The sequence below is a fragment of the Porites lutea genome, chromosome 5 (assembly GCF_958299795.1).
Source record: "Porites lutea chromosome 5, jaPorLute2.1, whole genome shotgun sequence".
In the NCBI taxonomy this organism is placed as follows: domain Eukaryota; kingdom Metazoa; phylum Cnidaria; class Anthozoa; order Scleractinia; family Poritidae; genus Porites; species Porites lutea.
The window spans coordinates 9,419,698-9,490,065 of NC_133205.1; the positions used below are offsets into that span (position 1 = coordinate 9,419,698).

Here is a 70,368-nt window from a genome sequence, read left to right on the forward strand (position 1 = left end):
ATATTTTTGGTTGTACAGACAAAGTAAAAGGCTAAACTAGAAGTTTCAGAGGGGCGGGAGAGACAAATCGAACCAATATACTCTTTGTGGGGAGGGGGGAGGGTTATTTGCAGCATCATTTTCAGTTACATCCAGTGATTTTGCTACTTCTTCGTCCTGCGTCCCTGACGCATAACAATCTCTTAAAAAATAATTGGAAGCCTCTCGTAGGACACAAAGATCGATCGATCGATCTGAAGATGTCTTTGTAGAAAATGCAGTTTATGTGATTTCCGTGGCTTTTGTTTAACGATGCATATTTCTTTTAGTCCCCTCATTTTTGTTGTTTAAATAGAAGGACTATATTTTAATTTCAGTAAACTGTTATGAGGAGTTTTGGAGCAGGTCTGTCTTCAAATTCAGTAACTGCCTGGTTACATCAGACCAAAGCATTTTCACTTTAGAACTCGTTGGTTTTTGACCTGGGACTTATTGGGCTGGTTATTTAAACGTATAGTAGTTTAACCATGCGGTGTTTACTGAACAAAACCGCGTTCTAAGTCAATTTCAGTTCACCCAACGCTGTTATCTAAATACCAATTGTATAGTGACTAGTTTCATTAAAGCATATAGTGTATACTAGAAAGCATTTATCTTCTGAAAATAACCCACCAAAGAAGAGATCTGGTGGTGACTACGTTTAAATATCCGACCCACTGGTTCTACACTGGGACTTAAGATTATTCTCAAGATGAGTCCTAGGACTCATCACGACTTTTTCTAACAAAATCGCTGTGTATCATCGTTTGATTTTTACTTGAACATACAACAAAATCAAGAGCAAATCGCTCTGATTTTTACATCAAATAGACGTTTTACACGATACACGCTATCTCTCCACGCGCGTTCAGACTAATTGGATGAAAGCTTAGTATCGACTTTCAAAGCACAGTTTTTGGAAACCAATTATGTGACCACCTGTTCCATCCCATCGGAGAAAGTTACCAGCCATTTTATGCGAACACTGCATGAGCATATCTTTTATTAGTGCATGTATTAAGTGCTCAAGACGCCTGAATTCCAACAATTCTTGCTTTAAAAACAATACCAGTGCCAACAATATTCTTAAAAGCCGTGTGAAACGTGAAAGCGAAAGACCATTCGATATCATCATAACGTCAATTTTCATTCAAAAGTTGGATAACGCTATCCACGGGATAAATCGGTATCCAGTGGATAAGTATTACAAAAACTAATAGCGTTATTCACTGGATAGTGATTTATCCATTGGATAGCGCTATCCACCTTTTTAACAACTAAGGACTGGAAATCAACAGAATAGTCAAGCAACAGCCATGACAGCTGCTTTGCACTTATTAAAACTCATTTGTACAACCTGGCTGGAAGCTTTTACAAAACAGATCTAATCAGCCACAATATGTACAAATGACAAGCAATGAAACAAAGCCAATTATGCTACCAATTTTCATTCTATTTTTAATTCAAGTATAGTAATATTTTTGGAATTCATTCTTTTTTACTATTTCAAAGTTGTAAATAAGTTGCCTTCAAATTTTCAAACAATTTTGAATATTTTTTTGGCGAGCGCTCTATATAGAGAAAACAGGTCATTTATTAATTTTTTGCCGAAAATCGTGTTTCGCGGGCAACGAGCAAATCTATGGACTGTGTGTATTGACATTTAGAACGAATTCCATTTTGTCCGGAAAGCAAGTGTCATTGAAACTCTTAAAAAACGCGATGCATAATTACAGGGCTAGCCTGACACACTTTTGTTATAAGACTTTATAGACCGCTATGATTGTCAAACTGTCGCGTTTGTTGTTCTGTCAGCAGGCCATCATGTTTGTTATCCGTTTTAACCATTTTTACATTTACTCAAAGTCACTGGCAGAAAAATAACCATCATCACTGAACCTCGAAGGTCGCTACAAGTCCGCTTCTTATGCAACACTAAATAAAGAGTCTATATTGCCCAAGAGATGACAAATCAGACAAATAAATCAACCATCACTCACCCGGACGATATGTCCTTTACTTCGGTACAAGTCATCGCTTGGAGTCGTGCTCTTGCGACGGAAGCTGTTGTTATTGTCGTGGGAAACTTGCTAACAATTGTACTCTTTGCATTTAACAAGAAACTGCGATCTAAGAAAATTTTGTATCTTGTTTTGAATATGGCATTTGCTGATCTGTTTCTGGGAGGTGTATGTCTCCCTATGTATGTTCACTTCCTTGCTCGACTGCCGCTTCATGGACAGGTTAAACTTGATGAAAAAACTCCAACGATTTTCAGAAGTATTTTCTTCGTTTTCGCACAGGCATCATTCATTACCGCTGCTTTGATATCTTGTGAGAGATTTTACGCCGTCTATTGGCCACTGAAACACCGGCAGACACTTTCTACGCGAGCATACAGGCTCGTTATTTTGACGGTGTGGACATCAAGTATCCTTGGTTCTCTTTCTATAGTTTTTCTTCTGCAATTCTTAAGCCTGGGGGCTCTGAATTCTTTACGGTGTTTAATCTTCGTGTTTGCAATTCTAATCATCAGCGGCCTCAATTTTGGTGTTTGGAGAAAGATTCAGCAAAAACCTGTTCCTCATCACCAAAACAGAATCTTGCAAAGACGACGCTTAACGAAGACGTTGTTATTAGTATCTCTCATCGCCTTGGGTTCTTGGGTTCCAACTATTGTTTATCACTTGATAGCCTTTCTTGGATATAGAATATCGAACAACGTTTTCCTCATGACGTGCTTTGCCTTTTACTTTAACTCGTTTATCAATCCAATAGTGTACGCACTAAGAATTCCTGATTTTAAAGAGCCTCTGAGTTTATGCTGTTTTACAAGACACGAAGCGATGAGCAGCAACGAAAATTCAGGAAGGGATGACATGGCGGCAGATTTGACAGTGGATCACAATAATTTACAGCTCACTTTTGAACAGGAAATTGTAAAAGATACAAAATTGTGATATACAACGGAAGAGCAACAAATGGTAAAAATGGATCATGGATTGTCAGGGCGTGGCCCCCAAAAAACAATATGGTGCCGAATTCATTTGATAACTGAATAATGCTTGAAGCGAACTTCAGCTAACCTTTGTGATCCATTTTGCCTAGAACAATTTAATCATTTTTTGTCGCCTCCCCTTTTCCCGTCTGTTAACTAGGCGATAGATTGAATCGATGTACATGTATAAACATGGCTTAAACACTTACAGACATACCAAAAAGCTTATTCGTTGAGGATAAATGAAAGAATATTGCTGGTTGTGCAGACAACCAGTGATGATGACAATGATTGAAAAAATGTGGCAATGGATAAACCACCCAACGAGAGTCACTGCACATTCCGAATGGGAGTAGGATCTTAGAAGGCATATAAGTCTAAAGCTAAACTGAAGTTTCAGGGGGGTGGGAAAGAGGGATAGGGCCAATAAACCCTTTTCGGGGTCCTGCGTCCTGCGTCCTGCCCCGACGCATAATAATCCCCAAAGACGTCAAATAATTCAATGGATGCGTCCCGTAGGACGCAAAGATCGATCGATCGTTATGAAGATGTCTTAGTAGAAAATCCTGTTCGTGTGATTTCAGTGGCTATTAATGTGGCTGTTGTTTAACGATGCACATTTTAGTCCCCTCATTTTTGTTTTTTTTTTTCATTTTTGGTGAGATTTCGGAACTATTTGGTTTGTTCTTGTATTTTCCACCCCAAAAGTGGCGGCCCTGCCAGGACTTGTAGACTTGCTTGAAACTATCTTGCACTGAGGAACACTGACATTGACTGGGAGATAAAGATTATTAACGGCAAAGCATGTTGGATCTTGCGGAAGAAAATTACAAGAAGGCATTGAAATAGGCAACCTACTATAGTTAAAGAATTTGAGGAAAAACAACACTTTGTAGTGACAGAGGATTTACGTTTGGCTTACGAGAGAATATGTAACATGAACAAAGCACTCGAGGATTCCGCGAACGGTGTTAAAATACGCCATGTTGGATGCTGAGACTAGTTTTTGACGAGATAAGAAAGTGGTCAGACACCCATAAACAAGATTTCATTCCTGTACGAATCCTAAGAGAAATACAGAAGAAGGCGTTGAGCGATTGAGAGAAACAAGAATTACATAAGAAAGAAGAAGATTGGTTTAACAAAAAGTTTGAGCTAGAACTTGCCTTAGATGCAAAAAAGGCTGCACAGGAAATGAGTAAACGACAGGCAGTTAAATTACAGAAGTATTTAATTACATCATTTAATGGGGATTACAAAGATTAGCTCAGATTCTGGAATCAGTTCGTAGTAGAAGTTGATAACTCTAAAGTTTCTGAGATAAGCAAATTTGATTATTTGCTTGGGCTGGTAGAGGGGGAACCAAGGAGTCAGGTTCTTGGCTTACCGCACAAAGTTGAAGGCTATGAAAAGCGAAAAGGGTCCTAGAAATTACTTACGGTAAAAACATTAAGGTTCTCAAGATATTAATTAAGGATTTGGACACAATTCCAAACATTACAAGCCTCACTAAAGTAAAAGAGATTCATGAGTTTTACAACCAGCTGTCTAGAACTGTGAGAGCCATAAACACAATAAAGAAATTGCAAAGTGCACAAAGCCATGTTTACAGCATTATGGACAAGCTCGGACCAGTGACAGAAGCTTTAGTACAAAAGTATGATGATTGGGAGGAGTGGGGGTTAGAGGAACTTGTAGAAAGCCTACGTAAGTACACTGACAGAAATCCTTTACCTGAAACGTCTTCCCGGAACCACGATTTCAAGAAACCTGTGGGATAGAATCAAGGAAATCCGTGGAGAAGAAGTGAATAACTGCTCATGTCATTGATGCTTTTGTAATAGCGTAGCAATATGTCAATGCTAATAAGCCTGTTTTAACCTACCTGCCTAACCCAAATATCTCTGAACTGAAGAAACAGAATCATCGCATCAGGAAACCAGTATTTAGTGAGGAGCAAGTAACTGCTGAGAAAGTACCGGTACACATAATCCTTGGAGCAGCTGATATTTAACGAATCAAGTCAACTGAACCCCCAGTTTCTAGGTCTTAACTCAGACACCGATAACAACAACAACAAACAACAACAACAAATTTTATTGAAAATCGGAAAATAACTAATTACATTACTTTCCCACCCGCAAATAGCTTATGAACTAATCGAGGCGGGGGGAGCTGAACACAATTTACAAAACAAGATTTATATATAGATGGACTAAATAACAGTGAAGACACTACAATACAGTAAATAGAATTTAAACTAACATAAAACAAGGCATGTACATAACGATTACGAAGAGAGGCTAACCTAAAGTATTAAATAACTTAATAAGACGGGAGACTTCGACATAATCATCTTCTGACCGCAAAAAATTTAGTAATAATTCCTTTATTTTTTTACGAAAGGACGAACGTTTAAGTATTTTAATCGAATACGGAATAGAGTTCCAAATTTGGGCACCGATTCTCGTGAAAAAGGCATACATTTTATCGGTTCTAGAGAACTTAACATAAAACGAGTCGCTAGAGACAGATCTTGTTCTGTAGTTATGAATCTGACTTGTTTTAACGAACTGATTGAGAATACTAACTGGTGCTATCTGTCTGTTGATATCATACAATAAATAGCTACAATCTCCGAAAAATATGCTAGACAGGGGAAGGCAATTTGATTTGAGAAAGAAGGGTACGGCGTGTTCCTTAGACTTACTGAAGTAAATGAGACGTAAGGCCCGTTTTTGTAGAGTTACGATCTTTCTTTGAAATGTCAAGGCACAATTTCCCCAACCACAAATACCATAAGTCAAGTAAGGGACAATTAATGAGTTGTAAACTGAAAGTAAAACACGACGCGGGACATAATGTCGAATTTTAGCTATAATTCCTATCGACTTGCTGATTTTGTGACAGATAGATTCGATGTGGTATTTCCATGAAAGATTTGAATCAATCATTAAGCCAAGATATTTTACATAATCTTTCATTTCAAGGTTTCCGTAGGTGTTAGTCACGGAGTCAAGAATTCTAATCCTAGGTATGAAGGGCATATTCTTTTGCCGGGGACGAAAGATTACAAAATTTGATTTTTTTATGTTCAAGGACAGTTTGTTGGCCTTTAGCCATTCGTTGACGTTGCCAAGCTCGCGATTAACAAGTGTTTCGAGTTCCTTTAGGTTGTTATTTGCAAGTATTATACTAGTATCGTCAGCAAATAGATAAAAGGCAAATAACGAAGAGGACTTGTAAATATCATTGATGTACAGTAGGAATAAGAGTGGTCCGAGGACTGAGCCTTGTGGCACGCCGCACAAGGTCGTTTCAGCCTCAGACACAACATTATTAACTTCCGTAGTTTGCTTCCGATCAGTCAGGTATGATCTGAACCAGGAGTTGATTACACCTCTAATACCATAATTTTCAAGTTTAGCTAACAAAATTTCATGGTTAACAGTATCAAAAGCCTTTTTGAGATCGATGAAAACACCGCACGAAAATTTACCGTTGTCCATGTTTTGGAGAATTGTGTTAACAATATCAAGTACAGCATGCTGAGTACTGTGCTTCCTGCGAAAACCGTATTGCTGATCATAGAGAATGTTGCAATCTTTGACAAACTTGGTAACTCTGGAGTACATAAGTTTTTCAAAAATCCTGTTATAAATCGAGAGCAGAGAAATAGGTCGGTAGTTTTCGGGCAGCGTGTCATCTTCGTCCTTAAATATCGGGATAATCTTAGCACACTTTAGTTTAGATGGAAAAATCCCTGAGCAAATAGACTGATTAAAAATCGTGGCTAGAGGTACGGATATGACCCTTTTTGCCAATTTCAGCAGCCTAACTGGAGATGAGTAAAGACCATGGGCCTTGTTGTCTTGCAAAACTGAAATTTCTAAATTGATATCTTCCGGAATAATAGGATCAAAGAAGAAAGTGCGATTAAGTGGCGGATCTAAATAATCATAGAATGTATTTATGGTCTGAGGAATTTTAGAAGCCAGTTTGCTCCCAACAGTGGCGAAATATTTGTTAAGAATATTGCTTATTTCCTTCGGGTCACTAGTTGGAACCTCATTCGGGTTTGAGCGAATAGAGTTAGTTGAGTTGCGCTTGTTTTTCTTTTTACAGTTTCCAATTAGCTCGTTAATTCCTTTCCAAGTTTGACGCATATTACATATGTTGAGATCAAAGAAACTTTGGTAGTAGTTCGCTTTACTTAATCTCGTAAGATAAATGATTTTATTTCTGTATAATTTGTATTTGTCACGGTCTGAGGTATAGAAGAGGTTATTCTTTACCCTGATTGATTTTCTTAAACCCGCAGTCAGCCATGGTTTAGCAAGGAATTTTTGTTTACGATTGGATATACTTCTTAAAGGAGCGTGTTTGTTAATTGTCTTGTTGACGCATTTGTAAAACCTGGAGAACGATTGATTAGCATCGATATGTTTGCAAATATTATTCCAATTAATATTCTGCAAGTCGTCAATGAAAGACTTTGCATTGAAGGTAGAGTAGTCACGAACCTTAGTTTTGTTGTTTGGAAAGAATGGTTTACAGTGCGACGTTAATATGCATCTGAGAGAAGTGATCTGTTGTATCGGACACGATATTGCCGCGGACCATATTATTCTCTGGATTATTTATGAAAATATTGTCAATTAAAGTTGCTGAATTACCATAGACTCTAGTCGGCTTATCAACCACTGGGAACATTGAAAAACTTTGCATTGTTTGGAGCAAGGTTTGTGAGTAACTACAAGTTTCATATTTTAACAGATCTATGTTGAAGTCTCCCATGAGAAAAATATTTTGTTTTTGACGGCATTGCCGTTCAAGAAAATCTGTCAAGTATTCTAGAAACTCATTAGCGTTATTGTGTTGCCTATAAGTAACACCACATACAGATTTCTTATTGTTAGGCAGATGAAGTTCAATCCATAGGGCTTGATAGCAAGAATTGGAGACTCGTTCAAGGACGCGGTATTTACTATTTTGATCAATGAACAGGCCAACACCACCGGCAGATAAAGGTGTTGGGACCGATTCAAAACAGTATCCTGGTAATTCTGGTACAAAATTAAAACTACATTCACGATCGCATATACGAGTTTCTGTTACACCAATAATAGTAAAACGGAAATTCATTTCACTTAAAACATGATGTTGAAATTCTTCAAAATTTTTCTTTAAGCTACGTATATTTGTATGTAAAAAGGAGATTTTTGATTGCAACTGTTTGCTGTCAATAAACTGCGCAAAGCTGTGTGGGGAATAATATTTTGAGCGTATTTTGTTTGAGGAGAGATTTATATCAGGATCAATATGTTTATCAAGAGAGTTTAGCTGGAATACACTAAGGTCGTAGAGACTACTGAGAGAATCTAGCAATTTTCTAGAAGGTCGATTATCATCAATTAAACTATTAAACTGTGGGTGGGCAGAAGTCAGGACTTTACAGTTATAATATGGTAATTGCGCGAGTAAGGTCTTATTTTCGATCTCGCACTGTTTCTTTGTTTTGTGAGAAGTCATTTTTTATCGAGTACAATAGACATTTTTAGTAAAATCTAACCTTCAATGGCCAATTTACGTTTAAGTTCGTCGAGGTCCGCCATGCTCTTGAGCTTGATTATCCGCGATGTGGAGTCTTTTCGTAAACAAATAACGGGACCCTTTGACCAGCAATATTGATAGTGGAGCTCTTCTTTAACTCTTTTAGCCTGGAATAGGACTGCTTGCATTCTTGGTGAAAGATGATCGTAAATTCTGGCCGAAGACAATGAAGACCCTTCTGGTAGACCAACCGCAGCTGGGGTTACATTGCTAATTTCTTTCCGATGAGACATTAGAGATTCCTTAACCAGCCGTCTCACGAATCTGCAGACTATAGGCTTTGGATTTCCGGCGTTGTTTCTTTGCGGGACACGATGGGCAGTGTCAATATCTTGGATTGATATATTCTCTCCCATTTCTTTAAACAATTTTACACAAAGCTTACTTGTTGTTGAAGCCGCTTCGTCAGAACACACCTCGGGAACACCGACAATTTTAACATTGTATTGAAAGCTATATTCTTGGAATTCATCGATGGCGTTGGCAATGGCGTCCACCCTGGCCTTGACCTGTGAGAGTTGTGAACTTAGTCGTTGCAGCTCTTTGTTGGCAGTGGTTTTGAAGAGAAGAAAGTCATCATATTCCTTGCTTAGGAATTCAAGGCTGAGATTTTTCTTTAGCAGAAGGGGCGGCACTGCTGCTTTGTTGTTGAAATAAGTCTTTTAGTCTTGAAATCTCCTCCGTTAACGTTGAAACTTTAGATTTGAGATCGTTATTTTCTCTCTTTAGGTTGGCAATAGACTCAGGCATAATGTGACACACGAAACAAGATAACAAAACAAATAGAAAAAAGCAGAAGGAACACTTAAACATCAGAAATTTACGAAATGTTACGCGGAGCACTTAAACACACGGCCGTCCATCTTAACCACATCACGTGGTCACCGATACCGGAGCAGAGTTCACCATGTTGGGAAGGGTCATTGCTGAGGCAAAAAAGATGTTCTTCATAAACTCTAGTCAAAATGAATTTGCGCAGATGTGTTCTCAGGAAGTGCTTGGCCTGAAAGATTTGGAGAATGTATATGATACCTTCCATGAACATTTCATAGATCAGCTACAGCGATTGGAGGATGGCACCTACTGCACAACGTTGCCTTGGAAACCTGATCATGCCTCTTTACTTTCAATCAAGGAACTGACAGTTGGGAGATTAAGAAGTATCACACGAAAACTGGAGAGGATGAAGAGACTTGAGGAGTATCACACTGTTATGGAGCAGCAGTCAGAAGAAGGATCATAGAGGTGGAGCTAGCAATACCCACTGGAGAAGCCAAACATTACATTCCCCACCAACCAGTAATCAGAGACCAGGCAAAGTCTACAAAGATGACGATAGTGTATGATTGCTCAGCTAAGGCCAATTCTCGAGTGTCTTTGAATGACTGTTTGGAAGTTGGACCCCCTCTGCAGCCTATGATTTTTTACATTCTGCAACGAAACCGTCTGAGGTTGATGTGTATTACCGGGGACATCCAAAAGGATTTTCTTCAGATTAAAAAGGACCCAAAGGATAGAGATGCCCTTCGTCTCTTATGGTACGAGAACCTTGACTCAAGGACAGTTACAGAGCATCGATACACCAGAGTGATTTTCGGGTCAGGACCTAGTCCTTACATTCTCAGGGTGACACTATGTGAGCAAGTATACTGAAAAGTTTCCTGATACGACTGAAGAGTTGCTGAACAACACTTATGTGGATGATGTCCAATTAGGCGGAAATCATAGCGATCAGTCGATTAAATTAAAGAAGAGGCCACAAAGATTATGGAGGAATGAGGTTTTTATCTCTCAGAGTAACCTACCAGAGTTGGAAGAACGTCAGAGACAAGTCCCAAGGAAGATCTCAACACAATTGGCAAAGAGAAAGTGTCAAGGCAGATGAAATTCTTACAAAGAAGTAAGGAACAGCTCCGAAGGTTTTTAAAAGAGTATGTTCACACCTTTGGGGAGAGAAAGTCTAATTCCATCGCAGACAATTCAAAAATTCCAGACACAGAAGCAGTGATGTTGTTGAAAGTGAAGTGAAGGATAAAGCACTGTGGAAGCTTGGACGAGTGATGGACAAGATTATTGGCAAGGACAGAGTTGTTCGTGGATTGAAGCTGAGGCAAGGAAATGGATATATTGTCGAGCATCCCCTGCAACTTGTGTGTAACTTGGAAACTGGAGGAGAGAATCCTGATTATAAGCTGAACCCTGAAGCAGAAGTGTTCGTACCAAGAGTGAGGCCAAGCAGAAGGACCAAACAGATTGCCAATAAGCTGTTCAAAGACTGCTGCATAAGAAGTTGAAGACGGTGACTGGCATTTAAGCTGATAAACGCTTAAATGGGGGGAGGGTGTTGAGAACGTTTTGAACCATTCATGACTGTTATAGGAAGTCTATTTGCCTATCCTCGTTTTGAGTAGTACCGTTACTCACACCTCGTGGTTTTCGACTGCTTTCCTGAAAAAACTTGTTGTTTGGTTTGACGTTTTGGTCATTACTTGTACTTGAGGATAGGATTATCCACATTAAAAGTGCTGAGATTTCGAAACTATTTGGCGTGTTCTTAATTTTCAACACGAAAGCGTTTGGTGCATACGAACTTAACGTACTATTGAGGTTTTCACAAGAACAGATTTACCAGCAGATAAAAGAAGATATTCTCGGAGGTTGACTTTAAATGAAATAAAAACCGATCCAAACAACATGACCCTCGGATTGATGACGTGATGACGTAAATTGTTTAGTAACACTTTGAAAACAAAAGCTATTGATGTGGAATAAATTGGAAAATACAAAGACCAGAAAGCTTACTCGTATTGGATGAGTGGCTTTGAGAACACAATCTTGTTTACAAAATGCCCCGTTGACAGCAAGCACGTGTTTGCTTGACATAAATATTCTCATTCACAAAAAATTCGCAATGACCCGCACAAGGCCTGTGTATGTTTAGAGGGCACAAAGAATGACGGTAAAATTGTGACTTAATGGTGTACATTTACAGCTGGTACTGCTGACGTCTGCAGCCATCTAGTCACTTTGATGTACAAAGTCAACTTTGCATACAAGAAAGCATACATCTCTTCCGCATGCACAAGACAGTGTTGCACAGGGATGGAATAAAGGGACAAAAAAGGATGTAGAGCCAAACCAGATTAAGATCTTTGTCTTTCGTAAAGACAAAAGGACACAAGAGGACAGTGCCAGAGATCATCGGGACAATTTAAATGTCAAGAACCAGTTTAACCCAAGGAGACCGCAGGATAGGCAGCTGACCAATGAGAGGGTATCATCCCTGATCAATCACATGCTTCAAAACATTCCATCAACTTGTGCACTTTACTCCATAGAGCACACAAAAGATGACAGTCTCCCTGAACTCCTCCCTCAGAAAGCTCTTAGTTTCATGTCATCTGAAGAAATGAAAGGGAATTTGTTGAAGCCAAGTGTTCTTACACTGAACGAAATGAGAATATTTATGTCAAGGACACATTCGACCAAGTCGACTTCCTTGAAGATTTCCATTGAAAACCCCGCTTGAAACGCTCCCACAAGTATTATACCCAAACACAAGAACAAATGTGGGTTTGTGGTGTCTGTCATGGGTTTTTCATTGGTTGGACAAAGGGCGGCCCCCCTTTCTATGTTCTTTGAGCGAGTTGAACTTGACATGGAATTTTGTCCCGTGAACAATATTATATTGTTTTACAAGTCATTTGTATTGCCATGCCTGTTGGGGTACAGAGAAATTTTTTAATTGCCCAAAGTCCAAAGAAGTGATTTTAGACTAGGATGAAATAAGCGGCTCTGCAAAGGAGAACAGTATTTGCTGTGACACTTGCAGCGCTCGGTGGCGTTTGCCATGTGCTGATCTCACCATAAGTATTGCAGATGCACTGGATTATTGGGTTTGCTAGAGCTGCCTGGTAGATGCAGCAAATGCAATTGACAGTGATGATGATGACTTTGGGTTCACCTTTGCTCAAGAATCCATTGATGTGAATCATGTTTGTGCTGTTTGTTCAGTGAAACCACGAAACGAATTTAAACAGCCTGAAAAAACTATCGAAGGATGAATGCCATAAGAAAAAAGAGATGTCCGACACAAATGTGTCCACGAAATAAAGGTCTAGAGAAGAAACCTGAAACTAACAAGTCCAAAGATAAATGTGGTAGGTGTGGTTATGATAAGACCCACAAGAAAAGTCTAGCAGTGGGACAACAGTGTGGACTCTGTAAGACGATGAATCATTATGCAAAGTTCTGCAGATCAAAAGAAGTCCACAATCTTAAAGACGTAGAGGACTCTGGTCCAGAAGAAGAAGAAAGTGAGAAGGAATTACCCCTCTTTGTGTTCTCATTGGAATCAAGCAGTGTGAAGGAAGATGAGCAGTTCTATGAAACTGCTGAAATAGAAGGTGCTCAGGTAAGATTTCAGCTGCATAGTGGTGCAAAAGCAAATGACATGTCAGCAAAGGTCTACAGCAACCTCAGACGTGGATCCCCACCACCCCTGAAAAGACAAGCACAGCATTGATTTCCTTTTCCAAGCACAAACTGAAACCTAACGGCGAAGTTGTGTTGACTACGAGATACAAAGATCAGGTGGAAGACGTACGATTTTTCGTCGTGTCTGGGGTTGAATCGGTGCTTAATGGACACAAATGCATTAAACTTGGCTTTCTGAAGAAAGTACATCAACTCACAAGCAAGAAACCTGGCGCAAAGGTGGAGCTGGATGATTTCCCAGAGCTCTCCACGGGATTGGGATGTATGCCTGGCACTCATCACATACAACTGGCCAACACTTTCAGCATTTTAGACACCAAGAGTTAACCTGAGATCAGGCTCTATTTTCGTTCTGCTTTGTAAATAACATTCTGGCGGGAAATGTGACACGAAAAGAGAGCCTCATACAAGCCTTCTACAAAACGTCCTCCGTCCACTTCTTTGATTGACGTTTGCCAAATTAGCCCAAATTTTTCACACGTGGGAAAAATGCAGATTTGCTACTTAAAAGAAGCTTTTATATTTTTTCAACTAAATATAAAACGGTCAGCACAGTCACATTTAACTTCTTGCGAGATTAAAGGAGATCTTGCTGGTTTTTTGTGTTAGCGTAGAAGGTAAAAAGTTTTCAAAACGACAATGTTCTCGTTTGAATATTTGTTTCTTATTTTTAAGGGGAGGATGTGATATTGAATGTATTGCGAGACAGACATTCCCCTCCCTAGCCATTTATTTGTTGTGTCACATGACTTACCTGGGAATAAACATGCTTTCACTGTCAGCCATCCTGACTAGTTTATTATCTTACAATATTCACTCCATAGAGTGGCTGCCAAATCAAGTCCACTTGGAGTTTCTGTCAAGCATTCAAAGCAGTCAATAATGCATCTGACTTTGGGACATATCTTTCTGAAACAAAATGGAAGAGTCTTCTTGACCTGTTGTCAACTTGGTCACACAATTAAGACTGACAGTTCCTTTGACATAAGCTTAATCCAAGTGATAGAAATGCTACTGACAATGCTTGCTAACACATGGAATCTGAACCCCAAATCAATAGTTAAAAGAACTAGTCTAAGTTTCAATGGAGTCAACAAAAACTCCTGCTTGAGGTTAAGCTTCCTTTAAGTCCCAGGTCTTCCTTTAGCAAAACCAGTTGCCAACTCGAAAGGAGAGGGAGGTTGAGGTGCTTCTTTCGTCGTCTGCTTTTTACCCAGTATAGAGTATAGACCGTACCTTTCCCTCAGATAATCGAATAAAAACTGGAATGTTTCAGGTGAGGACAAACCTCCTGTGTACACCCTCTTTAAAATGCCAGTTCTTTTGTTAGCTGTTCAAACTGCATAGGAGTTTAAACGGAGTAGTCCATATCGATTTCCATTTCTTCATCAGTTTCCTCACTATCATAATTTCACTCTTCGAGGTTGAGGAACAAGCATCTTAAAGGACCAGCTTCTTGCAACTTGTTCGCCTTTCTTTTCTTAGGCAACTTTTTTTGGGAGGTAATTGGAGACAGTCATAAAAATCGACAGATAATCCGTTTAAGGGTTTTCAGGGGTTCTTCTTCCCAGAGGAAAATGATTTGAACAGATGAAAGTACCACTAACACCAGGGGAAGGATTGAATACATCACATCATGTCTTCACTACTTGCATTCACCATATTTCGGCGAGTTTTGGATTGACAAGCCAATTGTGAAACAATAAATTGCTCACGTGGGATCTAACATACTGTAAGCATGATCAGCATATCTTTTGTCATTATTGCAAAATCATACCACACAACGAGCGTGTTTTGGCTTAACAGATTATTCAGCTATGTTACCATTTGCCTGGCCACACGCTCGCCCCAATAGTTTTGCATCCATGGCAAAATGGCGCCATTAACCTTTAAAGGGTCTATTTTATCATCTGTTTTCCTCCTGAAATAACACGTGGCCTCGCTTTTATCCCATCAATTCTAAAGAGCATGCAAAGATGGAGAGCAGCGTGAATGAGGTCTATTCTGTTCATCATTTTCATCGATATGCATGCATGTATGATATGCATATCACGTGTGATGATAATTATTTACACTTTTGACAGCTTGTTCAAATGAAGTTAGCTAGTATCTAGGGCTATAGCAAGATATAAAAAAGATTAAAAATAGTAACTCCAATTTGTAAAACTCTACAAGTACAAACTGCATAATTATTCTGATTGGCTTGTACACCTCCAACAGCTAACAGAGAGAAGCTGAGTTATATGCCAATAAAATGCAAAGTGTACTTGTTGAGAAAATATGCCCAAAAAACATCTTATATTATTTTAGAACAGAATACTGGCAAGGTTTTAATAGACAATAATATAAGACAATCACACTCTCTACAGCTGTATGATCTATGTCATCTGTTTGTTGACTCAGGGCTCTGCCTCTTGATACAAACCACAATAGTTTTCAGATAAAAATGACATCTTTATAGCATGTATTGTCACACATGTATCCAACAGCAAAAGGTTTTTTCACGTTTTAGCTACCGGTAACTAAAAAAGACGTCCCTGCTTGATCAAAAAGTATAACTGCAAACTTTATGCAAGTTCTCAACTGCAGATTACTGGCCTATGTGCCTTAAACTAGAACAAGAAAGGAAAGGAGTTTGCAAATGCATGCAAGACAAGGTGGTTATGACAGAATCCTGCTCCTTTTAGGTAACTCAAAATCTCCTTTTTTTGCCCTGCCTGGTACATGAATGCTAGCTCTAAGTTTTTCCCAGATTGGAAGAAAAAATGATGCTACAAAATAACCAGAGCGAGCAGCAAAGTAAAGTTGATTGCAAGAGGAAAATGCAATGATTTGTACAATGTTGCTTTCAAAAGACTGTTTGCATTCTCAAACAATGAAATATGATTACTGGTAATATCCTGTAAAAATGTCACTACTTATATTTCTAGTGGCATCAGCAAAGTAAAAAAAGGAAAGAAAACATGTCTCACGTGGCAATGAAGAACAGCTAATCGTTAAATAAAAATAGAACTAGTATCTTCTTGTATCCCGTCTTCGTCCCGACCTAGACAAACAAAAACAAAAATGTTCAAGAGCGAGACAGGAGAAACAGAATTCCCTTTTTAGGGGGGATAGGACAGCTTTCAAATACAGGCAGGGCAGTGTTTGCTGACCACGATTTATTATAAAAGACTTCAACCAGCATTCAAAGAAAGTAGTGTCCGATAGTTTGGGGCTAGTGGAATTTTGCTATTGGGCAAGTGAATTTTGTTCTCAACTTGCCCGATGGGTAAGTAAAGTTTTTTGCGACATTGAAATTAAAGAAGAACTGTGAAACCAATACTGCTCATAGAAAAGTTTTCAGTTGCAGCTACTTCAAATGACGTTTGGGCTAGTAATTGCTAGCTTCAGCTTGCCCAAATGGCAAGCTGTAAAACTGACTTTCTTTGCTCCCTGCTTCAACTAACTAACTTTTCAACAAAAGAAGTTGAGTTAATTACCCAGCGGTTTTCTGTGGTCCTTTTACAAATGCCCAGTCCACAGAAATCTTCTGCCCAAGGAGATCTGCCCCATTAAGAGCATCCATTGCCGCCTGTGCTTCCTTGTATGTTTCGTATTCCACAAGTGCATAACCCTGTAAAGTACATGTAGGAATTTTTTTATCATTACTTCAAAACAGTCTATATTTCTAGTTTGTTTATTGATATAAACAAGACATAACCTTGTGCATGCATTGATGTATGATCTTTCAGTTCAAGATGGCTGCCGTTCAGCGAAACGAATGCACCATAGGTTTGAACATATTCTTATTTTCTAAGCAATACCTTGCGAGAAAACACAGAAATAAATACACCAGATAATGTTTCATCAGCTTTATTGAGTGATTTTGCCTTCGAAATACCGTAAAATTCCGAAAATAAGACCCTCCATGAATAAGCCCCTCCAAATATAAGCCCCCCAAACTCGTAACGCAAAAAACCCTCCGTTAATTCGCCCCTCCAAATATAAGCCCCGCGGAGGCTTGTACTTGGGAAATTGCCCTCAAATACAAGGTAAAACAAAGCAAAACAGTAAATATTATTTACTTCCAACTATAAGGCTAGCCCAATCGATTTCAAAAAAATTAATGCAAATTTCCCTCCGCAGATAAGCCCCTCCGAATACAATCCCCTCCAAAAATAAGCCCCTCAAAAATGGGCCTTTGAATTTTACGGTACCTTGCTTAAGATGCCAATGTAAGCTTCCATTCCGTTTAATCTTTAGTATTAAAGCCAGGCGGCAACAATTTTCCGGTAAATTAAGCCAGGCAGAGAACACTGGGAGAACACTGCTTTTACAAATACGTAAATAATGATTTGGAAGTAGTACATCCACAAAGTCATTCTTTGTCTACCTGATTCCTGATCAAATTGGAATTTGGAAATGTTGATTTTTGAGGAGAAGGGAAAACCGGAGTACCTAGAGAAAAACGTCTCAGAGCAAAGGAGAAAACCAGCAGCAAACTCAACCCACAAAATAGCATCATCGCCAGGATTTGAACCCAGGCCACATTGGTGGGAGGCAAGTGCTCTCACCACTGCGCCATCCAATGCTCCTTTATATGGTTACCATGAAACTCAAAAAACCATTGACACAACAAATGCAGTGACATTTTAAACAACAATAGAGTCACCCAAGGGACAGAGCCAGATATCACAGTCATAGTCAGAGGTGACTCATTCTGATCCAAGAGCGGCAATCCTTTTGACCAGCAAAACACATCAGGAGCTGGGACCAGTTGCAGGAAAGCTCACAAGCATGATTGCTGCCATGTTTGTAACCACTGGAAATAGTTATAATGATATTTAAAATATCAGAGGCTGCACAGAAACCTGGAAATCAGCAACTCATGCACTTCTTATTTGGGAAAGACTTACCTTTAAGAAACCAGTTCTTCTGTCCAGATTAGCATGGAGGTTTTTTATTTCTCCATACTCAGAAAACGAGTCATGTATATCATCTTCTTGGGCTTCTTCGTGTACATTGGTGATAAACAAGATCCACCCTTCAACAGCTGTAATGAGATTGAAAAAGTGTCCAGTGCTTTATATTTATTTAAGCAACTAAGAGTATAGCTGTATCACCTAGCAGACATTTCACGACACGACCACTGGTTTCCTTGTGAAATTATGTCTGAGAAATGGGACCCAGATCTTGGCAATGTCGTGTCATCAGTATGGAATTTCTGCACTCTATTGTCAGACATCACCTCACGAGGAAACCAGTGATCGATGGTGTCACAAAATGTCAGCTGTTTTCTCAGGCTACATTGCTCACGTACAGCAGCAACATTTTTAGCTTTACAATTTTCTCAGATTGATTTTCTATAATGCTTTAACAGGTTTTTAAAGTTACACAAATAACAGTCATAGCTTTCACAACTTTGTTTTTCTCCCCCTGGGGAAAGTAGCCAGGGATTTGACATCTTGTATTATTAAAATAAGACATTGTGTTACTAGAAAAATGGCTAGGGCTCCCATTTCTACTGGCACGAGAAAAATCCCAGTTCTCTGGGCCTAAATAACAGCCCTGTGTGTTATATATTCTCTAGCATCAAGAATAAGCAGAGTTTCTTGTGGCAAATTTAAAAACTTACATCTAGCTGGGCCTGTTCCACTACTATCATCTGTTTCCATTGATTCATATTGTTCTTTAGAATGGGACAAAGAATCAGCTGAAATATTCAAACAATATTGTCAGGTAGTTTACAATGCAAGCTGCTCTGGTTTCTAAGCATCTTTAGAACAGCAGTAAAATCCTAATTTTTTAAACCCTAAGGACCAGTTATTTCAATGGAGTTTAGCTTGTCCTTAATAAAACTGTATTCTAAACCTGTTTTCAGTTTGCCAAACACTGTTGTTTCTATTCCAAGACTGTCTTAACTTTTTCAGATATTCGGGCCCATTCCACCATAAATCTGTGCTTGCTAACTCTTCCACTGTCAGGCCTCTTGTTCCAAGGTCGGCGGGGTTCACATCCGTAGGAACATAGCGCCACTGATTAGGAGCAGAGAACTCATGAATTTCTCCAACACGATGGGCTATGAAGGGCTTATACTGTCTACTTTGACCTTGGATCCAGTACGCCACATTCATACTGTCCACCCAGTATGTCACTCCATTTGTAGGTATCTTGAGTGCAGAGCAAACTTGTCTTGTTAATCGTAATCAGACTAGAGCACCCAAAAGCTCCAATCTGGGGATGCTCACTGCTTTCAATGGTGCAAGCCTAGACTTCAAAATAATCATTCAAGCGGTAATGTTGCCACCCTCATACACATGACGTGCGTAAACTACAGCTGTGTATGCGTTCTCTGAGGCGTCACTGAATGTATGAATGCTCAGTTCTTCCACCTTAGGACTTGGGTTTTTCAAACACCTTGGGATTTTTACAAGTTCAAGGTCTTTCAATTCTCGAAACCACTTTGTCCACTCTCGCTGATGATGTGTCGGCAACAGTTCATCCCAATCCCGTGCCTCCAGCCAAGCCTTTTGTATCAACAACTTGGACCTGATTACATAAGGTGATAAGAAGCCTAATGGGTCGTAAACTGATGCTGTTCGCCTCAAAACATTCCTCTTGGTGAATTCAAATCCATCTAACTGTAATGAGTGTCTAAAGGAAAATTTGTCGTCTGTGGCAGCCCACAGGACACCCAGAGTCTTGGTTGTTGGCAATTCTCTCTTCTCCAAGTCCACCTCAGAAGCAAGATCTTCTTCCGCAATGTCAGCAATTACATCCGGTTCATTAGAGATCCATTTGCGGATGTGAAAACCAGCCAAGTCCCCTAGTTCGGTTAGTTGCTTTCTTGTGTCCTTTGCATCATCCACCGTAGGTGCGGACGGCATCAGATCATCCATGTAACAGTGTTCTAGAACTGCATCAGCTCCCAGTGGGTAAGTCTCCTTGTGAAGTCTGGCATGATGTTGCCGAGTAAACTGGACACAAAATGGGCAGTAACACCCTCCAAAAATAAACCTCTTAAACTCATAAACCTTTGGTGTATCCCCACTGTCCAAGTTCCTGTATAAGAATCTGTGCAGAGCCCTGTGCTCTGGTCTAAGAAGTATCTGGTGATACATTTGGCTCACATCACCAGCCAATGCAACTGGCTCTTTTCTAAACTTAACTAAAACGTCCACAATGTCACTTTGCAACTTAGGACCTGGCAGTGATTCACTGTTCAAACTCTTTCCATTTTGCTGAGCTGAACCATCGAAAACAACCCGAACTTTGGTTGTGGCCTTCTCTGGCCTTACCACAGGGAAATGTGGAAGGAACCATTCTGACGGTGGTTTTGGCTCATCCTCTGGGACTTCTCGGATATATCCTTTACTTAAGTAGTCATCAACCACTGATTGGTAAGCCTGTGCCAGCTTCTCATCTTGCATTAACTTCTTCTCAACTGTGTGAAGGCGTTTCTCTGCCATCTGTCGGTTTGGCTGTAATTCTGGTCTTTCATGTTTCCAAGGCACCGCAACTTCATATCTTTCACCATCAAACCTGATTGATTCGTTCACTTTATCAAAGGCTAGTTTCTCTTCGGGGGAAAGTGGTTGCTCCACCTGCGGTGTGATCCCAATAGCCTCAAGGCTACTAAATTGTTTCAGCAGATAATTCAGATCTCCATCACTACACTCTGACTGCCTTATGCGATAGGTGTTCAGGTAACCTGTGTTACTTGTTCCAAGTCCCTCAGATGTACCAATGGTACCAATTGCTGTCCATCCTAATGCACACAGTCTGGCACTAGGTTCATTGTCAGCTCCACAAACCTCTTTCAAAGGAAACAACAGGTTGTAGTAATCTGAACCAATAAGAACGTCAATTTTGCTCCTTTTTTCAAGCTTAGGAAAAGGAATGTCTCTCAAATGTTTCCACTGGTCTTTGATTTGCAGCCAGTTGCTGGGTTTCATCCCACCACAGATGTTATTAGATGTTTTCACTACAATGATTGTGTCCACCTGACCATCCAGACTCTCCAAGCCAATCTCCATGGTTGCTGACATTAAATTGACCTTCTGTCCACTTGCAACATTGATAATTACTTTTTCCTTCCTACCATACAACCCCAGTTCCTCTACCACATCCTCATTAACATATGACAAATCACTGCCTTCGTCCAAGAAACAATAAACTTGCAAGCATCTCTCCCCAAGTTTCAGAATGACAGGAACAGTACGCAAGGCAATACTCCTCTGTGCGTGTTCTTGCACTGTTTCATACGTACTAGACTTGTTTTCCTCTGTCACGGGTGTGTCAGCCTTCCCCTCCATGGACCCAGAAGCTACTTTCTCCTCATGAAGTAACCGATGGTGTCTGTCCTGGCATCCGCCAATTCCACACTCTCTGTTCCAAGTACATGAGTCACCAAGGTGCCCTTTCCCCAAGCAACGGTAACACAGTCCAAGCTTCTTCGCCATCTCCCACTTCTTTCTATGTTCCATTCCCTTGAACATATCACATTTCGGAATTGGGTGTTTTGGGTTGTACACTTTACAGGGAAGATCACGTTTCTCTTCTGTGGTCCCGAAATAAGACTTAGTTGAGCTCTTTCCTCGTACACTTCCAATACTGGACAAACCATGCTTAATTTCTGATGCTTGTACCTGGTACTCAGCTTCCTCAGCAACCCAGTGACACAGCTCTTCAAGAGACTCCAAGCTTCCCTTTTCTTTAATCCATCGATAGTACTGGCTAAGCAGAGCTTGAGGAAGTTTTTCCAGCAGCAGTTGCGTACAATGTTCCTCCTTCCAGGTCAGCAAACTTCTTATTTTCCTTTAAAGAAACCACGGTCCTCTTCACCATGTCGGCAAATCTTTCTAGCTCTCTCGGATTATCACCGTTTATCGGCCTCATCTTACGTAGCCCATCGATATGGGCTTGAACCTGTCGCCTGTTTCCCCCATACTTTCCATTCAACCTTGCCTTAGCTGCTTCGTAGGCATGATCAGAGTAACCAAGCCCTTTCACCGTTTCGGCCGCCTCTCCTACTAAACAACTTTCGAGCCGCAACATTTTAAACTGAGCCGACATGACATTTTCCTTGTTTGGCGTTTTTGTCGATAATTCCGCAGCTAATTCGTTCAGAAGCTTTGTAATACTTGTGTTGAGGGTTCTTTTTTCTTTCTTTAACTCGTCTATTTTTCCATCCATAATTCCTCCAGCTTCAGTTCTCGATGAGCTTCCCACCAAATGTTTCCAAGTTCGAACGAGTCCCTTGTAAATTCCACAATACTGGTTCCGATTAGTCCAATTATTACACCAATGCGAATATCCGATTTCCGAAGGACCAAAATGTTCTTTCTATTCCAAGACTGTAAGCTCTTAACAGAACAAAACAAACCTATCTCGACAAATCTCGCATATATATCTTGACAAGTCTCGAGTCAAAGTTCCATCCAAGAGTCCGAGTTCAACAACAACGTCACAAGACCAAAACACATGATAATTGTCAGGACGTACATAATGTAACGCAACTCGAAATGTCACTAACAAATACTTTTATGTAAACATCATTTAATCATGAACAGTTTCATGAAAGCATATGGTGTAGACTAGAGAAGCCTTTTTCTTTTTAAAATAACCCTTTAAAGAAGATATCTGGAGGTCCAAAAATTTCCTAAACCACAGTCTAAGTTAAACATCGTTCCAATAACCAGCCTTCTCAAACCCCTCAATAATTAGAGGCAAAGTTGACTTTCTTTTCAAAAGTCAAACTCTGTATTCTTACCCCAGTTTCTCAAAAGTTCTGATTTTCTTAACCAATTTCCTTTTCCCAAGGGTTTAAAAGCTTGTCAGTATACAGTGTATTTCTGCAATTTACAGGTTCAAAAAATCTTCCTCAATCTGCAGATTTCAAATTAGTTCACAGCTTTGGTGTAAACAAAGTTTCCTGTTACTGACATAGTACAAATTTTGAAAACGTTGTGCTAGAGAGCGCATAAAGGATACTGTTTCCATCAATACCACAATTAAGTGACTTGTGGATTACTTCTACCACGAATTATACGCAATGATGACAAAAGCCCACGCCACAATTGTTGTTTTTACATGCCTGAGTACAAAGTGGTTGTGTTTTTGAGCTTTACTAGATGTTGGCAAAGCGGCAACATGTCTCAAGACCAGGCAACAGTGCTATTTTGAAATTCACGCAACATATCAAATAAGTGATAACATTTGTGGTGGAAGAGCAACGTAAAGTAACATTCATCTAAAGTGTTAATACCGGCTTTGAATCCTCTTCCTTTTCGCTTTGTGACAGCAGACTTCAATCTCTGAATACTATCTGCAAAATAATCAATGGCATAACTCTTGTATGGCGAACAATCCTCAGTTTAAAACAGTGTTTTAGCTCTTACCATCGCCTTCGTCTTCTGAAAAACCTCCTTTGTCTTCCACATCTACATCGAGCACGTCCGCCATTTTCTTTTCCGCGCGTGGTTTTAGCTCCAATGCGCATGCTTTACTTCTGTCAGCTTGAGCATTAGTTCGCGGGCTCACAAAGCGTTCGCGTTTCGCTCGCACGTGACCTGTACTTTTCAAAGGAACAAGGGTTTGGGTGGAAGGAAATTGTGGGTAAAGAATCTATTTCTGCATTTCTCTAGGGCCATCCAAACTCAAGTCTCCTTCACAAACGTCATTAAGGTCATGGCTCAATTTTCACTCACATTTTGTGACACCAGCACTGGTTTCCCTGCAAAATAACCCCTAAGAAACAACTGCCAAAATTCCATACTGATGACATATGGGTAGTGCTTCTGATTGGTTGTAGCAAATTTTTCTGGCAGCACAACCAATCAAAAGCACTACCCAGATCTGGGTAGCGACTTGTCATCAGTATGAAATTTCTGCACTCATTCCTAAGATGTCATTTTGCGGGGAATTTTTTCAAACCCAGTGGTGGGGTTGTAAAATGTCGGCTATTTTCATGGGCTGTCCAAACTTATGATAACAACACAATTTCTTTGTCTCTAGAGAATCTCTTGCGTAATCATAGCCTGCTCTTGGAAGTAAAGGCCGCAAGAAAGAACACGCGCACAAGAGGGAGAAAGGCTCCCTCTACCCTTGCGTGCCCGTTCTTTCTTGCGCCCACTACTTCCAAGCGCCTGCTATGCAGGCTAGCATAATCAGAAACGTTTATTAAAACACAGCCTATTTCCTTGGTGGCTATGCCATAGTTCAATATTGTGTAGTGGGCTTTTAAAAAATAGGCAAGATGTCACAGGTATCCCTAATTCACCATGTCAGCATTAATTTTGTTAAAAATTAATACAACTGGTACTGCTATTGTCCGTGTTTTGCATATTCTATATGAACCCTATAAATCACAATGTCATGTAATATTACCAGATGTATATATATTGTTTTTATTTACAACGAGTCCTCACATGAATGAGTTTGGGATGGCAGTGAAGAAATAACAGTGTGGAACATCAACCATCCCTCCCCTCCCCCTCACCCCCCAGGCAGTGTGGTCACCTTTCTGACATTGTTCTGTTCATTCCTACATGCTTTTGCTTCTAAGATTGCAAATAGAAGAATCAATACTGGCAACTGCGTAAATATCAATGTGTGTAATTGAATGTCACTATGTGTATAATCACTAGTAAAAGCAAGATCTCAGTACTATTTCTGAAGCTGGAGTTTATCAAACCCAAAAGAGGAAGTCAGCGTCAGAAACCGTCATGGATGTATACATGACTGACAAAAAGCATAAACCTGGATCACATTAATATTACTCATAAACTAAAAGAGAAATTTAATGGTAAAATAGAATAATTATTTACAATGAAAACAAGTTTTAGTGTTGACTATCCAACACATATAAATGCCGTTTGGGAAAAAACAATACCTTTTTGATCTCCACTTGAGTTAACTTAGGCTGATTCTCAGACATCCCAGGTCGTTCGAGGTCCCTTAGAGGGAGGGAAGCAAAGGGACTGCACAAGACCTCAGATGTCTGAGAAATCAGAATCAGGCTACACTTCAGTTTGGACCCTACTAAAATGTTAACTGTGCTAACTACTAGCCAAAGTTAAACTTAAGCACTTGAGTAGTAAGAAGCAAAAGACAGAAAGTACAAATGCAGTGTTGTTTTGGTGAAAGGTATGTACAGGGGTAAAGAAAGACCTTGAATATTACCTATACACTTGCAATCTACTACGAAGTGAAAGCACTGAATGATATACTACTGTATTACTGCAGTATATTCCCTGGTTATTTCATAGACATATTTTAATAATCCAGTTTACTGGAAGTTTCCAATGACTAACAGATTAAAAGTACTGAAGATGCCTCTTTACCATGTTAGGCTCCACTGGAAGTGAATTCATACATGTTTATCCACAAATTCCAATGAGACAAAGACCTGTTTACAACTTTTTCTATTGTTTATTCTCAAATTTCTCGAACCTTCCGGCCACTAATTGTGAATACTTTACTACAGGTCAAGAGTAACCTTGTATAAATGCATCATAATTTGGTGTTTGTTATTAAGAGGTAATTCTAAATACAATAATGGAGTATTCGCCGGTAGTCAGTTCATTCCTTTTAAAAAAATAAAACTAAAGTTGTTTGTTTCAGTCATCACTATCTTCTCCATTGTCATTTGATGTGTAAAGTGATTGATTTCTCCTCTTGAGCTTCAAGACCTTCCTCTGAGGCTCTAACTTTTGACAATCTTCAGGAAATTCCTCTGTCATCACACTGTCAGATCCCTTATCATCACAGTGAGAACTATCACTTGCAAATAATGCAATCTCAGTACCCAGTATACAAGAATTTGAAGGCTTTGGAAGTCCAAGATGAGATCTTTTGATTTGACCTGATTGAGTTGTGTCATTAATGCCTACGTTACTTTCACTAACATCCTTGTTATCATCATCCTCAACATCGTCATCACTGTCAATTCCAATTTCATCAGGATTTCTGGATGACGCAGCACTAGGTGCACAAATATTATCATCATCACTAAGATCAATTTCTTCAGGATTTTTGTATGTTTCAGCAGCCTTCTTCTCAGAGTAACAAGGATTCTTGATTCCAAGCATAGAACAATAGGTTTCAGTTTGAGGATTAATCACAGGTAGAACTTGCTCCATGTTAATTTTCTTTGAGTGGCTTGGATTAAAAGGTGCTGTAGTAATCTTGAAATTCTCAGGAATGTTAGGTGGATTGCCAAACACTTTTCCGACTTCTTCAACTACTTTTTCATCAGGTGTAAACCTTGACAGCTGTTCAGGATTTGGAAGGACAGTGAAGTGTGAAGTCATGTTGCTGAGAGGGTCTGTAAGCTTTGAAATCGCAAGCCACTCAGGATCATAACACAGTTGTAAAGGAGCTTTTGTTGGACCCAAATCGATCACTTGTAAAAACTCACGTCTTGGGAGGCACTTATCTAATGCAAGGAACTTTGTGAATTTACGACCATCTTTAGAATCATGAGGTACCAATGCTGGAAATTTGGTGTGCATGTGGGCAGCAAACCAGTACGTAGGCCTTAACAGTGTGAGAAGTTCTCCAGCTGGCGGACTTCCCAGTGTATTTGACTCAATTTCTGACCTTAGATATTCTTTATACCTGTATAGTTCCTGTACGTTTCCATGGTGATATACGCCTAGTGGCCAGTCATGTGACATAAAGATATCAATGGGCTGAGAAAGAATTTTCAATTTGAAAACATCCAAACTTCTGACATGATAAGCACTGCGGACTGTAGAATTATTATACGGTGGCCTCTCAAAATGTCCCTTGTTATAATCGTGGCCCTTATATATACCGGAAAGACCTGCAATTCGGATGTCACCAAAATTCACAACTCCAGCGTACCCCAGATAGTAAATATTGGGGGCTACCCATCCCCCGTAGGGAAGTTCCCATAGGTGATTTGAGGCCTCATGATTTCCTCCAATAAAGATCGTAAGTAAAGGAGCTTTCTTTTCACCGGAGTAATACTTGTAGAACGTCTCCATGTGCCGATACTTCAGTGGAACAGCCATGCAGCAGAGGTCGTTCTCATTCCGAACGGCCTGAAAGTCTCCGCAGCAAAGAAGCAAGTCAACTTTGATGCTTTCTTTTCTTTCCAAGTGCTCCAAGGTTTCATAAATCTTGTCAAGTTCACCATGGCAGCAGCCTTCAATAGCAATTTTCATGATGAATGATTTTGATACCAAAATTATCACAATTTTCCTGATTACACACTCATGGACCTCATGAGGGGCACTGCAGGAAACTAGCGTGAGCCTGCACTAGTAGGTCAGTGATTTCAATACATCCACTCATGCGTGTTTTGCTAGCCAGAAAATCCAAAATGGCGCAGGTTAGTGACGGAATTGTGCAAGTTATGTCACGAGAATCGTTCCTCTTTCCTTGTCTACTAAACTAAACTCTTGCAGGCTTACTAATAACACTTCTTCTTTGTTTTTTTTTCCTTGAAACAGATGCTACTTGGAAGATACGTGTGTCAGAATTGTCGTAACTTTGCACGTGTTGCTATGTTTGACACACGTGCAAATCGATATTTCCGAGGTGCTTCGTTTGTTCCTGACAGATTTCGACTAGTAGAATGCAACTCACAGCAGGTAAAAGCTCATTTAATGTCGTCTTACTGGTCTTCGTACTGGTCTCTCTTCGTAACCCGCTATCCCTGTGACGTAGGTGCACAGTTAAGAGAGCGGGGGGAAATGGAGGCTAATTATAAGTCACTAGGATCACTGAAGAAGGTTCAGTGATCATTGCTGCACGCAATGATCGCAGACATCATTGTGCGGCGAACAATCACTGATAATTTTAACCCTATCTTGTGTTCGTTTTGTACCATATTGTCATGCAGATCACTGGAATTTTTTTAAGTGATTACAGTAGTCATGCAGTCAGGCTTAGGCCCATTTCAAACGTTGTGCTACTGCCATGCCAAACTCAATTGATTGAATTATATTCGACTTTAGCACGGCAGTAGGGTGATGACTGAAACCAAGTCATGCTAGCCCGCAAAGGTTTGCTGTGCTACACAGCAAACGGGAGCTCAACTTGGTTTCAAACGTCATGCTACTGCCTTGCTGAACTCAATTCATAAATTATAAATACATTAGAATATATTTAAAAGTCTGCTAAACCTTTTCTTGATTTTTGTGATTTGTTTTCGGTAACAGCTGTTCTATTCAACTGAATTAAATTCAACGTCTGAAACTAAGTCAAGCTACAGTTGAGCCAGCTTAGCAAGGCAGTAGCATGACGTTTGAAACAGGCCTAAGACAGTTGATAGCAGTTTGGCTGAGCTGCAGAATACGGTCAAACCTTGTTAGGCAGCCCTCTGTTAAGTAGTCAGTCCGTATTAGCAGTCACAAATCAAATTCAAATAATTTGCCTTCCATTCCTAAATTTAACATCTATTAAGACAGTGGTCACTGCTGTTAATTGGAGGCAGTCAGTACCATCCATATATTATTATTCATTCAAAATATATCTCCATTTCTGATTGGCTAAAATCCCACACATAACTCATCATAACAAGCTTCTGTCCGCCAAATTTGGAAGAATTTTATGATATGTGAAAAATGACGTCAGTTGTGCAGCAAATTGCCAGATTATTGAACAGTACTGTTAACCAAGAAGACCTAGGGACGAGGACGAATTGTTTTGGTGGTGAGTACAAAGTGGCGGAATATTTCACTCTTTTCATGAAGAACAAATATGGGAACTATTGGTTAAAAACATAGCAAGAACAACGAGAAGACAACTTGAAAGACAACATCTGCTACTTGGAGAATATGTGCAGTACTGAACAACCCCTTATCTCCTAAACTTTCTGATAAATGGGCAATTTAAGATGAACTTAACATCGATGGAGGTGAGCATGTTTTAGCTTAATTTAAACTAGGAATTATTTTGAATGAATAATCAAACAATCACAACCCCCTGTTCATGAAGGACTTTGAAATTTTCCCAACCCTCAGAAAAATTTTCTTTTTCCAAGCCTTAAGGATGAGCCGAAATTTAAGCCTTTTTTCAAGCCCTTATAAGCCTCGCAACTTGCGCTGAAGAAGGTAAAGATAACTGCCAAACCATGGAGGCATTTTGACCTGCAAGCAAAATAATTGCGTTCGACGAAGGAAGAACGCTTCCTAATCTTCTGGGTTGCCTGTTATCGCGTAGGTTCCCTGTGCACGCAAGCGAAAGCTGACCCGTGTTTTTTCGTTCCATGGTTCACCTTTTCGGCGCCATTTTGAATGACATCACAATTTCGTTGCGCAAAGCATTCTGCCTCGTGCTTCGCTGTTTGTCGGACGTGTTGGAAGGTTCAAGCTTTATTTACGTCATAATCAATTGTCATATGGCAATCACGTGCATCACTGGTTCCATCAGGGTCAACAAGCAAGATGATTACACGGGAATATTTGAGTTTTATCGCTGAACTGATGATTCTGCTACACCTTTTTCGGTCAATGCCGTTCAAATCGAGCTGGAACTTCGTAGAAACACACAAATAAAGACCAGGTAACATTTGTGCCGTGAGAAGTTTACCCGTGCGTTTGAGTCTATTTATATATTTGTAGTTTAACCTCTTTACGCACGAAATATATTCTGAGATAAAGTAAGCTGTTGTTACAACTGTAATGCTTCATTCATGTCTGATATATCTACGCGGGCCATCTTGCATGATAAGTATCTCGCTCCCTGAAGCAAGCTTAAGTTTTAAATATGTTAAACTGACGTACATGAACTTAAAATAATCATGAGATGAAAAGTTTGCACAATTGCAAAAGATTCTGTCCTGTTCTCTGACATCAGTAATCTAGCAAAAACCTAATATGTTTCCATCGCTGCTATGATCATTGTTTTCATTTCAAGTTGTGTCACGCGAGAAGCCAGGACTTTGTAACCTTCGAGGCTACCATTTTTTCGAAGTTTGTAGTGACATGTTTATCTTTTTAACAACATAGAACTTTTTACGATCTATTTTACATTTTTATCGACCATGCTTGAGGGAGAATAAGACAGGAGTAAAGAGTTAATGAGTGAGATATTTTGAAGCTGTATACGCGAAGAGCATCTCTTAAGAAAAGAATGTTTACCTTTTAATTCATGATCTCTTCCATGATTTGAAATAATGCTTGACGACACAAAAGCCAATCTGGAGCTAAGAAAATTCGAACGCACTCATTAATCTATGATTACTTCTAGTACTTTTCTGTATTTAACTGTGCTGTAGTGGAGTAGTTCACAGCTTCTTTTCTGTTCTTTTCTCCATAGACTGATTAGACTTCTTCTGAATTTAATAAGTCATTTATCTTATTCACTTGTTTAATTTTTTGTACTGCAGGTCAGATGGTTTGCTTACAGAAGACCAAATGAACAACCCGGCTTGATAGGAAGATTTATAGAAAATATAAAGGAGGGCTTTGAAAGAAATAAAGAAATGCAGGTATACGTTCCTTGACCCATAACTTATTTTTCTTTTCTTTTCCCTAGCGAAGTGATTTTCACAAGCACATAATTATTTATTTCAACATGTTGATTCCTCCGCATTTTAGGAAAACATAAAGAAATTTCAACAAGAAGCTAAAAAATACGAGCAATCTGAAACACTCTCAAGTAAAGTCAGAATTGCTAACAAAATTAAGGTAAGTTTTCAGTTTGCTGTAACAGTGGTTTTAAAATAGGTTCCACTTTCAAAAGATGGATCCAGGGGATTCAAATACCAAAATTCAATCTTCTTGATATGAGATACTGGCAGTATGTATCTGTCATTTGCATAATTTACTCCTGTGTTTCTTAGGACTTACAATCGTCATTTTGTTTTTCACAGGACAGTGTGTCATCTGTTTCAATGAGGACTTCTGCTGTTGTTAAAAGTTTCTCTGGAGCCTTTTCTACGAAAGTGTCAAAGGTACTGTAGATTGTGTGCAGTGATGTTGTGTCTTAAATACATGTACTAACAAAAAAAATACTATTGTCAGTTCCAAATTTTATTGGTGTTGTTTTTCATCAGGCATATGAAGAGGCAACAACAAGTGAAGCTTTTAAGAAAGGCAGAGCTGTTTCTGAAGAAGTATGTTTTTAGCCTTTACAAATCATAACAATCAAGTCTTAGGCAAAAGTTATGCCGAGGAAATTTCATATGAATGGTAACAACATAGGATTTTATCCGCAGATTTAAAAGTTGGATTGCCAAATCTTGCCTTAATGTAGTGCTCGCATTTATATGATGAACCTTAACTGCTGAAAGAAAACTTAAAAATTCATAATTGACCAGGATTCAAACCCTGACCTTTGCAATGAGTGGACACTGTCAGTGCTCTTTCTAAATAAGCTGAGCAATCAAACTGGAGAGCTGTTCAAATTATTGTGAATTTGTAATAACAATAACATGCAAATTATGTTACTGTATTTATGTTACAGTTCAAAATTACAACTGTATATGCAGGTTAAATTTTTTTAACTTAGGTTGATTCTCTGTTTTCGTTGTCTCCTAGCCCTAATTAGTCTCGCTTGCTTTACAGTGTACAATCTAGCTGCGAGACTGAAAATATGAAAAGCATTATTTTTTTTTGCATGTGTGCGCACCAAAAGGGATCATGGTCCTAGGCATTCTTAGCAGAAACTATGGAAACTGGGGATAAGAATTATGACATGACAAAAACCATGCATAGAATTAAGCTTAGGAAAGATTAATGCAAAAATTAATCAATGCGAGCATTGGGTCGGTCCACAAATTCTATCGCTTGAAAGCTTTTATTACTCTGGAACAAGACAGTGATAACCTCAGTGGCTAAAAAAAAGAAGAATCTTAATGTAAAACTTTGATGGCAAGGCTCACTGGTCAGGTGTTGTAAACTTTCATTGTATGCAAATAAGTCTTGTGTTGAGCATGCAGTTTACTTTTGACACACGTAATTCAGAAACAAATCGTTGAATACAATATAAAAATTAAATATCCTGAAGGGTTACCGGTCATTTGGATATAAGTTTATTCCATCTAGTTTTAAATAGTTTAATTTTTAAGTTTAACAAACTTGGCTTAATGAATGAAGAATATTCACCCAAAGTGCTTATCTTTTTCACACGCAAACTATACTTAAAGAGATTGAAATTTTTTTGTAATTTCAATGCTCAACTTTTTATTGAAATAAATTGTATCAAAACGAGCGGTTACCTCCTGAAGAATACTCGATGGCTGATAAAGTAGGAAGTAAAAAACTTTTAGGGAGGAAATCCTGTTTTGTGTAGAATTAATTGCCTCCTTATTTCTTATCTTATCTCCAAGCAAGCGAGACTGAGTGGTTTTAAGAGCATTCTTGTTATTCAGGAATTAGGGCTAGGAGACAAAGGATAAAGAGAGTCAACCTATAGGTTTCAAAATTGTAACCTGAATATAATATTTACATGTACATCCACATAAACAAGTGTGAACAGGGAATGAAACAGAAGCAGTAAATTGCCTCATTAATCTAACTGGCATGTTTCTTTTTTTTTTTTTTTTTTGTTTCCTTGTAGCTTGCTAAGTCTGCCAAGGAGGCTGCCTCAAAGGTTCAAGAACAAAGTGAAGTGATTGGAAAAACAGATACTTTTAAGGCTATGTCGGCAGTAAGTGATTAAATAGGCCTTTAAGCTCCAATATCCACAGGGCTTTCAATAAACACTGACAGCTGACGAAACACATCGGCAATTGCTCAGAGCAGTTGGCTACTTTTTTCTAGAAAGATAACTGAGAAGCAACTAGTTTGAATAATGTGGTAAATAAAAAAGGATCATAAAATCTGAATGAATTGGTTTTACATTATCCTTTAGTCATGTTATGGGGAAGTGCACTCCCAGACCCCCTCCCCCCTAGAAAAAGGGGACTAATGGCCCCTTGTTGATACAGTTGGATACTCTTTTCATACATGCCGGCTACTTGAATTTTTATTAAAACCCCTGTATCCATGTACAATTGCTCTAGACTGAGCTCCATCCATTTTCTTCCTAGTTGGTAAAATTTGTTTAAAGATCAAACCATTTCCCCATGATAGGTGATCATTCGCATTAATTCTTGTATTCTTTTCTCTTGATTATGGTTTGATATGTTATATAAGAAAATTGATGTTGCGACTCGTGATTTAAAGGGGTACAGAGGATAGTAGAATGTTTTGATGATTAGGTGTTTAGAAAAGAAAGTGAGCGGCATACATTGTATCTGCTACTTATATTTCTTTAATATTGTATTTTAGTGCAGAATAGCATTTAAATTCTATTTCCTTAAAATCCACAGGGCTTTCAAACAGTTAAGAAGGAAGTTCTCGATGAAACACTTGAACAGTCCAAACCTTACAGGACCCCAGGTAAGCACAGTGTAACAACTGCTGATAGAGTTTTGTATTCAAGAGGTTACAGTGTACTCGCATTCATGTAAGTGAGCAAAATGTGGTGATCGTTGGGCTGTCATTTATAGGCACGAGCCAGGTGTCACTCAACCTCTTCATCCTGTCTGGGACATAATTATGCTGTAAGGCAACAGTCATCATGTATGTTGCCACTCAACCCTGAGCTTTGGACTGCGCTTTAGACCCAACTCGTCCAGCTCTTTCATCACTATTCCAGGGTTTTCAGTAAGGTTTTAAGTAGGTGGCAAAAGCCTTGGAGTAGGCGGAGAAGGAAAAAATGCATGAGTTACTGGGGGGCTCCTGGAAAAAGTTTTAAATATGGGTCTCTTAGAGTGCATTTCCAGCTTTTTGAAGCAAAAATTAGATTGTTTGAACAGAAAACAGAAATCATTAAATTTTGGTTTTTTGGAGGGTAACTTCCAAAGAAAGGTTGGCAGTGAGTTCACGTGAAATAGCTTTCAAATTTCAGTGGCTGCCAGGTCTTATTGAGAACTCTGCTGTCCTCAGCTAGGTGGTTTTCTGCCTGCCTCTTTTCCTCCCCCCACTTGGAATCTATCTCAAGGCAACCTTACGTACGTGTATCCTTAGGACATACCCCCACCACTTTGGAAGGAAAATAATACAAATGTAGGTCTACAACACAAGAAAAATGTCATATCTCTGGCTACCTTTCCAACATTATCAATCCACTTATCTACAATGTCCTTCAAGATAGTGACAGACCTGAAAAGTGCAAATTGCCAGTGTTGTTAGGGCTGCAAGAAATGTCATAGTGTACATAGGAGCAAAACTTAAGGAATATCCATGTAGCATTATCACTATAATTTGATTTCCTAAGTGGCTGGGTCAGTGGTGGAAGAGCTTCAAATAACTAGCTTAAGTGTTAACTGCAAGAATAACTTTCTTATTTATTAACTGCATTTTTATCTACATGTTATAGCAATACTCACACTGACATCAGCTATAGATTTTAATGTGCCAACCAGACGCGCATTGTTACTTGAAACAAAATATTCTATTGTTTCACTCATTACAAATTTGAATATTATTAAAACAATGTTTGTAAACAGTGAAATCTTCTATAGTGATGTTGTTCTTGTTTTTGGAATGTTTTAGAAAAGCTTAGAAGGAGAACTGGAGAAGAAGGTGAAATGGCTAAGAAGGAGAGAAGAATCGATGCCAATGAGTATGTGTGGTTGTCTTTTATAATAAATTTATTTTTCTTGTATTTTATTATGGGGATGGAAATTGCACTGTGCATGTCTTTCAACATGTTAAACTAGGTGGCATTAAGCATAGATTTTGAGATTTTGTGCTTCATGCTGAGTGTATACATGTATCTTACAGTTCAAAGTTTTCATATATCATGTTTTCACCCAAGAGCTCACCTGTTATTTCACTGGTGTTTATATAATAATAGAATATATTTTTTCATGTGTCTTGTTTTTTTTTTTTTAGGGATGCTACAGGGATGGTTCTCCACAGAGACTCTAAATGGTATCAACAATGGCAAGAGTTTAAAGACAACAATCCTGTAGTGACTGGTAAAGTTATGACATTTACAACCTTACTCTTTTCTTATGTACCTGCAATGATCATGACCGATAAAATTAATGCAGTTTTGCAAAAAAATTTTTGTGGCTTATTTACATTCCACATAAAGCGGGAAATGAGATGTTTTCACTTTGAAGTCATACAGTGATGGCGAAGAAATGAACAAGGAAGTGTGCTGCAACTGCAAAGTTGTTGTTAAACATTTTGCTTTTTTGATGTTCTAGTTGCCGTTGCTGTGGTCAGCCTATTGTTTAAAGTTACATGCAGTCCTGCTAATTAAGTAAGCAATTATTATTGACCCACTTAATAATATTTTACAGGTCTTTTCAATCTGAAAACAAAATATGATGAAAGTGACAATGTGGTTGTGCGAGCCTCAAGAGTGGTAACAGACAAGCTACAAGATATTTTTAGTAAGTCAATGTTAATAATACTTCAGTGAATTTCATAGTCATGCACAAGTACATTCATGAACAAGGGCAACAAAGTGTCACTTTTCATGATCATTATACTGCAAAGGGCCTGAAGAAAAAATTGACTTTTCTTGCTTGCCAGTACATACATGCAAACTTGAAAATTGTCTAACACACATAAAACGGTTCAAAAAAATTAGTAAGACAAATAAAAAGAAAAGAAAAAGTGGAAGGGAAATTAGCGATAGCCGAAAAGAAGCAATCACTTTTGTATCGATCTCTGTTTTAACTGCATTTTCAATACCAAGTGCAGTGTTTTTTTGCAATTTTGCCACACACAAACATGCAAAGGCTGTGACTGCTGCTTGTGTAACAGGGTCCTACATGTGTATTTCCAAGAGATGACTACCTCACCATACAAAGAAAAAAGTAAATTAATTTTATTAGAATCACCTGTGATTAAAACCATGTGGAAGGCAGGGTATGGTGAATTTGGTTATCTTAAACTATCGCAACCAGCGTCTAATTTCTATGTGTAACAATCACTGTAAATCGCTGCTATAGTGATTTTTGAGGGGCTTCCTCTCGGAATTTTGGGGTTGGGGTGTGCCATGGGACTATAAAACCTTTGGCTTACTTGTACCAGTATATTGGTCCATATTCAGCCGCAATTTTACTTCCCTATTGCAGGCATGTAAAATGAAAAGTGCATCCTATCCAACACTAACTGAGAATCTATATACCACTAATCAACTTCCCCAACATGACTTTCTATAAATATCAGTCCACAATTGTGTGATTTCAATTATTTTTTAGCTGATGTGTTCTCACAATCTGATACTGCCAAGACAATGGCTGAAATCACAAGAATAGACCCACAATTTAACAAAGATAGCTTTCTCAAAGAATGTGAATTTGAAATAATCCCAGCTGTTTTAGAGGTAAGGTCTAGCTTGAGCTTAACAGCATTAATTTTGCTGTTCATAAGTGCTTCTATGTCAACCAGACTTAACTGTTCTAGTACAGTATACACAGCCTTATGATAGAACTAAAGCCTTTGCCCACAATCATTGTCATAGCAACCTCTGTGATCACTAAAATCATGGATAATAGGGAAAGAGTTTATATTTATTTATAAATTATAATCTCTGCACTTGTTAGACTTCTTTTAACTTATGCTAGTGATCGCGTAGCCTCCCACGCAGGCATTTTTAGTAGAGCTCGTACTTTGTCCCTCCCCACAAACACCTGTTCAACCGAGAACAACATTCCTTTCCCAAGCGTAGCCAATCACATTTGTTCTTTCCAAATTCTGGAAGGTTGACCTTGACGGCAGGGTAACCCAACAATTACTCAATCTGCATAAAACAATGAGAAAGCTTTATGACCTCTAATAAATGTTAGACTCAGAGATTTTCTCAGTTAGATTAAATTAGAGTACCCCATGCCCTGCATAACCTTAGCGATGGAAAGAAAAGAAGGAAAAAGGTAACTCTCTGGTCATGTTTTCACACCATCACAAGCTTGTGTGTTTAGCCTGTCAAACTGTTGATTGGTCACTTACCGCACAAATAAAACAGTGGGAAAGGAATTTTGTTGTTGGTTGAGCAGGCATTTGTGGGGAGGGACGAAATATGAGCTCCCCTAAAAATGCCCGCATGGGAGGCTAGTGATCACAATGATCATGATGAAAACACACCCTGCTAGCAGACCCTATCTGTCACATGATCAATTTTGGCATTCTCAAGAAAAGACTCTTTGTAAATTGTGTAATAAGTTCTTTGATGAGCATGTGCTGCTTGTTGGTGGGATGCATTTTCAACCCCAGGTTTACTAGACGTGCGCTTGGCATAGTGCGAAAATTAGTTTGATAATGGAGAACAAGATTGCATTCTACAAGCTTTTGGCACAACCATTTCTGGTATCGTTTGGGTGGACAAGCAATACAACTTTATGATTGGTTGATGGTACTCAAATCAACCATAAACAAATCACAAGTAATGCTTATCCACCCGAACAACCCCAGAAATTGTTGCTCCACAAGCTTGTACCCATTTCCCTTGCAGTTTCTGGAGTGGGGAATTTTGTATTATTGTTTTTTAATTAAAATAATGTTCTTACTTGTCTTTATTAGGCATTTCTAAAAGGTGACCTGGATATTTTAAAAGATTGGTGCCATGAACCTGTAAGTCCAAAAAATTGCATTTTTGCGGAATCTTCTTCCATCAGTTTTTGTTATTGAGCTAATTTATTTTGTTCCAGGCTTACAATGTACTTGCAGCCCAAATTGAGCAAACTCGGCAGCTTGGACAAAAACTTGAGGCAAAGATCCTTGATGTTAGAGAGGTTGATGTAAGTTGGCTACATTGTATACTAGGGTTTGAGACAATAATCAAACATAAATTTTTCTTAATTTTACTTTATCATTCATGCCCATTGTTTCTGCTTGAACTTACTACATGTAATCACAAATATAATAATTAATTAAATTTTTCTTTGTACATAAAATGCAATATTATTATTTTAATTCCTGTACAGTGTATGCTAAGCTGAACAAGAATCTTTTGATAGGACCACAGTGTATGTGTAGATATCACAAGATAATAAGTGCTACCCTCGTGAAATTGAAATACATATTATTAATTTATTTTTTTTTCTTAGCTGTATTTCTTTCATTGGTAATAATGAAACAGACATCACATTGCATTTCCAAAGGTGCTTGAAACTCTATAGCCTTCAATGGGCCTTACCTAAAAAAACCAGAATGGTGATGACCACTTACTTTAATAGTATTGTTACATTAATTTTTTACATTTGGTTATTATCTAGCTGCACTTAAAGTTAAATAATATATCAAAACTCACCATGAAACTTAGTCACAAAGATACCCTAACCTGTAATACAGAATGGTATCTTACAGTGTACTTCCTGTTTTGTGTATAACGTTGCAGGTGGCAATGGCCAAGGTTATGGAACAAGGGCCTGTTTTAGTTCTCACTTTTATGGTACAACAGATTATGATCCTTAGAGATGCAGTCGGTAATATAATTGAGGGTGGAGAAGTGAGTATTTGCATTCTTGTTAACATTGTTATAATTAGTCACTCCAACTTATATTGTTCCTAATTAAAGGGGCTCGGCTTGAATGAAACATCGCAATGAATATTATTATAACCATATTTTTGATATGTGAAGGAACACATAAGGAATAAAGGCTGGCTTGCCACCTGTGCATTTCCCATAACACGCCTTGTCCTCCCCTTCCCTCACCGGAAAATAAATTCATGACCTCTTGGTATTACAGTTATCTCAAGAGAAATTGAACTTTGGGGGGCAAACAAGGTGTTTTATGGGAAATGCAGGAGTGGCAATTAGAACCTAACTAGGATAGGAGGCTCAAAATATTGAAGCAGATTAAAACAGGCTACATATGGGTAAACCTTTCCCAACTGTTTTCTTCATTCCAATAACTTTGTGTACTCAGATCTGCTTGGAAAGTCGTTGTTTTACTGCAGTGATTTTGGTAATAAAATCATTTGCCTTGACACTATCACAATAATATTATTATTATATGATGCTGATGATGATGAAGGAAAACTATTCATAACTGTGTGATTTCATTATTTTGTTTTATTCCTGTAGAAGACAGGGCCAGCCTTTTTATTTTTCATAGAGTTTAGAAGTACCCATTATTGATAAAAATAGGTAAAATCAAAAACAGAAAGACTGGCAAATTTCTGGCAACCAATGATTTCTTTGTTAATTTATTTATTTGTATGGTTACAGTGTACATACGTCTTCTTCTTTAATAGTGGCTTAAACAACTGAGTTTAAAATTTTCAGGATTTAATCTCTCTCATATTTGGGCAATTTTAACTGCCATTTTTTGTGTCTGCAGGATAATATTGAAAATGTTAGCTATGTATGGGCACTGTGTAGAGATCAGAGCATACTGGATCACCGGTCAGCATGGAGAGTGCTTGAATTTGGGATTCAAAACAGCAGCGCATGGCTTTGATAAACCTTTACGCTGGTTCTTAATAGTGGCACAAGCATAAACACAAGTCTAGATTCAAGAATGTTCACACTTGGGTTACATACATTACCAGGAGACATTTGCAGGAGCAGAATTGTGAAATTTAAGAAACCCTTATGTCGGCAATACAGGGCACCCAAACTCACAACAGCTTAAGTACTGGAAGCCAAATTATAAGGATTTGTATGGGAATTTATTGTAATGTAGATAAGTACACATAAACAGCCATGAAAGTGTACATACCTCATAAAGAAGAAGACCTTGTCTTCTAGAACTACTTAGTAGCTAGGTGAGAAACCAAAACATCAAACCTTGCTAAAATAGCATTTACAGGGCCTAAACAGTAAGAAAACATCACAGACACAACTCTTTATAAGGTATGTACACTTTATTGGCTGGTTATGTGCATTGTAACCATTTTATCGATTTTACGATAATTCACATACAAATCCTTATTATTAGGCTACTAGTAGGCCGTTGTGAGTCTGGCCCCCCTGTCAAGTGTATTGGCAACAAAAAATAAAGTCATCATCCTGGTTGCTATTGGTTATACCTGTGCCCATCATGTTCTCATGTGGAATAACATTGTCTTAAGTATAAGCAAAAGAAGAACAGATACTTAAAAGATTTTTATACTTATGCTTTTGTAATGGCTGCCCTTGCTTGTATGCAGTTTCTCACTTTTGTACTTTTGATTACACCTGTGTCTCTATTAAGGACTGGGCTTTAAAGAGAAACCAATTTCGCTGTATTTACTCAAGCTGTTTAGTTGGCTTGGTCAAAGACACACAGATGCCACACTCTCTTTTAGAAGAATGTCTGTTTTAACCAGAGAAATATTAAGGAACTGCAGCATGGCATGAACTGACATCTCCTACATCTGGATTTCTACTAGAATGAACAGGTTATTAATTTTATTTATGTAAGAAACAGGAGAGAACTGAATAATAGCAATGATCAAGGAGTCTTTTGTACACGTCTATTGTCAGGATGTAGAACACCCGTACATGCCAATTGAATAACACACCAGTCTAAGTAAACCCTGACCCCCCCCCCCCCCCCCTCCCCCTCACCCTGGGTTATAGGTGGGGATTGGTTCTGAACAAATGCCCTACCATGTGGAGAAAATTTTTATGGAAGATACTGGTAGCAGGAATTGCCCCACCCCCTGGGGCAACTAAAAATGTTTCCAATGCGAGTTGTTTTCCCTTACGAAATGAAAACTTCACAAAGCAGTTGAGTTGATAATTAATGTCAGTTTAAAGGTAACAACTTGCAAGGGATGACAGGCCGCACATCTTCACCAACGTGAAACCTTTGAAAAACCTTTTACATATTGCTCCAGTGAGGAGAACTTTTTCAGAGATTTCACACTTTAAAATTTGAAGGATGATATAGCTTCTACATAGCAGACCAAGATGCGGCTCAGTACAATTTATGTTCAGCAGAGGAAAATTGTGAAAGTTTAGCAGAACCTTTAATGAGCAACAGAAAATGTAATCAGTTCTACTCAAAATTATAATAATTTTCCGCAGCTGCTGTAGGTGCGATCTTTGTTTTCTCAAAGCTAGGTTGTGTTTTTATAAAGGTTAAAATTTGAAAAATAGGTGTCTTGCCTTGCTTTTTTGTCAAGTATAAAAACATCTCCTTAAAATGTTAAGTGATGTATAATTGCTCCTAAAAATGGCGAGGGATTATGTTGTATATTTCCGTTTGAATTTAAAGCAAGATTTGCGTTTTACTATACAGTTGTGTACTGTACAGAGTCAATTTAGACATGATAATTTTTTTTAAAAAAAATTTCATGAGTAAAAAGCCCCACATCCCCGCAGACAGGGGCGACAAAAAGGCTCGAATCCCCCACCAACTTGGGACTCAAAGAGCTGCCAATAACGGACCAAATCCCTTCCAAAGCCCCACATATCCCGGAGTGGGGGTTTACTTTGAATGGTGCATAATGCTGTTAACTATTTTACACAGCTGATTTAAATAGTCAAAATAAAGTTATGGTTTGATTTGCAATCTCTACAGTCTTCGCCTCGCAGTGAAAGAGAACCTTAAAAAATTGACGCTTGGCCCGCCTCTATTTTTAAGGTTCGTTCACTTTTGGTTGTTTGTCCGTGATCTTTGTGATGAAGGAACTGGGGAGCACCCGATTGGATGTGATGGCAGTTAGATGACTTAGAATAAATAGTAATCGTTGTATTTTAGGCGTTCACGGCTTTCTCAGTTATACAGTTATTTCATCGGCGGATTTAGTTACATGTAAGTCATGAATAAGCAATATCTATACAACTAGCAAGTCCCCGGCCTTCTTTTCCTGAATTTCGGGTATTCGCCCATGGATTTAACTTGGTTTTCTCACCTTTGAAAAGAAGTGATTGTTTTGTGGGAGTGAGCAATGCAGTTTGCTTTCAGTGTATACGGAACTATTTCATTTGTTTAAATGTTTCTTACCTTCTTGACGCACATGATAAGCCATGTGCCTGTCTGTCGTACCTTTGGCGGTTTAAAGCTCAAATAGTCCAGTCAGTCGGCGAGTTTTTCCTAGAATTTTAGGGTAGATTTCAATGACAATCCGCCATCTTGGTTCTCAATGGCTGTTCAAATAAATTGGATACACTTTGTCTACCATCTATGAAGAAGCTACCTGCCGCTTAGGCAAAAATCGCAGGCTTGTGTGATGGCGCAATCTGAATTTGAATTTTAGTCCAATCAGCTTGCAGGAATTCCTCCGCGTCACAGATGACGTAATCGGTTGATATATAAAGACACGCCATCACGCGAAGACGTCAGTTTTTCAGTGACTTTGAACAGTGCCTGAAGGACCTACGTTACTGTGATTCAGAAAGTTTATCTAAACCAAACAAAGTTGTTCTATAATGGGTTGCAATTTATCTAAAATGCAACTACCGCGCCTGAATATGAAGAAGAGGGTAAGAACAACTTACAAGGACGAAAATTTTTGTAATAAATAGTGAAAATAGCGGATAATTTGCGCCATTAACTTTGTCGTTTGATTGCGAAGGAAAATCGTTTACATAGATATATGCGTCAACACCTGAGGTGATCGAAGAAGCGCCAGTTGCTAACCTGCGCAAATACTAGTGTAACAGCAAACGGTCATTTTGATTTTAAGTCATTCTATAGACTTGCCCGTAAAAAGCTACTAAAGTTAAGCGAGAGGGGAAAAAAACCTAATTTTAGCGAAGCGCGAAAACCAAAAGCGAAGTTTGAGATGGCTAAAAATATTTGAGAAGCGCATGCAAGCGAAAGTTCATGGTTCATTAAGTCAGAGTGAACAAGAAGCACACAATATCAGCAGGCAATTAGGCTTTGTTCACACTATAACGGAGAGCTTTTGCGCTAACAAAAAAGCCATAGGGCTTCTGTTCGCACATAAAGTGGAGACTCGCATAGCGGATAGGTGTTCAGACTATTAGCTTTTCGTGGCACCACGTAACTGTTGCCCTTTCCAAATCATATGCTGTCTGAAACTTTATTTTGAGGGGTAAAATGTTTCAGTGTTAAAAAGTGAAAAAAAAAGCTGCGAATAAAATTCGCCAAATCGCCAAAAAAAAGTGGCGACATCAGAAAATGTCAGCGTAAATTTACATGGCCCTTCAGGGCCTCGTAAAGTTCACCTTCGACAGACAAAACTTTTAACCGCTCGAAAAAATGTTACAGCTGTTTAAAAATGCTGATGTCAACTGACTGCCTGTCTCCGCTAGACCCTAAGGTTATTCCAGGCGGCCAGTACTCTAATTTTGCTTTTAATATATTTTCATTGTCTTAATTTATTGTTGAACGAAGAGGGTGAGTACAAATAAAGATAAAGACTGAAAGAATCGAATCGTATTTAAATGCGCGGAAGAGTGAATATAGAAACGTACTGACTGTACAATTAGCAACTATTTTTCGCCCCAGAATGGCCCTTGCCAATCGGCTGCCCATGTGGCTTCCGCCCTTTAACGAGTTCAATCTTCTTTCTCTCTATTTTAACTTTGTTAGGCCACCAAGGCAAAGGCTTGGTCTGAGGAAGAGACTGAGATTCGATCCAGTCCTACCTGTGAGCATAAACAACTGCCACAGAAAACAACTGCCCAGACCTCCTATGCCCAGCCAACAAGTCATGAAGACTTTTCAATATTAGCTTTCATGGCAGGAAAAGTTTCTGATCATGACTGGGTTTACGTGAGTCAAAGAGAACAATCAAAACCCAGGGCCCGAACTTTGGCTGCGCGTGGACGTTCTAAAGTCCCGTTCGCAAGCGGCTTTGGAGAACATTTTTCTCCCTTAATATCTATGACTGAGAACCTTTCAGAGTGGGTGGAACCATATGATAGAGAACTTCTTACTAAGAATCTTAAAGAATGCTTGGGATATCAAGGTCTCAATGCAAATGGGTTTCACCTGCTAACGTTGTCTCCAAGACCTTTCTTAGAGATGAGAACTAACTATCAGCTCCCTCTCTATGTTGTCTCTATGGTGAGGGTATCGGTCTTGGAACACTTTTTACGGTGGGTATAAGTGAAAGGTATTGCTCTCTAGCCTGGGGCCAGGTTCTGCAGTAGGGAAAAAGAGGATAGAAAAATGCTTGCCGAGTTTGTTTTTCTTTTTTGCTTTTTCATCCCCTATTTTTTCTTTTTTCCCTACTGCAGAGCCTGGTACCAGGCTAGTTACTCTCACGGTGCCTCACTCCAACCTTGCCCCAGTTTTTCATGAGGGGATAGCACCGAGGTTAGCCACCAGATAAACCGCTCTCCAGTGGATGAGCATTAGAAAAACCAATCGCTTTATCCACTGGATTATCGAACGGATAGCCACCCTTAAGGCCGAGGGATTTTGCTCCCGGAGCATGCTCCAGGGGCACGCTCCGGGAGCAAACCTCCTCCGTGTATACCAATGATTTCATAGGTATACTTTATCCTCGGGAGCAGAATTTCCACTCCACAAAATGCTCCACGATATTTAACCGGTTAAATATTTGGAAGCAAGCAAATTGAGCAAACTTGAAAACGCTCCCTCATGTGTACTGACACGTGCAAAATGAACCTGGAGCATGCTCCGGGAGCAAAACCCCTCGTGTTTATCGGCCTTTATGAACAACTGGGCCGGGCGTACAAAGATCGGAGACGGGATTTGAGAGTCTTGGGGTCTGCTTGATATGCCAGTAAATTTAACATGATGTATCTAATGGATTGGTTTTATTTCATTTTAAACTTCAGATATATCCCGGGTGCTATCCAGTCAAAGGTGAATGACACTCCCTTTGTTCTCGTGATCCGGGATATTTGTAACCAATCAGGGCGTTCTTCGTCTTGTTCCGTATTAGTTCTCAGAATCCTGCAGAGATTACAGAGAAGGTAAAAATTATCTCATTTCATTATCGAATGCGTGCCAGTTAAGTCGATCTTTATAAGTGCCAAATTCGTTGTATCGCGCTGCGTATTTTGGAACTTCGAAGGATTTTGGGTTTTTATGTTCCTTCAATGATCTGAGCGGACCTCTTAGCAAACAGATGTTTTAGGTTTACTTGAACGAGCTCAAAAGACCATGGTTTGTGATTGGTGATTTGGTGAATTTCGATCCGTTTTGTTTGTTTCTGTGTTTCAAGGTTCGTTGCTTGTGATCGTCCAGTTTCGGGCAATAATCGACCAGATTGCTTCGAAGATGTTTCCTGGTCTTTCCTATTCTTGTCTCTTACAAGAATAAAGCAGTCTACATCCTATCCTCGACAATTTCCACTCACCATCGCGATTTCCTTCGCTATTTTTGAGAATTCTATAGAGTCATTCTCAGTTTGCGGGCCAAGCTGGGCGAGTGCGTTGCATTGTGACGTGTAATAACTCCGCCCCACTCAAATGATTGAAGGAACAGAAAAACCCCAAATCCCTTGAAGTTTGCAAAGCGCGCAGTGCAATACAACGAATTTGGCTGTAAATTTTGATTTCCTTTGTATCTTTTTAAATGAATATTGTAAATTAAGATTTAAATAAAGGTACATGCACAATAATTTATAAATAAAAAAAAAGATAACAATATGCTATGGTCTAAGAGTATACGTCATGATGGAAAATTGTTTTCCATTTGTCAATGCACTGAATACATACGCAGAATACGGTCCCAAACTGATGTTGCTGCATGTAACAATGTTGGATGAAGTGGGACAGACAGTTGGATCGTCGGTCCTTAAAAAACATCTACAGAGCTCCTTTTCAAATCGTTATGCTTCTTAGAAAATTCAATTTACATTACATTTAAAAAGTGTTCAGGGTATTGTAAATTAATAGTACTTAAAAATAGTATCATTTTTTTAACAGGTTTAGAGGACAATTGACCAAAATTGTCATCTACTGCGCCGCTGGTGAGCTGCACAAGTATCTGTTTAAAACTCGATTGCAGCTCCACCCTAGCAGGTAGGCAAACAAAACGTTTCATTATAAAGCACTTGTTCACCGTACATTGTTGTCAAGTCCCTGTACAACATCTTCCCAGACCGTCTCGGCCAATTCATTTCGGTGACGTATCCGAGAACAATCTCTCAGACCACGTAACCTAAAAAGCGTAAGGACCAGCAACAAACAATGCAAATGAGCTTCTATTCGACTTTTAAGTTATAATACTATAGTGAGCTATTAATCAATTTATAATGGTAATAGGACTGAGTGGAGTCCAATTGGTGATTGACAAATCGGACTTCCGCTCACTAGTATGATTCCAGACCAAATTGGACAACACGAAGTCCTGTTACCACAACCATTGTAATTTCCGAACGGAAAAAATGCATTGTTTTTTTGTGAAAGAGCTTTTAATACAAATTATCCCAAATTAGAGAAAGTGTCACTGGCAGAGACACTTTCTAATGTTACAAATGCGTCCATTATGTTAAATCCCAAGTTTGGTAGGGTAAGAGGTCGTTGCTATGGTTATTTTTATAAATTCATAAATTCTGTGATTGGTGGACCTCCCTGAGTACACTTTTAAAATATGATTGGCTGATCATATTGTAACTGTCCGATTTCAGCCAATTGTCTCATTATCGTCCGATTACAACCCTACACAATGATTAGTGATCATGAGAAATAAAGCAGTTAATGCACCAATCAAATTTAAGGAAATTGTAACTGTTATGATTAAACATGAATTTGTCAACTGTCAACTAAGACTTTATCCTGCTCGCGGGCTGAAAAGACTGAAAAGGAACTTGAGCAAGTGACTTATTTGCTAAACACTATACTCTTTATTTAATTTTAAAATGCCAAAATATAAACGGCCGAGATGTCGATCTTCTAACCAGTAGAGTCCAGATATCTGTTTCAACAAAATGAGTAAATAATAACACCATTCAGTTTGGCAAGGTAGAAGACTGATCACTGTGATGTCTGAAAATACGTACATTTGAACATTGAAAATAATTCTTATATTCAAGATTTGCGTTTTCCAAATCTAATCCCCCTCCCTTTTCCCTTTCTCCCAATTCCCTACCCTAATCTTTATATGGTTGCCAGATCTTCCTTTTTGCGCGGAGAAAATTAAGACAAACCTAGTTGTTTAAAGGCCGATTGGTGCTAACCCGAGGTTACAGTTTAATGTAGGTTTCTTTTTCTTTTATTCAAAAGCATCTTCTCCGACAATTTTCTCGATTCTTTTCAGAGCATCCAACCATGCATAAAATTGTAGACAAAAAGAATTTAATTGAATTTGCTATTTAAACTTTCACATCTTAATTCAAATTCGCACTAGCCCTTGGTTATCAATATCCCTGAGCAACCCGGCCCTGTGATTTCTTATATTTTTCTTTTCTTCCTTTTTAGGCGCGCTACCAGAACTTTTGAACAGAAATTAGTTTTTGCCAACCAATTTACCCCTCGAAAGCTCAGAGACGCCACAGGTCAGTACAGTACATTTGACCATTTATTCCACAAATGCGCGTTGGGTATGAGTTGGCTATAATCATCTCATATCCGACAAGCGCGAGTGGAATAATTGTTTTAATTAAAAACGCCCACAAAAAAACGAGAATTCTTCGCGACTTTATTTGTAAAAACCAACGGATTTTCAGCTTGTTTTTAATTTTGAGCAGACGCGAGCAGTTACCATACTTGGAGAGCATGAGATAATGGCTCATATACCTTGATGGCTAAGCCAATCTGAGCTTTAGAATTGCATTATCCGATAACTCAGTTTTTAATAATAGTAGATAGGCTTCGTAATCACGTGGCCAGATGAAAATCTTACTTAAGCAAAATCAAGATAAAGTCAACTCTTTTATGGATAGTATATAGCATATAAGCAAGACATTCTCCCGCAAGGCGTCAAAAAAAGCAATTAAACTACGTCAGTTTTGGAGACGCGTTAGCGCCTCGGCTCGTCTTACAATCCTGAAAAAAGTATACTTGAGTATTATGCCTAGGCCCATGAGGAGATGCTGGGAATTGAATGTTAAAAGGTTAAAAATTTTTAGGAGAAAAATAACCAACGATATATTCTTTTTCCGTTTTGCAGGTTTTAGAGGCGTCCCAGCAGCATAAAAACTGTATAATGAAATTTTAATTGAGAATTGTTGCTTCGAAGAGACACCTATATACTTATGTTCATCTGGGATTTCTAAGAAAAAGGAACATTTTCGTTATTGTTTTGAAGAGACACTTCAAGCTTGCCCTCGTCTGAAGCTCAGTTTAAACAAAAAATTGTGATCTACTGTTAGTCAGAAGAAATTTTTCCATTCACAATTGCCACTGCACTTTAATTCAGCTTTGTTGCTTTTTGAAGAGAGAACTGTCTTTGCTTACGTTCATCTATTTCACGAAAAAGGAGAACATTTAATGTGATAATAGTTACCGTACTAAATTAAGTTAAATATATATATTTTCTCTAAGGATATTAGCTTGTATCGTCAGAACATTTTAGTTGTTATTAGCTACAGTTGATAGCCAACGCAACTGCACTGTCACGAGCTGGCTAACATTCTTACTTGAAGTTTATAACACGTAACTGTAACTACCTCTGGATGCAATAAGGGCCGACCATTTGACTTTTGAGGGGGGTATGGGTGATATCAGAAGACATATCCTGCAGACTGATTTCGAGGAAAATAATTCTTGTAAGGAAATACCTGGGGGGAAAAATTTCCTACACCGAAAACAAAATATCTTTCATGGCTTATAATCCTGGGGAAAAAATCTTACACCTTGTATATTGGGGAAAAATTCTTTTACCAGGAGTTTGGAGGAAGAACAGTTCTTTCCCAAACCAAATCACCTTTACGTCCCCCTCCCTCCCCCCCCCCCCCCCCTCCCCTTCAAAGGTCAAATGGTCGGCCCCCAAGAACTCTTCTATTGGTCATAGACTAAGTTCAAGTATTTTTTATAACGTCGACAAAAGAGACGGAACGTCTTAGGTGAAATACAAGTAACCAATCTTATCTGATTTTTTTATAAGTTTTGTAATGCCTGGGAACCATTGAACTTAAAAATGAAACAAAAATGTAGGTACAGAACGGATTTTATCAATTCCGTTCCAAAAGAGGATCATAGATGCCTATGGACCTCTTTTGGAACGAAACGGGTAAGATTGGAAAGGGTGAAGAACCATTTACACGTAAATCTTATCCCAGCCGTTCGTCACTTTTCATTGACATCAAAAGATTTATTCTATTCATGCCCTTTCGTTACATTAATAGGTCTTTGCTGGTTAATGTATATAGTCTAATCTATTAAGATCAATATATAAATAAATCATTTGTGCACAGTAAATTCTGTGTCTGCCTGTTCTTTTGATCTCGTTCAGTGTTGTTGTTGTTGACTTAAGCTGTCCGACTACTCGAACTCTGTGAAGCTTTTCAGGTTCCTTCCTTCCTTGGATAGACAATTGATAAAAAGCACTGTAGTGGATCCAAGGCTCCCCCCTTTTGTAGGCCTAACTTTAACTGTGGCAGATTCAGATCTAAGTAGGTGGAAGTCCCCACTCATTCAAAGAGAGGGATCTCGCATCAAAATGAAATATCCATTTATTGCTAAAAATTGCTTAAAAACACAAACAAGTAAATGAACTGCTATATTTCTACAAACTCGCTTGTAGACGCAATAAGCACTCGATCGTGTTACATAAAAAATACGAGCTACGAAACTGAGCTGACAACGGCTTTAGATAATTTTCAACTTTAACGCGCTTCTTTCTTGATCTGTTTATGTTCCATCGCCCACGCGTTTGCGGAAGGTTACCAAGGTTACAAATCCATGTTCGGATTTCACGCTACTTTCGACCACGAAATCCGGCAAATCTAGGATCAAAAAATTCGTTTTTAGATTCCCCGAAAGGAACAAAATCAGAAAGATATTTGTCTATAATGTGACTGTGTGGTCAGTCCTGTAAAGTAAGTAGCAACAATTCTCAATATGCTAACTTTAACAGTTTAAGAAGTAGCAATTAATTAACAATTATTGGACGACGTTGAGCAAAATATCGTGATTTGTCAGTGGCAAGGCTATCAGTTATTTGCCTCAGCCCTCGGCTTTGGCAATAATTGATGTGCGAGACACTGGCAATTCACGATATTTTGTGATAACCGAGTTCCCAATAATTGTTTTATCATTCGATCAACAAATTTGTTTTTTAATGAATATCTTCGGGAAGCAAAGCGATCGGCCTTTTTTCACGCAAGAACGTATCACGCGTGGTTTCGTTTACGCATAAGCAGAATATTATTTGCAGCCAAACACAGTTGGACGACATTGCGCATGAGCAGACCATTATTTGTAGGCAGTTATTTGCAGGTCATGTGGTGGGCTTTCAGCCAATGAAAAGGAAGACAAATTTGCATCGAACGATAATTAACAAATATTGGACGAGGTTTAGCAAAATATCGTGATTTGTCAGTGGCAAGCTGATCAATTATTTGCCAAGGCCGAAGGAGTGTCGAAGGCTGAGGCAAATAACTGATCTGCGAGATACTGATCACGATATTTTGGATAACCGAGTTTAATAGTTGTTTCATCATTCGATCACCGAGTTTGTGTTTAATTCATCGATATATTTTTTTTTTCAATTCCTCAAATTTTATTGCGATCCACGTTCCAGTTGTTCATTATATTTGTCTGCTGCCTCCTTTCAAAGAACATGAAGGATATTCTTTACTTTTAGAAATGCCAAGAGTCGATAATGGCGAGCTCTGCTTATTCACCATTTTCACATAGACCATAATGCACCTTGTTAACCCCAAAATTTTTGCATAGCCATTGTCCTCTATTCTCTTGGGACGACTGTAATACCTAGGAGAAACTGGAAACAATTCTTGGGTTGCACGTGACGTCACCAAAAATCAAACCAAGAAACTATCGATTCTTCTGAGTTTCTACTTTCACGAGGTATTACAGTACCTAAACACCTTTACATAAACAAATTTTTGGTCCGAAAGGGTTCTTCGTTTTGCGAGAGAGGACGCTTGAATTTCCAGGCTTTTGCGTGACGCGGCATTTAGCTGGCGGCAGGGAAAGCTCTTATGTGGGTTAAAAACATTTGCGATTTTGGGAGATTTTGCAATCTAAACATCACTTGTCTCAGAATAATTATTACTGTAATCTTTATGAGTTCCTCAAGCGAAGAATTCACGTATTAGCAGGAAAAATCGAAAACAGATGTTTGTGTTGGTATCCGGCGGCCATATTGGTGTTCCTGAAAGGAACACCACATGGCGTTTCCATACAAAGCTGTATAAATGTAGGTAAACCGTTTTTCCCAATATCTCGCATTTGAAACATTTCACAGACCTGATTCTTGGCAAGGGTTTTTGTATATTTATCTTTTTTCATTTCCCAGATTCTAGTCCTTCTGTATTGAATGGTTTGCATTTTTATTTTTCATTGTGTGACAGTGCAAGCCGAGAATTGTGATGCAAAATGCGGAGGGGGTGGGGGGGGGGGGGGTAAACAAGATGCATTATGGTCTATGTGAAAATGGTGACTGGTGGTTTAAAGTGATAGTTAAAAGTAGTATGGTAGGGACCGAATTAACCCCTCTTTTGTGGATTTAATTAACTTTTGGGTGAGATACATCGAATACCTTGGAAGCTTAGTAATTTTCTTTGTGCATCCCATTATAATTACTGCTAGCAACTGGTCAGCTTGGTTGAGACTACCGTGTTTATTCCTAAACGCCGCAGCATCTATGAAATTTTAGCGATTCCAATGCGGTGTTTATTCTAGGACGGCGTTTATTTCGAAATCACTGACAACAGTTATTGTAAATCGTTTGTAAATAGTATAAAATTGAAAGGTTCCAATGTCTCTCTTATTTTGCTGAGAAAAAAATGTAAATCAAAGGATGGTGTAAATTACCAAGTTGTACCGAGGTTTTTCTTATCAGATGCTTATTATCCTCGAGTAAACGCTGCATTCTTCTGATTAGATGCGACGTTTATTTGAGGGCGGCGTTTGATCGAATAAATACGCTATCCACTTGCCCTTTGTAGGTAATTCTGCGTTTCTGCAGTAAAAATATAAGTGTAAAAATATAGTTTTTGGTTCCAGTCGAAACAATATTAAGCCTAAGCAGAAGTAAATTAGTTTTGCTGCAAAGTCAGTTTGAGTGCAGAAAATACGGCTGCAAGTAAAATAGGTAATGGCGTCATTTTGTTGCTATAACAACTCCGATGTCATTGTAACCCCGATCATAAAAAATTTTCATCTTTATCTAATACAGCTATAGTGGTAATTTTTCCAAATGTTTGTTAATGGCGGCGTAGTTTACACTCAAATTTCGTAGGTATTGACCCTGAAAAACCCTATCGGGTAGTTGAATTCATCTGTCTGGGTCTTCATTTTCTTTTTCTGTTTTTAACTCACTCTTTTTCTTCACTCTCCCTTTTTTGTCCAAGGCTACTAAACCTGAATTTAACTTTGCCGAAACATTTGGCTTCCTTTTGCCTTTCTTAATGTGCTAATTTTTAGATACTTAAAGCTATTTAAATGACTTCGCATAATTTGTTCAAGTTTCATTTTAAAGTTTATCATTTTGCCTTAATAAAAAGCAGGAAGTGCTTAAATATTAAAACGTTAATTGTGAGACTGAAGCTCAAGGAAATCACTTGGCTTGTAAGTAATAGGCTCCCTCAATTTATTATTATAAATGGAAGTATTGTCAGAAGTATACAAGTCAAATTAATTACAGAGCTACTAAACAGTAAACATTATAATATACAATATTTATGTTACCTCTTTTCTCAAAGAGCTTCAAACATGGCGGCGTTACGATGACGCCGAAACGTCAATGTTTTACATTTATTTTTACTTGTTTTTGCTTCAGTAAATCACTTGTCATTCGTTTTTAAAATCTAGGGATCCTCCCTATGGTAAGTAGTAGAAAGTATATACTGAGTACCAGAAACGTTTCCTAAACGTGCTTCAGGGGAATATTGAAAAAATGCAAGAGCCATAATGGCTCTTGAAAAATGTTATATCTCTGTCATCAGGGGCACCCAACGAGAATATAGTTCAAAACCACTTAACCATAGCATTGTTAAACGTATTTTAATATTTAAACAGTGGCTATGGGCATATTTTTATCCCCTATAAATTTTTCATCTGTTCGGATTTCCTAGCTGAAAGTCTAGTGATCCGAAAATTATAGGGATCAAAACTTACCTGTTCGAAAATTTCAGCCAGAAAAAATGCTCCCGAAAATTTTGGGTGACCTTTTTAGGGTAAAACTCCGTTGAAAATGGGCAATTTTACCATTTTTTAGATGTTCGAAAATCCTAGGAGAGGCAGGCAAGCAAGAAATTTTACAACAAATGTTCCGAAAATTCTAGATCTCAAATCGTCTTCCGAACAGATATTTTTCCGAAAATTGTCGTTGAATGCCCCTGTGTCATGATGCCAGCACGTAATGTTTATACTTTGCCGTCTTTTCGGCTATTCTAAGAAACTGACTGTCTGGAAACTACAAGGAAATAATTTTCCATTTTGTCAGTTTTTTTGTTTTTCAGTTTCTTATACATGACTTTTAAACATGCCATTAGTGTTTCTGATTTTCCGTTAGCCTGCTCATCTCGAAAATGCCTTATTCGTCTCCTTACCGGTCGTTTTGCTATAAGTCGCGCTTCGATACAAGTTGATTCAGGAGAAGGCCAGGTAAAAAGTTTCGCGTTACGTTGGAGGAACATTCACACCATATGTTTTTCTCGTTCACGCTCTTATGACTATACTTTAACAATGATCAAATTTTTGGGTGCAGTTTTTACTGCTTAAGTTTGTATCGAAACGACCGGTTTACGGTTTCCCTTCGTCATTTTCCGGCATCATGCTCACCCCAGAAGTCCTTATTCTGCTAAAAATTCTTTTTCTGGAGGATTTACATTCTTATGGATTGTAGCCTATCGATCGATCGGTTTTATGGCTAGTTTTTAAGGCCTTAAGTTTTGCCAGTGTCTGGATTAAATATAAGTGTAAGTATACTTATATAAGTATATAAATCATGGTCTGCTGAGTTTGACCCATTTTACTCATCAGTTATGTCAAATTTGCGTGCTGCATTCCAAGTCTTTCGTAGATTTTCCGCGAGCAACTACGGTTCCTCTCTCTTCTATTTTCATGTCCTTCGACCCCTGATTTTTGAAATTATCACCGCAAGTTTCAATCTGCTGTCCCTGAGTTTTCGACTGACATTTGTTGGGTTCCACTGACTTGCTCTTGCTCGAATTCGTTGTTTCGAAGACCTCAGGTATATTTTCGAACTCGAAGAATTTGCGAAAGAAGAATATGGTCAAACTTCCTCTGTAGCCAACATCCAAGGCTAACAAAACGCTGTCTATTTCACGGAACTCGCTTTGACGATTGATCTCTCTTGCGACCAAGAATGAATCGTACAAAAATAATGCAAGCATTCGCAAACTGTACGAGAATAAAGTTATTCGATACAAGTACATCAGCTTTTCACTTCTTCCTCCCCGCGGAAAATGTTCAAAAAACCAATCCCTTACCGTAGAAAGTTGCACAAAGCTAAGAGCACAAGCTAACACTGTAGTCGAAGCGAACTCTAAGAGCACCGAAAAGCCGAGCACAACAAGAACAGGATTGTTTTCGTTAATACCCGGAATAACAGCTATAAGAACGTTCGTTATGATACGTGCACCCCACAAAGCCGTCCACATCCAAAAATGAGCCTGTTTTACAAGAGCCCTGAGAAAGTTTTTGAACTTGAAATCTTTCCATCTATAGATGAGGAAGATCAGAAAGCAAGAAACAATAGTCTCCACGAAAGTGCTTGTAGTATTAAGGCTGTCAATAGCTCTCTGCGAAAGTCCCAGCCAGCCTTCGCATCTTTCGATACTGCTTCCTGCTCTAATAATGCAAATGACGCTGGTAACGAAGAACGTGACAGTGAAAAATGTCGTCAAAAGCAAGAGAACAACTGTACAGATCACTGCAGCAGCTAAGCGGCGGTTCTTCTCCATTGATTTGCTTTAGTGCTGTTGGTGTCCGAATGAATGGCGATCAGTAGAGCGCATGTTGATGTTTAAATTAATAGGCCACTTCCGAGTTCCAAAAACCCTCACTTTCAAAATAAGGCCAAGTGCACAACCTTTCTTGTGAAAGTGAGATTTATTTGCATGAGAATGAAAAATCATCTCCATTCGCCACTTGCACTTTTCCCATGATGCACCTTATTTGGCCCCCAAAATTTGCATAACCTTTGTTTTTCATTTCTCCTGGGTATTACAGCCATCCCAAGAGAAATTGAAAACAATGCTTATGCAAAATTTTGCGGGGGGGTGGGGGAAATAAGGTGCATTATGGGAGATGAGCAAGTGACGAAAGGCTGAGCACCTAACCTCGCTTTGATACAAAGGCCCGGGGGAACTCGAAAATGGCCTATGGCCTATGTCCTGGGGCCTGTTTCTCAAAAGTCCCGTTAACTTTTCGGGCTCGGAAAGTTGCTTTGTGTTTGCCGCGTTTGCATCCAGGATCAAAGTTTCAGCAATTTTGAAAATAATGCTAGTTATAGCTATCGCTATCAACGAGCAAAGATTTTACCTATATGCGCACGCTGTTTAATTTGTTTAGAAATGTCATGAATTACCGTAATTTACGAAAAATAGTTTGACCTCAATTCGATTGCATTAGCGAAAATTACCTTGAAAATAATGAACTAAACTGTTCTACAGCGCAAAGAATTTGAAATCCCGGTTTTAGATAGCACATTTATCGAGATATTAGAGAGTTTTAGATCCGAGTTTACCGCGAATCTCTCTCTAACCGCGGTTTGCGGTTACCCGTTTGCGGTTCGACGTTCAAACATAGTTCGATTTAGATTGGCAGTGGAATAGACTACGGCCGCCATTTTGAATCAGCAGCCATGAATGGCACTTGTTTTCAAGATCCAATAGGATTTATCAAATTTAGCATTTCGCCAGAATTTGTGCCTCTGTTAATGGATAAAGGCTTGCTCCACAAGATTTTGGTATCATTACGTGGGATAAAACAAGAATTATACGCTAAAAGCTTTCAGGTAAATCACATACGTGAAAACCTACCTCCCCACGTTGAAAACGCACGTCGTAAATATCAAACGTGACGCGAAAAACTTGTCACATGACCTACAGCGGTTAGAGGTTCGCGGTAAACTCGGATCTAAAACTCTCTATTGAAGTCTGTACACTCAACACAAACCTCGTCTGAACTGTGAACTGTGACCTGCTAGTTTTTCGCTTTTTATTTTGTTCTTTTTTCTTACAGGTAAAAATTAAAACTCCTATATTCGGCTATGAATACTGTTTCTGGTTCTGTGCCAGTCATAAGGCAACTCCTTCAACTGGGCTGTTTTGTACATACCCATGCAGTAAGCCATGCATCTAGTGAAAAAGCGGTAGGAGAACGGAGAGGTACAAACAGCTCAGTTGAAGCAGTGACTGACTTTTTTTGGTTGGTTATTAACCTTTTTAAGGCTCGCAGTAATCGTAGATTATAGTGCGTCGCCTTAGGGCCTTAGGCACCAGATTTCTGCTAGCAGCGATATGATAGAATATGCCGTTTGGACATCAGGCATCTCAAAAGCTCCAGGAATAGTGACCAGGGTTGCCACTCATCAAAAAGTTGAAGTTGCAATAAGAGAATTTTTAAAGCCTATTTCCACTCTAAGTTTACATGCGTTTAGGGTCTCCGAAGCGCGGGTTTGGGTGCGAAATTTTCCCGAAATTCAACGCTCCAAAAAGCATAAATGGAAAGAGGCTCTGCTAGGATCTTAATTATCTGCATGTAAAATGACTGTTGTTCTTTTTTCTGACGACAAACGATGAGCAGAACTCAACAATGAATTATATGCGAAACTAATTATTTAACCACGCTTGACTATGGCGTCATGAACCATACAACAACAAAGAAAAGTACGTACCGAAGACAGTCTGTTTTTGTTTACAAAAGCTGCTTTTTATTGCCTTAAATGTGTCTTTTTCGGAAGATTAGCCGGAAGATTATATACTGATGAGGTCGGCAACAAAAAAGTCAACTGACCTTTGTGTCCTAGCGGATAGATAGATTATTATGAAAAATCCCAAAAATGTGGGTAATTATGCAACGATGGGAAAGTTGTTACATCCTCCTTTGGTCGGCCCCTATGAAATCCTCTATTGGTCATAGACTAAGTTCAAGCATTTTTATTACGTCGACAAAAAGAGACGGAACGGTTCGATCAGGAAAAATACAAGTAACGGAACTTGTCCGGCAATTTGTTTATGCGTATGAGTTTTACCTACACGTAACTCTTATCCCAGCTGTTCGTCACTTTTCATTGACATCAAAAGATTTGATCTACTCATGGCCTTTCGTGCATTGCCGATAGGTCTTTGCTGGTTAATGTATGTAGTCGTTAAAGATTTAGATATATACAAATAATTCATATGTGCATAGTACTTTCGTCTGCCTGTTCATTCCAGATCTCGTTGTTGTTGTTGTTGTTGTTGTTAATTGCCGTTTTTTTGCTACTCGAACTCTCAGCTAAAACTTTGCGAAGCCTTTTAGGTTCTTTCACATTTCTCTTCCCCACACCATTCTTGTACACTGTTAAGGTAACCGAGCTGCTTACTTGAATAGACAATTAAATAACGGCACTGTAGTGGATGCAAGGCCCCCCTTTTAAAGGCCTGACTTTATCACCGGTGGCGTACTTATTTCAAAGAAAGTGGGAGGGGGGGGGGCACTCATCCAGTACCTAAGATAAGATGGCGGCCAATAAAAATGGAAATCAGTTGTTCTTTACATTAACATAAAAAAAAACTTAACCTAGCCTCGAAGTGTTCAGTTGCTCAAAGATTTGTTGCAGGCAAGAGCCATGCTCTTGTTGCAGGTTACTGATTTTATTATCAATAAATTTACTTTTCTTCTTGGTTTTCTTTTTTACTGCTAAACAGCTTCTGCTAAACTTTTTACAAGGAATCAGAGAGAATTAGAGTCACCCACTGCAAACGGCAAACGTGAATCTGTAGTCGCACTAGCCTGCAAGGTAGGCACAAAAGGGGGTGGGGGAGGGGGAGAGGGAGAAAAGTGCGAAAGGGAAAAGGGAAGGGAGCCTTACACTCTCTCCACAATTCCCCTCCCTTTTTCCCTATGCCCTACCACTTTCGACGCCTGCTACGCGGGCTATGTACTACGTGACCAAGTTTTCCCTTTATCTTTCTTTTACTCATGTTTACTGCTACTTACTTTTACAAAGAAATTACAAAAGTGAGCTGAGTTTGATCGTCCGGGTGAACGTAGTCCTGAATAGGACTGTTGTTGCTGACAGTGACTGACATTTCAACAACCTTTGCGGAAGTCATCTTCGGAGTCAAAGTGAGTTGTATTACGTCAGTTGATGGTATTATACTCTGCTTATTGACCTGATTGGTTAATTACGTCGCGATGTTATTTTTTATTGGTCGGACTGTCAGTTAAGCCGTGATGTTATCGGCTATGATGAAGATTAGTAATGTAATTGGTGCGTTTCCATCCGTCTGTTGTCGCAGTTAGGCAGTCATCTATTGTTATTAGTCAAATTGTCAGTTCTCCAGTCGTTCGTGCTTGATCTCGTCAATAGGTCGTTTGTACGGTGCCGGTAACTGTTGGCTACGATTCAGTTGCGTTTGTTCTAAGTTAGCAAACCAGCTTTCTAAAGTAAGTCGTTGATAGTAGTTTGTAGAATACGTAATACATGTGGCAAAGTCCCAGTCGATTTGATGTCTCGTCTGTAAATGATGTTCAGCAATGTGATTGTTGACGTCACCATTCCTCGTTGCTCGAGTTCTAAGAAAAAGCGAATTTAATGTGACGATAGTTACTGCACTAAGTTAACACAAATATTTACTCTACGGGTAACGGGTAAGAACTAGTGGCCTCTTGTTTACTGAAGCTCAGTTTAGGTACTGAAATGTCCATCTTACCTTAGTCAGAATATTGTAACATTCACAGATGTTACTTGCCTGCGTCGCAGACGCTCTAAACCTTCTGCAGGCCTAGTGCGTCTGCGAATTAGTGCGTTAATTCGTGCACAATGTCGTGTTCGAATCCCGCAGAGTAACAAGGGCATATGTCGGCGTTTTTGATTGGCTAGTTTCTAACGCATTTTGTGATAAGTTCGATTTGAATTAAGTGTTGACCTGCCAAACACGACTAATCTGAGCTCGTGACAAGAGCTCACATGTTTTGTGACACTTAGAACTATTTTCAGGTCGACTGCCGGTGAAGGTTTGCAAAACACTAAATGACCGGCAGTCCTATGTTCTCAGTAAATTTCACAAATCGAAAAAATCCAGCTAAACCAAACTATCATATTATGTCGAGATCCTGATCAAATCAGCCGATATCATGACTTACCCTAAACATTTGTGCAAATCTCTCCGCTGTCATATCACCTGCATTTTTTTTTCACTTGTCTTTCCACTCTTCGTTCTCCTTCCGTCCTGAGAATAAATAATATAATCTTTCTCCATTGCATCAGAAACACTCAAACGAGATCAAAGCTGATGACAGCAATTGCGCAGGAATCTATTGTATCGTGATTGGTTGTTTTTCTTTATTTCCGGGTTAGTATCTCTCCATTTTGAGTCCAGAAAAAAATGAAATTTGACCACAGATTCTCATTTTTCACTTTTCTGAAAAGATTAAAAATAGACAAATAATGCTCCACTGATCGCGACTCGTTCGGACACGAACAGCAGTAAAGCAAATCAATGGAGAAGAGCCGCCGCTTAGCTGCTGCAGTTATCTGTACAGCTGTTCTCTTGCTCTTGAGGACATGTTTCACTGCCACGTTCTTCGTTCCTAGCGTCATTTGCATTATCAAAGCAGGGAGCCGTATCGAAAGATGCGAAGGCAGGCTTGGACTTTCGCAGAGAGCTATTAACTGCCTTAATACCACAAGCACCTTCTTGGAGACCATTGTTTCCTGCTTTCTGATCTTCCTCATCTATAGATGGAAAACATTCAACTTCAAAAACTTTCTCAGGGCTCTTGTACAACAGGCTTATTTTTGGATGTGGACCGCTTTGTGGGTTGCGCGTATCATAACGAACGTTCTTATAGCTGTTATTCCGGGTATTAACGAAAACAATCCTGTTCTTGTTGTGCTCGGCTTTTCGGTCCCCTTAGAGTTCGCTTCAACTACAATGTTAGCTTGTGCTCTTAGCTTTGTGCAACTTTCTACCGTAAGGGATTGGTTTACTGAACATTTTCCACGGGGAGGAAGAAGTGAAAAGCTGATGATCTTGTATCGAATAACTTTGTTTTCGTACGGTTTGCGAATGCTTGCTTTCTTTTTGTACGATTCATTTTTGGTCGCAAGAGCGATAACTCGTGAAAGACAGTTCCGTGAATTAGACAGCCTTTTGCTAGCTTTGGATGTTGGCTACAGAGGAAGTTTGACCGTATTTTTCTTTCGCAAATTCTTTGAGTTTGAAAATACACCAGAGGTCTTCCTCGTAACAACGAATTCGAGCAAGTTAGTGGAAGTTGAATGTCAGTCAAAAGCTGAGCGGCAGGAGATTGAAACTTACGGCGAAATTTTCGAAAATCAAGGAGTAAAGGACATGGAAGGAGAAGAAAAAGGAATCATAGTTGCCAGCGGAAAATCTCCGAAAGACTTGGAATGCAGCACGCAAATTTGACGTAACTGATGAACAAAATGGGTCAAACTCAGCGAAGCATGATTTATAAAGTTTAATCCAGACTCTGTGTAATGATTACTAATGATTTCAAAAAATATTGATTTTCTCAATAACAGTTGCTCTAGCTTCAATATTTTTTCTTAATTAGCTTTATTCTACAACAGGGTAGCATTTCACTGTAACACCATGTTAAGCGAATATAGCTCGTTTTTAATTGATCAGAAGTATTTTTGAGCGATCACGTAGTTTTTTCTGCAAACATAATAGTTCTTAATTTACTTCCGTAAATACTCGCTTCGTCTAAAATTTAGAATTTCAAAAGTTTGCTGACCTGCAAATTCGGTCTGCTTTTATTGTAGGTGAAAACTAGGCAATTAGACAGTCCTGCTACGTTCCCAGAAAGTCGCTAGTTTAGCTTGCAATTCTATTCAAAGCGAAACTACGTGCTTAAAAGCCGCCTTGCGGACTTGGCAAACTTTGCTATTTTATTGTCCTAGTACTTTTTACTCCTAAAATAGAATCCGCAACAATAACTTTAGCTTAACTTCAAACGAGTTTGTTTGTATATCTATTGTACTGAATACCTGTAAATACTGAATACTGAATACCTGTAAATACCTGAATACCTGTAATAATGATATATAAGTAAGATAGTTTGTAGTGTTTTTTGTGATTACGTCGATGGCATCCACATCCTTGATTACATAGTTTTTACTTGATTACTTCCTCGATCGCTCGTACAAGAATAAACGCTATAGCTAGTTGGAACCAAGTCAAGTTTGCCTTATTCTCTGCTGCATTCCAGGTAGTGGATTGATCCCGGTCCTGAGAGTTGTGACGGCTCTTACCCACGAGCGAGTTGCCCCTTGGGTTTAGATCCCCAGTTCAGAAGGCAGTTTCCAGAGTCCAAACCCCAAGTTCCCGTTTAGCCCTTAAAGTCGTTCGAACGTGGGAAAACCTTCCGTAACAACTGGCAAAACTAAAGGTCTTAAAAACTAGCCATAAAACTGATCGAAAGTCCTAGAAGTTGTTCCTTATGCCATAAGAAATGTTATAGTCTACAAGAATGTAAATTCCCCCATAAACAGACAGAATTTATAGCAGAATCAGGGACTTCTGGAGTGAGCATTATACCGGAATGTGAAGAATGGAAACCGGTCGTTTCGATACAAACTTAAGCAGTAAAACTGCCCCCCAAAATTCGATCATTTAAAGTATAGTCATATAACGGCGTGAACGAGAAAAACATAAGGCGTTAATATTCCACGTTCCGTAAGCCAAGTCGTAACGCGAAACTATTCACCTGGCCTTAGACTACGAGTGGTCCCCCATTTTTCCTCAAGGGATAGTAGAGCGAGCAAAACGCGAGCGCGCGTGAAAATCATCCCACGCGAGAAAAGGCGACACGCGGCGGGGAGCGTCGCCTTTTCTCGCGTGGGGTGATTTTCACGCGCGCTCGCGTTTCGCTGGCTCTACTATCCCTGAAGAAAAATGGGGGACTACTCGTAGTCTAACCTGCCCTCGCCTGAATCAACTTGTATTGAAGCGCGACTTGTAAAGAAAAAACCGGTAAGGAGACGGATAATGCATTTTCGACATGAGCAGGCTATTTCCTTGTAGTCTCCAGATAGTCAGTTTCTTAGAATAGCCACAAGTGAAGAAATAGTTCCACGTACCAGATCGAAAAGTATAAACATTGCATGCTCGCATCCTGACTAAACATAATTTTTATTCAATATTCCCCTGAAGCACGTTTAGGAAGCGTTTCTGGTATTCAGCTGACTCAGTATATTGTCGTGAAGTATTTTGTAAGTTATTTTTAGTTTATTCCATGTTTGCGCTTGACATGTCACTCGTGCCTAGAGTTTTGTTATGATCATTTTGTAGAACGAAGTTAATCCGTGTTTGTCTCAACAGGTTTCCCCAATTATTTATCTTTTACCTTTTTAAGTAGTTTTTTCAGCCTGAATGTCATTTATTAAATTTGAGTGTCACTCCTTGAAGTTGTCATGGGCACGTTTTGGGACTATCACTGACCTTGATTGTTAGCTACATTAGAGTTCCTGTTTTGCCTTAAGCTAGAGCTTCGTGGGTTTAGCTGTCACGCTTACATTGCTTCTCTTGTGCTTGAAATTATTAAGCTTATAGGTTTGTTTATTACACTTTGTTTATTGGGAAAAGCGTTTGTAATTCTCATGGTCAGCAAGCCCGAACGTACTCACATTCAGGTTATTTAAGTTGTCAACATCTGGTGTACCCTGCTTACAGAGTTTCCTTCGATCTTCCTAGAGTCTCCTTCGATCTTCCTAGATAAGTCGGGAAGATCGAAGCGACTCTGCTAGAAGGGTACATCTGGTGTAGATTAGTTGGTAGACTGTAGTTGGTCGATTGGTGGTTTTAGGGTGTGCAGTTAGTAGTTGAGCTGTCTACAGCGTCAAGTGATGCTGTAGACAAGACATATGAGAGTTTCTCAGAATAGTCAGTTTCTCAGAATAACCACAAAAGACAGTTCCACCAGACCGAAAAGTATAAACATTGCGTGCTGGCATCCTGACTGAACATAACATTTTTTCAATATTCCCCTGAAGCACGTTTAGGAAGCGTTTCTGGTACTCAGTATATACTTTCCACTACTTTGCCACAGGGAGGATCTCTAGATTTTAAAAATGAATGACAAGTGATGTACTGAAGTAAAAACAAGTATAAATAAGAGTAAAAAGTTGCCGTTTCGGCCTCATCGTAATGCCGCCATGCTTAAGAAAAGAGGTAACATAAATATTATATATTATAATGTGTACTGTTTAGTATTTCTGTCATTGATTTGACTTGTATATATACTTTTGATAATACTTCCTTTTATAATAATTAATTGAGGGATCCTATTACTTACAAGCCAAGTGATTTCCTTGAGCTTCCTCGCAATTTACGTTTAATTTTTCAGCACTTCCTGCTTTGTATCGTGGCAAAACAATAAACTTTAAAATAAAACTCTAACAAATTATGCGAAGTAATTTAAATACTTTTAACTGTCTTAAAATTACCATATTAAGAACGTCAAGAGGAAGTCATTCAGCCAATGTTTCGGCAAAGTTTAACTCAGGTTTATTAGCCGTGGACAAAAAAGGGAGAGTGAAGAAAAGTCAAAAACAGAAAAAGAAACTCAAGACACAGGCAGACAAATTCGGCTGCTCACAAGATTTATTAACGTGTCTCGATGGGGTTTTTCAGGGTCATGCGCATGAGCAGACCACTATTTGTAGGCAGTTGTTTGGAGGTCACTTGGTGGGCTCTCGGCCAATGAGAAAGAAGAAAAATTTACAACGAATGATAATAAACAATTATTGGATGAGGATTTTGTGATATCCAAAATAAACAGGGTCGAGGTAGGGGTTATGACCCGAAGCCGAAGGCTTCGTCTGATAACAATTACCGAGACCTTGATTATTCTGGATATCACAAAAACTGAATCTAATAATTGTTTTATTATACATTGAATGAAAAAAAAAATGGTCATTTTTTTTGCCTCTTCACTGACGGCAAGCAACACAAAGTGCGCGAACTTGACATGATTATCCTTAGAAATCAGGCACCGCGGTCATACATGACATGATTACCGGTGACCTTGAAAGAAACATTAACGCAACTCTGCTGTTGATCGAGTTAGATTTCTGGGCTTACAGCTCTCTCTTGTCAGCTCTTAATTCATGCTTGAATCCTCGTTGATATTGTAACGGATGATACGCTGCGACTGTAGGAGAAGCCAATTGTCACGCGGCTAAAACTATTTGTGGCGGCGAAACTCCGTGTGAGCGGGTATATTTTACTGGTCGATCATGAATCAACTACGATCACGAAACTAGGAGCTAGTCCTTGATGGTGATTTTATTGACGATAATCGAACCGTAAACTGAAATATAATGCAACGTAACAAATAATTACTAAAAGCTAAAAGTACAATTGCAATTATTATAGTTTGGCTAGCAGATAATATAAACTTTTTACTGACATTCCAATCATATTTTCATTTTCGTAGCTGTTCCGGTATAAGAACCTTGCCAAAAACGCGTAATAAGACAAAAGAAATATACTTATTGAAATACAGGAATAATAAATTTACCAACTAGAATATTAGACTAAATATACTTCATGAAAGGAACAAAATCAACTACGCAGGAGTAAAGAAACCTTCCCAAAAACGATAATGGTTGCTTCCTGCGAATAATACGATACTAAGAAACTAACAAAATAAATCTGAGAACGGACTACGTTTGCAAAGGCACGAAAACTAAATAAACTAAAAGAAATGAGATTCCCACGCCGAACTAAAAAGTAAAAACCTACTTGAAACTCAAAAAGGCGTAGTCACGTAATGGTACGAGATACTGAGTATTACAACAATTTCTTGCAGGAATATACTTTATGAGTTGCCAGATAGACAAAACTACAGAAGATAAAATGTACTTACATATCGGTTCCCGCTTGCCTCTAAGTACCAAAAAATGAACTATTCAAATGGACTACAACAATGTACACATGCAGACGACGAAATCCAACTAACGCTAAACTTAAAAGACCATGCGTTTTCTACCTAAAAATAGGCGTTGTCTAAGGAAATGAAACTAGCGAATCAGAAAAGCTTGAGGTGAGAGATATCATGTCACTAAATCAATAAAGCTTGTTGTGATGTCATTTACATGGCTCCCCTGAAATATTTATATTTCACTAATCAAAGTTCAAATAACTAAAAACTAAAATCAAAGTTCAAAATCAAAGTGTTCGTTTGTAAGTAACCTTGTGGCTCTTCGGTGGGGATCTCCCCGGTACTCACTCTTCCACTGCCATTAGAAGTACTAACTTCTGTACTGGTCGCTCTAGGTAACGCAGAGGTCCAGATCTCCTTCCATTCTTGTCCAGGCAGCAATCTGCGAGGGCTACTTGAACCTTGCGGACTTGACCATCTTTACTTGGGTAGACAGTAGCGACACGAGCAAGTTGCCATGCGTTACGTGAGAGGTTGGAATCTTTCACCATCACTTCGTCACCGACGCTTAAATTTCGACGGGGTCTTGTCCACTTCTGACGTTCCTGAAGGCTGAGTAAGTATTCTTTACGCCAGCGGGTCCAAACCTCATTGGCGAGATGCTGTACGCGTCTCCAACGCTTGCGAGCGTACATATCGGCCGGCTCGAACTTTCCAGGCGGTGATAGTAGGACTTTAGACTTCATTGTTAAAAGATGACTTGGGGTTAGTGGTTCAGGGGAATCTGGATCAGTGAGCTGATTGACGGTGAGAAGGCGACTGTTGACTATTGCCTCTGCCTCACACATTAACGTCCTGAGGGATTCATCATCAAGTTGCTCAGCGTTGTGTTGTAAAAGGGATGAGAGCACGTTCCGTACCGTTCGTATCTGGCGTTCCCACACGCCGCCCATGTGGCTTGCCGACGGTACCTTCATCTTGAAGGTGATCCAGTCGCATTGTTCTTTCAAGAGGCTTGACTTGATTTTTTCCTGGTCCATTTCGTTTAGGGCTTCCAGAAGTTCTCGTCGGGCTCCCACGAAATTAGTTCCTTGATCGCTTCGTAGTTGACGAACGGGTCCACGTCGGCTGGTGAATCGTCTGAATGCGTTCAGGAATGAATCAGTATCGAGTGAATTTGCGATCTCTAGGTGAATTGCCCTTGAAGCCATACATGTAAATATGACTCCATAGCGCTAGATTTCTTTGCGTCTTTCCTTCACCATGAACGGACCAAAGTAGTCGGCTGCACAATATGTGAAAGGTGGGGCACTTTCCAGTCGATCTTCTGGGAGGTCTGCCATCCTCTGTTCGATTACCGGTCCTCGGAGCTTCCTACATGTCACACAAGAAGCGATAACAGCGCTTACAGCGGATGAGCCTCCGATAATCCAATAACCGCGAGACCTAATCTCGTTGAGCGTCATTCCTTTGCCCTGATGCTTGGTGTACTCGTGGTAGTGCTTGATAATGAGTTTGGTCACATGACTTCCTTTCGGCAAAATTATGGGATGTTTAACCTGATCAGCGTAATCTGCATTCTTTAGACGACCACCCACGCGCAGAACACCATCCTCATCGATGTAGGGGTCTAATTTACGAACTGAATTATATGGCTTTGTGGTCACGTGCATTGAAGAGTCCTCTTTTCCTTTTACTGGTTCCTTGAGCTGGTCTTTAAATGCCTTGAACTGCGCGGCTTGGATAATTAATTTTCCAGCTCTCTGCAGATCTTGGGCTCTCACTTGAACTGTCTCCTCAGGTTCTTTCTTGGCGCGAGCCTTTAATTTCTTCATATACTTCATGCACAACGCTACCGCCCGCTGTGCGCGATACCAGCTAGAAAACCGTTCGACTCTTTCATCCAAAGTAGACTTGCTTTTTTCAGACGACGATGTTGTCATGGTGACTGATTTTTTAACTTCGGGGTCGTCATCTCTCAAGATGTGGCTCTGTTCGTCGCTATTCAGCCAAGTACAATCCTTGCTCCACAGAAACTCCGGTCCCAGAATCTATCTTGAATCTTGAAGTTCCTTGGCTTTCATTCCACGCGACGCCTCGTCCGCCGGGTTCTGTTTAGATTCTATGTACCGCCATTGCTTCTTATCGGTGCAATCTTGTATCTCTTGTACCCTGTTGGCCACGTACACATGAAATCGTTTGCTTTCATTGTTCAGATACCCAAGTACTACCTTGCTATCCGTCCAGTAGAAGTCTTCGTCGATTCTGTACTCTAATTCCCGATGTATTTGTTGGCTTATTCGTACGGAACAGACAGCAGCGGTAAGCTCAAGTCGCGGGATGGTAACGGGTTTTAGAGGAGCTACTCGAGATTTTCCCATCACAAACGCGCAGTGCACATTATGCGCTTCATCTTCAAGGCGCAGGTAGCTACACTGACCATATCCTTGGACACTTGCGTCGCTAAAGTGATGTAATTCTGCTCTGATGACTTGACCGAAGTGGCTTGGCTTGTAACATCTGGGAATTTTGATACTTTGAAGTTTCATCAGTTCCATTCGCCATCTTTCCCATTTCATATTTGCTTCTTCTGGAACAGGTTCGTCCCAGTCCAGGTTGAGACCACATAGTTCTTGTAAAATTGCCTTTCCTTGCAACATGAGAGGGGCAACGAATCCTATGGGGTCGTATACGGAACTCACGGTGGACAAAATTCCGCGTCTTGTACATGGCTTGTCTTAGAGAACGATATTGAATTCAAAACTATCGGACTCGACGCACCACTGCACTCCTAATGTGCGTTCCAAAGGGAGTTTATCCAAGTCTAGGTCGATTTTTTTTTTATATTGGACTGCAAGCATATTTTATGATGGCATGTCACCTATTTTTTAGGGGCACGGTATATTATAAATATTCCTGGTCTAGAAATCGAAAGATGTTATCTTTATTATTTAGTAGCATGAAGTGTAAGCAGCACACAAGAATAAAGAACTAGTAAAGAAATAGAGTTTTAAAAGGGCTTCATTCCTTTTCCTTTTCTTCTTCTTCTTCTTCTTCTTCTTCTTCTTCTTCTTGTTCTTCTTGTTCTTCTTCTTGTTCTTCTTGTTCTTGTTCTTCTTGTTCTTCTTCTTCTTCTTGTTCTTGTTCTTGTTCTTCTTCTTGTTCTTCTTCTTCTTGTTCTTGTTCTTCTTCTTCTTCTTCTTCTTCTTGTTCTTCTTCTTCTTCTTGTTCTTCTTCTTCTTCTTGTTCTTCTTCTTCTTCTTCTTCTTCTTCTTCTTCTTCTTCTTCTTCTTCTTGTTGTTCTTCTTGTTCTTCTTGTTCTTCTTCTTCTTCTTCTTCTTCTTCTTCTTGTTCTTCTTGTTGTTGTTGTTCTTCTTCTTCTTCTTCTTCTTCTTCTTCTTCTTCTTCTTGTTCTTCTTCCTCTTCTTCTTGTTCTTGTTCTTGTTCTTGTTCTTCTTGTTCTTGTTCTTCTTCTTCTTGTTCTTCTTCTTCTTCTTCTTCTTATTGTTCTTGTTCTTGTTCTTGTTCTTCTTCTTGTTCTTGTTCTTCTTGTTCTTCTTGTTCTTCTTGTTCTTCTTCTTCTTCTTCTTCTTCTTCTTCTTGTTCTTGTTCTTCTTCTTCTTCTTCTTCTTGTTCTTCTTCTTGTTCTTCTTCTTGTTCTTCTTGTTCTTCTTCTCCTCCTCCTCCTCCTCCTTATGGAACTTGAGTAACTTGTTACTCGATACAAAGCCTGTCAAACCAGTTAAACCACTTAAAAGTAGTACATGACCTTATCTTAATGAGATTTCCCCGCATTTTATTCATGAGATAAAGACAAAAGGCTATATATGACGTCTTCAGCGTTAATGTTTTCAATAATGAGATTTCATTTCAAAAAAAATGAGACTCTTAATTTCATCCCTACTAAATTTTTATCACTTCTTTCTTGGTGTAAACTCAGAATAAATAACATTAACATGCAAATGAAAGATATTAAAAGCGCATCGACGTTTAAAGCCAGCACTTTCTGAGCATTCAACATATTAACATGAATAAAATTGCTTCTCTGATACTGGTAGAAGCATCTCTTTAATGATTAACACATCCTACGGGTTGCCCTCCCAAGAGCCCAGCGAGGTTATGCGATTGCCTAGTCCCCAGGCTCATTAGTTCGCGGGGCCAAGGAAACGCATAGTAAGAAGGCCTGGGACAAGTTCTGCTGTACACGTATTTGTTGTGTATAAGATGTAGCAAGATAATTGTTTTAGTCAACTACTGTGGGTATTGACCACACAATAACATTTTTGCATTTTGCCAAGTAAAACATTGGACACAAAAGAAAATTTGTAGCATGTGTCAGAGGGCATTCGTTTTTGTTTTAAGAAAAAATGTTTCCTTTTGGCGTAAAAGAAAATCCACACGACCACATTTAAATGTTTTGGAAAAAAAAGTTCTACCATCGTACTATGTAATATACCCGAAAAACCTAGCTTTATGTTTTATTTAGGGGTACAAGAACTTTATCGGTAAGTACTAACTATTACTGAATACAGCCGCGAAGTAAAGCTGGATCTTGGTTTTAGATCAGGATCGGTAATGAGAATAAAACATAAAAGCAAATGCAAGCTGGCAGCCAAAAGATAGGATATTATTTAATTGCCCGATATTTTGGTTAGACAACACTATCCTTCGTCTGGGGCTGCAAAGAGCAATAATAAATTGTTATAAATAAGGGGTTGAAAAGAAACAACAACGAACATATTTAGCTTCCTCTATGAGTTGATGGAAGAAAAGAAAAGAGAATCTAAAGTACGAATAACAAGAATCTGTGTGTCGAGAATTTATTTGCTGGACTAAAAACGCATATTAACATTAAAAGCAGTCAGCGGGTGTTTAAAGTGGTTAGGGCCGCTTTGTTAAAAGAAGACAAATTGAGGTGATAATCAAAATTAGTAGAAAAATATTGTTTTCATAGTGAATATCTTTATTTTATACCCAAGCATTATTAATGGTTATGGGGTTTGGTTCACTTCAACCAAACGCGTTCATATTGCTATTTTGCTTTAGTAACGGATGAGCTGTTGGCAGGAAATTTAGGGAAAAGAAAATTAAAAATACGAATAACAAGAACTATATGTGTCGTGAATTTTTATATACTGGACTATAAAACATATATTAACATAAGAAGTAGTCAGGTGTTTAAAATGATTAGGGACGCTCGCTTAAAAAAAGACACTATGAGCTATAATCAAAACTTAATT

General features: G+C 39.0%; 9 protein-coding genes and 1 pseudogene across 9 annotated transcripts; 3 read left to right on the forward strand and 7 right to left on the reverse strand.

Annotated features, from left to right (window-relative positions):
- Positions 1-7,847: 7,847 nt before the first annotated feature.
- LOC140938540 (uncharacterized) lies at positions 7,848-9,506 on the reverse strand (annotated as a pseudogene).
- Positions 9,507-15,443: 5,937 nt separating this feature from the next.
- LOC140936892 (RNA-binding protein 8A-like) lies at positions 15,444-23,610 on the reverse strand. The gene is made up of 6 exons (XM_073386396.1): positions 23,509-23,610; positions 23,376-23,435; positions 18,744-18,821; positions 18,025-18,161; positions 16,609-16,742; positions 15,444-16,172 (listed from the first exon to the last, which is right to left on the reverse strand). The coding sequence occupies exons 1-6, from the start codon at positions 23,570-23,572 to the stop codon at positions 16,139-16,141; spliced, it is 507 nt and encodes a 168-aa protein (XP_073242497.1). The 5' UTR covers positions 23,573-23,610; the 3' UTR covers positions 15,444-16,138.
- Positions 23,611-24,921: 1,311 nt separating this feature from the next.
- On the reverse strand, positions 24,922-27,355 carry LOC140938587 (uncharacterized). The gene has a single exon (XM_073388081.1). It carries the CDS (start codon positions 27,298-27,300, stop codon positions 25,729-25,731), a length of 1,572 nt encoding a protein of 523 aa, XP_073244182.1. The 5' UTR covers positions 27,301-27,355; the 3' UTR covers positions 24,922-25,728.
- A 58-nt stretch (positions 27,356-27,413) lies between these two features.
- LOC140937582 (mitochondrial import inner membrane translocase subunit TIM44-like) lies at positions 27,414-40,933 on the forward strand. The gene is made up of 16 exons (XM_073387138.1): positions 27,414-27,467; positions 27,589-27,729; positions 30,471-30,572; positions 30,682-30,771; positions 30,957-31,037; positions 31,140-31,199; positions 32,645-32,734; positions 33,399-33,468; positions 34,627-34,696; positions 34,969-35,054; positions 35,385-35,477; positions 36,294-36,418; positions 37,612-37,662; positions 37,740-37,829; positions 38,429-38,539; positions 39,375-40,933. Exons 1-16 carry the CDS (start codon positions 27,429-27,431, stop codon positions 39,492-39,494), a joined length of 1,419 nt encoding a protein of 472 aa, XP_073243239.1. The 5' UTR covers positions 27,414-27,428; the 3' UTR covers positions 39,495-40,933.
- Positions 40,934-42,436: 1,503 nt separating this feature from the next.
- On the forward strand, positions 42,437-48,046 carry LOC140937871 (uncharacterized). Its single transcript, XM_073387441.1, has 6 exons — positions 42,437-42,448; positions 43,524-44,032; positions 44,741-44,878; positions 45,836-45,931; positions 47,330-47,451; positions 48,021-48,046. Exons 1-6 carry the CDS (start codon positions 42,437-42,439, stop codon positions 48,044-48,046), a joined length of 903 nt encoding a protein of 300 aa, XP_073243542.1.
- Positions 48,047-54,027: 5,981 nt separating this feature from the next.
- LOC140937873 (uncharacterized) lies at positions 54,028-55,004 on the reverse strand. The gene has a single exon (XM_073387442.1). The coding sequence runs from the start codon at positions 54,964-54,966 to the stop codon at positions 54,028-54,030; it is 939 nt and encodes a 312-aa protein (XP_073243543.1). The 5' UTR covers positions 54,967-55,004.
- Positions 55,005-59,613: 4,609 nt separating this feature from the next.
- Positions 59,614-61,429, forward strand: LOC140937170 (uncharacterized). The gene has a single exon (XM_073386702.1). It carries the CDS (start codon positions 59,716-59,718, stop codon positions 60,646-60,648), a length of 933 nt encoding a protein of 310 aa, XP_073242803.1. The 5' UTR covers positions 59,614-59,715; the 3' UTR covers positions 60,649-61,429.
- A 4,043-nt stretch (positions 61,430-65,472) lies between these two features.
- Positions 65,473-66,339, reverse strand: LOC140937874 (uncharacterized). Its single transcript, XM_073387443.1, has one exon. The coding sequence runs from the start codon at positions 66,337-66,339 to the stop codon at positions 65,473-65,475; it is 867 nt and encodes a 288-aa protein (XP_073243544.1).
- A 24-nt stretch (positions 66,340-66,363) lies between these two features.
- Positions 66,364-67,071, reverse strand: LOC140937875 (uncharacterized). The gene has a single exon (XM_073387444.1). The coding sequence runs from the start codon at positions 67,069-67,071 to the stop codon at positions 66,364-66,366; it is 708 nt and encodes a 235-aa protein (XP_073243545.1).
- A 108-nt stretch (positions 67,072-67,179) lies between these two features.
- On the reverse strand, positions 67,180-67,788 carry LOC140937876 (uncharacterized). Its single transcript, XM_073387446.1, has one exon. It carries the CDS (start codon positions 67,786-67,788, stop codon positions 67,180-67,182), a length of 609 nt encoding a protein of 202 aa, XP_073243547.1.
- Positions 67,789-70,368: the final 2,580 nt, after the last annotated feature.

Bases quoted from the DNA above. Each gene is read 5' to 3' on its own strand.
- LOC140936892 (XM_073386396.1), bottom strand. From the start codon at position 23,572: ATGGCGGACGTGCTCGATGTAGATGTGGAAGACAAAGGAGGTTTTTCA. The intron at 18,822-23,375 runs GTATTAACACTT...TGAATATTTCAG, and splicing joins AGGAAGAGGATTCAAAGCCG to CTGATTCTTTGTCCCATTCT. The intron at 16,743-18,024 runs GTAAGTCTTTCC...TGTACTTTACAG, and splicing joins GAAGAACTGGTTTCTTAAAG to GGTTATGCACTTGTGGAATA.
- LOC140938587 (XM_073388081.1), bottom strand. From the start codon at position 27,300: ATGAAAATTGCTATTGAAGGCTGCTGCCATGGTGAACTTGACAAGATT.
- LOC140937582 (XM_073387138.1), top strand. From the start codon at position 27,429: ATGCGTGTTTTGCTAGCCAGAAAATCCAAAATGGCGCAG. The intron at 27,730-30,470 runs GTAAAAGCTCAT...TTTGTACTGCAG, and splicing joins TAGAATGCAACTCACAGCAG to GTCAGATGGTTTGCTTACAG. The intron at 37,830-38,428 runs GTAAGTTGGCTA...ATAACGTTGCAG, and splicing joins TTGATGTTAGAGAGGTTGAT to GTGGCAATGGCCAAGGTTAT.
- LOC140937871 (XM_073387441.1), top strand. The intron at 44,879-45,835 runs GTAAAAATTATC...TTTTTTTAACAG, and splicing joins CTGCAGAGATTACAGAGAAG to GTTTAGAGGACAATTGACCA. The intron at 45,932-47,329 runs GTAGGCAAACAA...CTTCCTTTTTAG, and splicing joins TTGCAGCTCCACCCTAGCAG to GCGCGCTACCAGAACTTTTG.
- LOC140937873 (XM_073387442.1), bottom strand. From the start codon at position 54,966: ATGGAGAAGAACCGCCGCTTAGCTGCTGCAGTGATCTGTACAGTTGTT.
- LOC140937170 (XM_073386702.1), top strand. From the start codon at position 59,716: ATGGAGAAGAGCCGCCGCTTAGCTGCTGCAGTTATCTGTACAGCTGTT.
- LOC140937874 (XM_073387443.1), bottom strand. From the start codon at position 66,339: ATGGCTTCAAGGGCAATTCACCTAGAGATCGCAAATTCACTCGATACT.
- LOC140937875 (XM_073387444.1), bottom strand. From the start codon at position 67,071: ATGACAACATCGTCGTCTGAAAAAAGCAAGTCTACTTTGGATGAAAGA.
- LOC140937876 (XM_073387446.1), bottom strand. From the start codon at position 67,788: ATGTTGCAAGGAAAGGCAATTTTACAAGAACTATGTGGTCTCAACCTG.